This window comes from Orcinus orca, chromosome 5, assembly GCF_937001465.1.
Source record: "Orcinus orca chromosome 5, mOrcOrc1.1, whole genome shotgun sequence".
NCBI classification, from domain to species: Eukaryota; Metazoa; Chordata; class Mammalia; order Artiodactyla; family Delphinidae; genus Orcinus; species Orcinus orca.
Window position 1 is genome coordinate 10,128,347 of NC_064563.1, and position 60,948 is coordinate 10,189,294.

The 60,948-nt window shown below is 37.8% G+C and overlaps 1 long non-coding RNA gene across 2 annotated transcripts; it reads right to left on the bottom strand.

Moving 5' to 3' along the window:
* Nucleotides 1-49,334: 49,334 nt before the first annotated feature.
* On the bottom strand, nucleotides 49,335-59,368 carry LOC117202186 (uncharacterized). 2 transcript variants are annotated; one of them, XR_004484378.2, is made up of 4 exons: nucleotides 58,342-59,368; nucleotides 58,183-58,245; nucleotides 56,115-56,186; nucleotides 49,335-51,108 (listed from the first exon to the last, which is right to left on the bottom strand). It is a non-coding gene; the product is annotated as an uncharacterized LOC117202186 (long non-coding RNA). The 2 variants fall into 2 exon arrangements; XR_004484375.2 differs by having other exon boundaries at nucleotides 58,183-59,361.
* Nucleotides 59,369-60,948: the final 1,580 nt, after the last annotated feature.

Consider the following 60,948-nt stretch of genomic DNA (forward strand, 5'->3'; position numbering starts at 1 on the left):
AGGAAAATAAGCTACCTCTCTGGAAAAAAATGGATCCTTACTGCATATCATATACAAAATAAATTCAAATGAATTAAGGACTGAATTATAGATGGCAATATTTCAAAGGTTTTTGAAGAAAATATACAAGAATATCTTTAACATCAGGGTAGGTATGGATTTTGTCAACAAGACACAAAAATAATAAATTAAAGGAAAAAGCCAAAATTATATTGCATTAAAATTAAGAACATCTATTTTTCTAAGTACAGCATAAAGGAAGAGCCAAAACAAACTTCAACTGGAGAAAAAAATGTCTGCCCCATACATATTACTGACAAGAGATATTTACTATTTATTACTGACAAAAGATGTTGTAATGGACTGAATGTTTGTGTCCTCTCTAAACTCATGTGTTGAAATCCTAACCCCCAATGGGATGGTGTTAGGAGGTGGGACCTTTGGGGGGTAATTAGATCATGAGGGTGGAGCCCTCACAAATGGGATTAGTATTCTTATAAGAAGAAACTAGTAAGAGAAGATCTCTCTCTCAGCCGTGTGATGATTTAAGGATAAGATGGCTGTTTGCAAACCAGGGAAAGTGACCGAAGACTAGATCTGCTAGAACCCAAATCATGGACTTCCTGGCATCCAGAACAGCTAGAAATCAATGTTTGCTGTTTAAGGAAAAAAAAATTGCCCTTAAAAAATGACACTAAGAAATATGAAATAATTAGGGATAAACCTGACAAGAAACATGAAAGACGTGTGCACTGAAAACTACAAAACATGACTGAGAATAATTAAAGGTGTAAATAAGTGGTGAGAGATACTGTGTTCATCAATCAGAAGACTCAATAAGATTAAGAAATCAACTCTCCCCAAACCAATCTATAGATTTTAAACAAACCCAATTAAAATCTTCCCATGCTTTTCTGTAGAAATTAACTGACTGATTCTAAAATTGATATAAAAATCCAAAGGATCTAGAATAGCTAAAACAGTGTGGAAAGGGATGATCAATCTGGAGAACTAACACTTATGAAGCTACAATAGTTAGGACAGTTTGGTGTTGGTGTAAAGATAGACAAATAGATAAATGGAGCAGGATAGAGTCTAGATATGGACCCACACATATACAGACAAATGATTCTGACAAAGTTTCAAAGGCAATTCAGTTGAGAAAAATTGGTCTTTTCAACAAATGGTGCTGGAATAATTGAATATATATATAAATTTAATGGTACAAGATATGGATACATATACAATATATATGTATATATGAATGATCGATATCTTGCACCATGAAATTAACTTAGCATGAATCATAGACCTAAATGTAAAATTTAAACCTATAAAAGTTCTAGAAGAAAACTTTTCTGACTTTATATTAGATAAAGATTTATTAGATATGACACCAAAAACACAATCTGTAAAAGAAAGTACTAACAAACTGAACATCAAATTTTAATTTTAATCAAAATTTAAAACTTGTGCTTTTTGAAATGCACTGATAACAGAATGAAAAAAACATGCTACAGACTTGGAAAAAATATTTGCAAATTACATATCTGATTAAGGACTTGTATTAAAATATACATTTTAAAATACTCTTAAAACTCAATAATAAGAAAACAAACAGTGGGCAATAGACTTGAAAAGGCACTTCACCAAAGATATACTGATGGCAAATAAGTACATGAAAAGACCCTCAACTGCATTAAATTAAAACCACAATGAGCAAAACAGACCTATTAGGATGGCTAGAACTTTTTTTTAAAGATTTACTGTACCTGATTTACTGTATGTGCTCCAAGGATTTTGGAGCAACTGAACTCTCATACATGCTGGTGGGAATGAATGTAAAAAGGTTCAACTCCTTTAGAAAAAAACATTTGACAGTATTTTTATTTTTTGGTTTCGTTAGGCCACACCATGTGGCGTGCAGGATCTTAGTAACACGTGCCCCCTGCATTGGAAGCCACGGAATCTTAACCACTGGACCACCAGGGAAGTCCCTGATAGTTTTCTTAAAAAGTGAAACATATACCTACGTATAATCTAGGCAATCCACTTCCAGATTATTTACCAAAGAAAATAAAAGTATATATCAGAACAAAGACTAGCACACAAATGTTCATTGTAACTTTATCTGTATTAGCCCAAAACTGGAAACAGCACAAATGTTCAACACAGAAAAAAGGGTAAAGAAACTGTGATATAGTGATATAATGGAACACCACTCAGCCATAAAAATGCATGAACTGTCGATACAAGCAATGACACGGGGGAATCTCAAAATAATTATGCTGAGTGAAAGAAACCAGACGCTTCCCTCCCCCGCAAAGAATACATACTTTTGAATTCTATTTGTCCAAGGTTCCAGAAAACACAAACTAACCTATCGTGACAGAAAACAGGGCACTGGCCGACTGGGGATGGGAGGGGTTCATGAGGAAGGGCAGGAGGAAGAGATTACAAAAAAGTATGAGGAAACTTGGGTGTGATGGGTGTTTGCATTATCCTGATTAGTTTGACAGCTTCATGGGTGTAAACGTTTGTCAAAACTTACCAAACAGTACACCTTAAATATGCACTGCTTGTTTCATGGGAATTATTCCTCAATAAAGCTGATAAAATTTTTAAATATGAAAAAATAGACTAGATCTTTCCTTTTATACAGAATCCAGACACGCTTCAAGGAAGATTTGAGGTGAAAACTATGGTGACCCCACAAAGACTCATAAGGCTATAGTCTTGGGAGGTAGGAGGATTCACCTAGAGGTTGAAGCAATTTCTTTTCACCTAAAGCTTGAATAGACCAAGGTCAGATCCAAGTGGTTGGGGCCTAAAGAATGTTAATTTGAGGATGTTAGTTTAAGAAAAGAAATACAAAATTAAAAATGTTAAATTAGATTCAGAAGTGATTATCAATACAGAATAAGAAACCAGAAAACCTTTCCAACTTTACAAAGCTGACACACACCTCAAATTGCACAAAATTCAAAAAGTGATGTATATATTCATTAATTCACCACTTACACTTCTTAATACTATTTGTGCAAAATCTTTGTTCATCTCTTTTATGACAATTTTATAATATTGTCTATAAGAAGGTAAAAAGATAGTTCATTCATTCCTCTAGAAACACCCATATAGCATGAGCCATTGTACATGCAGCATTATTTATTTTATTCCTAACCAGAGCACACTTTCTAGTTTGATTTCATATTGATAGGAACTACATTACATTACTAATAATTGGAAGAATTTCCATAGACTCGCTTCCATTTCTGTTCATTTCAACCCAAGTTCCTCCTCACTAGCTACATACTTCTAGTTCTGGACAGCTTAGCACCCACTCATTTCGTGATAAAATCTCCAACCATACGGATTCTTGTCTCAGTGCTGGGTACGTTGGCCCAGTTGATGGAACGAGTATTTCTGGAAGGCCGTCCTACACTGGGATGGCTAGCAATACCTTAACTAAATATGGAAATGTCTGTGGCCCACATAAATACATCCCGCTTGAATTGTGTCCCCTAGAATTTTCGTAGTCACTCCAATGATACCCAACCCAAGTAAATATAACAGGGCAGAGAGCATTCGAGGGGAGAAAAGACAACTGTCAACCAATTTCAGTTAAAATATCTAGTTCTCGAAAATTTTGGAAAATCCTGTGACTAATGAACACATCAGTAGAGTCCCTCCTGCAGCCTCAGAAGGGCCCTGCAAGTAAGGGATCCTGCAGGTTAACATCCTTAGTTTCCCAGTGGAATGACCTTTAAGCCTCTATTTCTTCTTCCACCTTCCTATTTTCTCTCTACTGTTTGCTCTCTCCCTCACAACCATTTCCCAGCTTCTTTCAGTTTCTCAGTTTAGAGGATAACGATAGGTACTTGGCTTTATATGTGATCTGTGTAACACCTTGAGAACTATAGCTCCTTTTCACATACAGAGGAAGTTATCATCACAATACCTTCAGCAAATTGAGCATTTATCAAGATAGAAATACCCTTTGCTTAAGATATATTAATATATTGCTTCAGATGAGAAACCAATATGTGCACACATTTTTTTTAAATTAAGTGTATGTGGGACTTCCCTGGAGGTCCAGTGGTTAAGACTCTGCCCTTCCACTGCAGGGGGCACGGGTTCCATCCCTGGTCGGGGAACTAAGATCCCACACATCGTGCAGCATGGCCAAAAAAAAAAAAAAAAAAAATAAGCATATGTAAAGAATTTGAGAATTTTGGTCCTTAAACATAAACACAGACACCAGTTTTTATTATTCCTATGGAATTAAAACTCAGATTAATTAGAATTATCAGAGAGTGGCATCATTTAATTAATTTTTTTCTGCCCAACTTAAAATCCTTAACTGAAACATCCTTTGTTTTCATTCTGCATTATTCAGAATCTTTGTAAATTTTAAGTGGACAACTTTTGTCACTTAGTGATAATAGCCTGAATGTAATTTAATGTGATTAATTAGGTTGCTGAATTCTTTCAGGAATGTGATTCATACCAGAGTGCCTGTGTCACTTACAATTCTTTGTGGTGAAAGTAGCACAAAACCTATAGAGTGGCTAAAACTATAAATGATAGCTTGAAAGAATGTTTGTAATTATTCCTGGAGCAGGTCTTACTTCAGGTAAGGCTTGATCCAGGAGTTCAATGGTTGACAGTATGAGCCTGAATTCCCTCTGTCTCTGACCTCTATCTTCTGTCACAGTGGCTTCAAACTCAGGTTCTTCATAGTAGTTACCCCAGCAGAGCCATGCTCTCTCCCCTAGGTAAGAAAATGCTGCCACCATTTCAGAACTCACATCCTTATACAATATAGTTAAAGAAGGGAGCTACTCATTTCCAGAAGGCCAGCAAACATCTCATTCCGTTTCATTGGCTCTGCATAGTACCTATTCATCTTTGAACCAGGCAATATGGCAGGAGAAATGGCGAAGAGGAATATAGTGCTTGGCTTACATCAATCTAAGCTCACTTCTAAGGCAGGCATGGGGTCAATTCTGCACACACCAAACAGCTCTAGTGTGCTGTGGGGGACAGGCAGTGAGGGTAGATGTTCCAGAGGAAAATAATGGCGAGGGAGAATGGATATCAGGGACGCAACCAAGAAATAACTGTCCACCACAACATCTATGAAATGATTAGGCTTTGAAGTCAGGAATCTGGAGCTCTAATTCCATCAGATTCCATCATTTATTATGTATAGAACCTCATGCAAGTTGACTTTTTTAAGGCTGTTACCTCTTCTGTAAAATAGTGAAAATAATACCTACTCCCCGAAGTTATTATGAAATTTACATAATATACATACAGTGAATGACAGAGTGTCTGATCCATCGTAGGTGCTCAATAATAATTTTCACTCTTGTACAAATTCTTCAGTCCTACGAATGGCTGCTATTAAACTGGAAGGCAGGGGAATTCTCTTTTACAGAGAACAAATCACCACTCTGGTTAGAAGAAAAACAGATATGGACTTCAGGGAGCAATTGACTTTTCACCACTGACCTCACCCAATGTGTAGAAAATCCCCTTGCAAGCCTCCACTGAGAGGTCTTTTAGGATGGAACTAGTCCTGAGGTCCCAAATCCAAACTGAAACTCGTTTTCCAGATAAATAATGATCTGAATTGTGATCAAGTTCCTATACTTGCTCAGAAGTATCCATTTAAGTCCACAGGGTAGCTAAAAACTAGGACCTTCAAAGTACATTGGGTGTGATTGCAATGGATTCTTCCTCAAACATGAGTCCATCTACATCAGAGTTTCTATGGGGAAGATATATTCATAAGTGATCTCTAAATGAATTTTCAGTACAGGTCCCATTATAAAATAGTGAGTAGTTTAGTCTGGCAGCAAACACATCATTGAGTGTATATATTTTTTTAATATTTGAAAAATATCATTGAGTATATATATTTTTTAATATTTAAGAAATCTAAATGGAGTCATCTTTCATAGAAAATCCCTGGGGGAGGGAGCAGTAGATGGACAGGGAACAGCAAAACAACATATTATTTAAAGATATGTCATACTTCCCAAGGTCCATCCCCTCTGCTAACCAGTCAGTGTCCCCAGACCATGCTGCAGCACACCAACAAAGGCTCTTTCTCTGTATTTCTCTGCAAAATGTTCTTTTACATATATGAAATAGCTTTGGGGATCTTTTCTTTGGGGGAGAAAGGACCAAAGTGAAAAAAAGTCTTCTCATAGAGAAGCAAATCATCAGACCAGACAAGTAGGTATCCCTTCCCCAGCCCAAACAATGGGATAATTTCTGGTGGGCCATCCTCAGCTCCAATGAAGTTCACTGCTTTTTTTTTTTTTAATTCACAGCTCCCACTCTGTGGAATATTGCAGGTGTGAAGCAGCTGTATTCAGAGTAACATCTCATACATTTGCGCAGTGTTTCAGGCTGGGCTTGCATCTTTCTACTTTTCCTTTCTCTTTTCTTTTTTTTTTTTCTTTTCTTTTCCTTCTCATTTGAGTTTATAGAACTTCACTCTAGTACTCAATAGCCATTATGGCTAGAGAGCACCTCCTTTAATTCAACGTAAAATCCTCCTGCTATAATAGCAAGGAGGTTTTTTTCTTCTTCCACTCTGTTGATATTTGAGCACAGCTGGTCAATCAATTCTGTGTTAAAAACTTTCATGAACTTGAAGATATTATTAGATTTCCTCCCTTCTCCTGGCCATGGAATTATCCCCACTCATTTGCTAAAATATTTCTTGCTTACAAATGATTTTATCATCTGTGTTTTTCTTATTTACCCTATCCCCAATTTCCCCATCCCTTCCTGAACTGAACCCCTCACTTTGGTTATGGAATATAACCAAAAGGAATATTGGAATATAATCAAAGGAGAGAAAAGTAAGTAATATAATAAGAGGAGAGGAATAAGGAATATAATTAGCGACCAGAAAGGAATATAATAGGAGGAAAGAAAAGTAACTGTGGGCTTGGTCTTTAGATAGACCAGGAGTTGAATCTTGGCTCTGTTGCTGACCTTTTTGGAACATTCCTACAAATTACCCAACACTTCCGTTCCTTATGTAAAATAGAGATAATTCATAGGGGTATTGTGAAAACTAAATGATATACTACATGAAGAAAAAGCTTTTCTGGCACCAAAGGCTCAATAAATATTTATGGAGATGTGGAAGGCATTGTGATCACCCCACCCAGATCCCCTTGAATTCCTTTGACCCTTTCTGTGCATTTATTCCTACTCCTTGGTTTTTACTTTCAGTGACCCTGCACATGTCTCTCCTTGGGAGGATGAGCCCAGGGCTGTTGGAGCAGAAGTACCTGGGAATTTACATGGCCCTGGGGTGGGCCTCCACAGTGACTGGTGATGTACATGTATGGAGGCCCAGCCTCGTCCCACTTGCCTCGTGGGGGACAATCAACTCCCAGTCAGGCTCTCTTGAAGGATGAGGCTAAACATCTCACAGTGGAACTTGGTCTGAAGCCCACTTGTGGCTTTGCTTCTTCCCTTTCCCTGTCCTGATACCTACCCCCTCCATCACTGATTTCTCCTGGGAGCACTTCGTTAATAAATCAGTTGTATGCAAATGCTCATCTCAGGACCTGTTTCTGGGGTCCTGACCTAAGACAGTTACCAATGCAATGATCATTCCTCACGGTGTTCAGATACCTCAGTTTAAGAAACATAATACTGATTTTCACTCAGGTGAGCCAATGCTCTGAAAAAATTCCCAAAGAGAGCCACTTCCTTAACTCATCACATTATAACAAACTGTGGCACATTGTGAATTATTTAGTAAATTGCCAGAAGAAAGGGAGGCTTTAAGCAGGTGGCATGGATATTTCCAGAATAATTCACAATAATTCATTCATTAGAAACTACCTTTCCATCCCTCACCTTGTTTTTGTACTACTGAGCCTACAAGGAATAAAACCCTTCCCAACCTGTGGACACAGTTCTGCTCGGCATTAAGAAAATGTGTGTCTAATCTCATCCCCTCCCTTGCAAGAGAGACTAGAGACAGGGCCTTGAGAAGTTGGAACAAGACCTCTTATCCAAGGCACCCTGGAGAAGGAGACACACAAGCAAACAGCTGAGAGCAAGCACAGACACACACCGAAGTTGGAGTGGAAGGAGAGGAGTCTGAGGTCTTACAGAAATGGGCTCAGGGCAAGAGCAATGAAGAGCACTCAGAAAGCATCCTGTGTGATTGCTAACCAGGCCCTTGGGTCATTGCATCTGAGGTGTGGGAGCGTGTCAGGCTGGCTTAAAAGTCCAGACGCAGAGATTTTAGAGCTGAAGACCACAGAGTGTGGGAGTTTACTGCATCTCACTGTCAAGCCACCACTCCTGAAGGGGGCATTTAAGGGACTTCAAATAAATTAATTTACTCCTCCCATGGGTCATCTCTGATCTTTGTTTTCACCTTCCCCATTGCACCCAACTTCTGGATTGGTCAGCAATTAGTCAATAAATCTGCTGCCCCTAATTTAAGTGGAAATCAAATAACCAAAGGAAGCAGCACATTTAGGGTTCCCTCCGCCCTCCAGGGCAGGACCACACCTGTCCTATACTACGTGAGCTTTGTGACAGCTTTCTCTTAAGAGGCTGTATTTCAGTTAGCTGAGGCTGCCAAAAACGCAATCCCAAACATGCAAAGCAGTGTGACCATTATTTTTCATGTGCATTTGCCTTTCTTGAGTCTTATGGGGCAAAGGTCTATACTTTTTCAATTTTAAAATTAATCCGATCACTCCCTTCCATTACCAATTCTCATTCCACTTAGGCTGAGTTTGAGTCCTTCTAAAAATCAAAGGGATATGCTTTTGTTTTAGCCAAGATCACCCTCCAACCTTGTAGCATAATTGGACCTCCTATCAAATCCACCCACACAACTGCAACCCCATTCATTTTTATAAACTGGATTTTTACGTTTAAATTGGTAACTATTGAGAGGATTTTTAAACAGCTATGTTAGACCACTTTGTTTTTTTTCTAAAAGATGAGGAATCACTATTTATCTTGCCAAGGCCACAGCATGATAAATACATTGAGAAAGCAAAGCATACACACACACACAAAGTTTCTACAAGGCCTCTTTTCCCGTTGTCATGGTTTCTGTTGAAGCCTGGTACCTATGGTAATCCTATTTGGATAATGTTCTAGTTTTTGTTTGTTTGCTTATTTGTTTGTTTTAAATATGGCACCATTTCCATACTTTAGATTATTGGCTGGTGCTGGGAAGGAATTTAGAACACTCTTCCTCAATACCTTGTTCTCTCACCCCAGCCTGCTTTTGAACAAATTGTTTACATCCAAACCCATTTCCTTATTTAATCCATAGAGGTTGTTGAGGTGCCTTGGATTATTTAGACCTTGAGCACAACAGAAATAAGTTCTTCTCAAAGTTACTGATGATATATTAGGAGTTTGAGATTTACAGATACACACTACTATATAGAAAATAGATAAACATAGATAAAAATAGATAAACTATATTTATTGTAATAACTATAAACTATAACATTGTAATAACTTATAATGGAAAAGACTGAAAAAAAATATATGTATATATATGTATACATACATATACATATATATATATATGAATCACTTTGCTGTACACCAGAAACTAACACAACATTGTAAGTCAACTATATTTCAATTAAAAAGAATTTGTTTAATTACTGATGAGTTATGTATTGTCAAAAGCAATGACTACATCCCAATCAATGATTCTCATCTTATTAGACCTTTCAGCAACATTTGAAATAACTGATCACTATTTCTGCCTTAAAACCTGTTCTTGGGCTTCCCTGGTGGCGCAGTGGTTGAGAGTCCGCCTGACGATTCAGGGGACGCGGGTTCGTGCCCCGGTCCGGGAAGATCCCACATGCCGCGGAGCGGCTGGGCCCATGAGCCATGTCCACTGGGCCTGTGCGTCCGGATCCTGCGCTCCGCAACGGGAGAGGCCACAACAGTGAGAGGCCCACATACCGTTAAAAAAAAAAAAAAAAAAAAAAAAAAAAACCTGTTCTTCACTTGGCTTCCAGGAAATCATACTCTTTTTGACACCTCCTTCTCAGCTTCATAGACTGGTATCTCCTTATGTCTCTGAGCCCCCAGTTTCAATTCATAGACCCCCTTCCCTAAGAAGTGACCTAAATGATCTCATCCCATCTCATGGTTTTAAACCATCTATCTGCTGATAAGCCTCAAATTTCTATCTCCAACTTGGAACTCTCTCTCTCATCTCCAGACTCATATATCCAAGAGCTTACTTGGTAACGCCACTTGGATATCCAATAGACACATACCTCTTAACATGTTCCAAATGAGGATGTTTACACACACACACACACACACACACACACACACACACACCCTCTTCTCCAATCTTCCCCGTGTTAACTGAACCTCTGTTCAACCTGTTAATCCAGTACCTGTTTACATCAATATCCTGAGGGAATCAATAACTCTACTCTTACTCTAAAAGCTGTCATCAAATCCTATTGTCTCTACCTTCACAATATACCCGGAACCTGACTGCTTACCATCCCCATTGCCACCACCTTGATCCAGTGCCGACTGGATAATTCTAGTAGCGTCCTGACTGACCTCCCTTTCTTTGTCTTTGCCCTTCATCCATCTATTCTCAGTCAACATAGCATCCAGAACCATCCTGTTAAAATGTAAGTATGATCATCTCAGTCTTCTGTACAAAACCCTCCAATGGCTTCCCATGGGACTCAAAGCAAAAGCCAAGTTCCTTTCTATGATTTACAAGATCCTACATGGTCAGGTCTTCATCCCAATGTAACATCACCTCCTATAACACTCCCCCTCATTTACTCCATTCTAGTAATCCCAGCCCCTTTGCTTTTCCCCATAAAAATGCCAGGCATGCCCCAGCCCTGTGGCCTTTGCGCTTGCTCTTCTCTCTGCCTAGCTTACTTGTCCTCCAGATACCTATTATGCATGACTAGTCTCCCACTGATTTCAGGTCTTTGTCTAAAACCACCTTCTCCGTGAGGCTACAGTTACCTCTCTCCCTAAAACTCTTCCTTCCCCTCTTTATTTATTATTAGCCCTTATCACTTTCAAGCATGTTATTTACTTTACTTATATATTTTGTTTATAATCTGTCTCATTCACTGAAATGTAATACCCATGAAGGGAGGAGTTTTTTCTATTTTGTTCATTACTGAATCCCCAGCTCCCAGTGCTGGAAGTACAGTAGGTGCTTAATGCATATTGGTTGAATGAATGAATAATGCTTAATATATACAGAGATAGTTTTATCTAACCCATCTCAATTATCCAAATCAAAAGAAGATAGAGTAAGAGTTGCTCTGGGAATGGATACAAGAATGGTCACGGGAAATGGGCATCGTCAGAAAATCTACAAACAACAAATGCTAGAGAGGATGTGGAGAAAAGGGAACCCTCTTGCACTGTTTGTGGGAATGTAAATTGATACAGCCACTATGGAGAGCAGTATGGAGGTTCCTTAAAAAACTAAAAATAGAATTACCATAGGACTCAGCAATCCCACTACTGGGCATATTCCCAGAGAAAACCATAATTCAAAAAGACACATGCACCCCAGTGTCCACTACAGCTCTATTTACCATAGCCAGGTCATGGAAGCAACCTAAATGCCCATCGACAGACAAATGAATAAAGAAGATGTGGTACATATATACAATGGAATATTACTCAGCCATAAAAAGGAATGAAATTGGGTCATTTGTAGAAACATGGATGGACCTAGAGACTGTCATACAGAGTGAAGTAAGTCAGAAAGAGAAAAACAAATATCGTATATTAACACATATATGTGGAATCTAGAAAAAATGGTACAGATAAACCGGTTTGCAAGGCAGAAATAGAGACACAGATGTAGGGAACAAACATATGGACACCGAGGGGGGGAATGCGGGGGGGGGGAAGAATTGAGAGATTGGGAGTGACATATATACACTAATTTGCATAAAATAGATATCTAATAAGAACCTTCTAACTTTGCATGCTATCATACGCATCAGTCGTCGGATGCACCTAGCTGGGAGGAAATGGATTTCACCCAACTCATCCAGCGTCTGAGGCTGCTACGTACTTACCTTGTACTAGAGTACCTACTGAAGCTTTACCAAGCCCTCAGCTTTTTTCCATGCCATAGGGGTAGCAAATGTACCAGCCAGTAGTGCCAATTTTATAGGACTACATCACTGTGCCCTTCTTCAAGGTATATGTAAACATGAAGTTTCTTGACCTTGATATATCAGAGAATTATGTGGAGTTTTGCTTAAAAATGGAGTTTCCATAAATTGATGACACGATGGATCCCCCAGCGTGGCCATTCAAATCCCTCTGCCTGATTCTCCTGCCCTTTGTTTTCCTGATTTTTCCCATTCTCCTCTTTGCAAAATTTTTTTGCTTCCCTTTTGTTGTTATTATTATTATTTTAAATTTGAAGGTGCATAGCAGGGATTCTATACAGCTCACTTGAAAGCAACAGAAAATTAGTCAAGTAGTGAAAAAGTACCTGCAATTGTATTACTCAGTGGAGACCCATTTAGACAATTTTTCAGAATTGTGGTAAGTCTTCCAATTTTGTTTGTTTGTTTGTTTGTTTGTTTGTCTTTCTGTGTCTCAGATTCCATCATACCTAAGACTGAGGGTGGCTTCCTTTCCCATATTGCCTCACCTGCAGGCATGAAGTTACCTACAGGCACTCATGTGCATTAGCTGTTAATTTGGGGGTTGAGGATATTACTATTAGGGTGTGGAAGATTTGTTTCATACAGGGAGTTATGGAGCATCTTCAGGGGATCTGAGACCTAGAAAACACCAGTCCTATTCAAGGAAGACCCTGTTACCAAGGAGCCCAGTTATCCATCAATGTACCACAAAAATTAAACCATCTCTTGTAACAGCAGTGGAAACACTGTGGGCAATGAATTCTTAGGGGGTGGCAAAACAGATGAAATCCAGTCATCACGTTTTACAACAGATCTGCTGCTTGATAAAGTACAACTGGAGAGCAGGCTGTTAGCAATAAGGCCATTTCTAAGAATAAAATGAGAGTCTGTAGAAGATCCATTTGAATTATTAACTCCAAAAACGTGGCTGGAGAAGAAAATTGTTGCGTGTATCACTGGCTTTTCTCCTCACGTGTATGATTAGAACAAAGGGAGGCACAGAAGAGCGGTGGAAAGACGGGAACGCAAATTTTCTTCCGACATAAGGAGGCACATTTTCACGCAGTGCCTCGTCAATACATGGAGAGGCCACCTACCAGGTAAAGAAAAACACTGCGGCCATTGGGAAAGCAAGCAGATGCCCAAGCAGGGGAAAACCACACTCCTATTTACCCAACACCGTTTCTTTTTTTGGCTTACAAAAGCATTCCTTTAATACCAAGTGGACACCTCTAGCCTTTATTCTGCACCCTGTGGATTTCCCCTCCCTGCTCCAGACGCCCCAATCCAGACTCCATTTAAAATGCAAGGCATGTTGGGAGTCACAAGGAAACAGCCAAGGTGACCATTACGATCTTCTCTCTTGTATTGGCGTTAAAAACGGAGGATGAATCGATATGGAGAGACGTATTTGTGCTTTCCAATTCAGTATTTTTCACCACATTAATCACGAGATGTGAAATCTTTCATCCAAAGAGAAGCAGAGAAACATGTTCACAGGTCACAGTGGCCAATGCTCTCCTTTGATTTTATGAGCATGTTTCTTCAATGTCATATGGAGACAAACAGACACATCCTGACTCCAGAAAATAAGGTGCTTCGTTATGGAATCCAGTCAGTGAAGGAAAAAAGACCCATACTGTCATTGATACTGAAGATGCTGGAATGTAATTTGGTCTTTCCCTCTTCTGGAAGTTGCTCTCAGGACCCTTCCACATCTTCCTTTTCAAATCCTTTGAGTAGAAAGTTCCAAAATCTTCTTTAAAGAATGTACAACAGGACCCTTCAGAACGTGTAGGTCTTATAGATGGCAAATACTGTCAGTAAGTAATGTCAGTGTTTCCTGTTTCCTTCCTTGTTAAAGATGTATGCCTTTCTCATATAAAGCAAGAAAATGTAAGATAAGCTGAATAATATCTAAGACTGTTAGGACTTACTTGTCTTTCTATTTAAAAGATGGGGGAAATAGAGTTTACACCTCATATATTGCAGATCTGATAAGGGCACTTCAAGAAAGACAGTCTAAGACCCAAAATAAGGGGGGAAAATGCTCCAGATATGCTCAGTCTGAATATCTGGAGGATGAAAGTCATATAATCAAAGGTTACTAAATCTCCACAGATAAATAGACTTGTTCACCATATTATGGAATAACAGAGCTAAAGTACTTGAAGGAGGTAGTTTGGGGTTGAATTATTGCAATTTTTTGTGTTGGGTTGTAGGGTTTTTTATGTGATTTTTTTCATATCACAGGGTGAATATAGATTTAGAAAGCAGTTCTTTCTCTGACGTTGTATATAAGAGCCAGAGAAGATTTGGGTTCAATTTATTTGTATTTATTTATTTTGTTTCAGGCATTCATCTAAGCACTTTTTAAAAATTAATTTATGAATCCCCACTTTGTGTTCAGTAAGGTAGGTACTCTTATTATCATCATTTTTCAGATGGGAACTGAGGCTCAGAGAACGTAAGTAACCATCTTGACATCACACAGTGGGTAGGTGGTAGAGACTGGCCCCAGGGTCTGTGTTCGCAACTATTCCATCACCTCTCATTCAATCACACATTCACACATTCAATAAATGTTCAGTGAGCACCTTGGGGGGAAAAGCACTGTGCTAAGTATTAAATAGTATCCTTTCTTCAAAATGTCAGCAATTAAGAAGAGAGATGAGACATGAACACAAATGCCTACATCCTAAAGAAGTGTGTGACAAGCTACCTAACAGAGACACCTGGAATATAAGAAGCAACTTTGTAATCCCTACAAGTGGTCCAAGGAGAGCGGGATATGGCAGAAGCAATAGGAGGAAGATTTAGGAGGAAGGGACTAAGAGTCACGTCAGGAATCATTAGAAAGGGAGCCTACGGTAAAAACCATTCCAATGTTGAGAAAAGAGAGTTCTCTGTGGGAGAAAAATCAGTTCTTAGAAAATGCTGAGGTTTTGCCAATTTCAATGTGCTGTCGACTCAGTGAGGCCAGATCTCTTGGAGCAAAACTTGGCTCTTGCCTTTTTTCCCACTTGGACAGTAAGGAAACTGACCAAGTATTTGCACTCTTTAAAAATATAATTTAGCTACAACACATCCATGAGAAGGACTAAAATCTTTTTTTAAAAAAGAAGACCTGACAATACTGACAATGCCAAGTGTTGCCAAGAATAAGGGACAAATGAGACTCTCATAAACTGAAGGTGGAAGTATTAGATGGTACCACATCTTTGGAAAAAGGTTGAACTGTTTCTTATAAAACTCAATATACACCTACTCTATAAGTCAGCAATTCTATCCCTAGGTATTTATCCCAAAGAAATAAAGACAGAGGTCCACAAAAAGGCTTGTACAAGAAACACAACATAGTCGAATCTCGAAAACATTATGCTGAGTAAAATTAGCCAGACACAAAGACTACAAGATCTCTGATACCATTTATATGAAGTTCTAGACTTGGAAAAATTATTATTAGGTGTTCATATCAGAACAATGGTTGGCCCTGGGAGAGTTAGTGCAGTTATTACTGGGAAGGAGCATGAGGGACCCTCCTGGATGATGATGATGGTCTATATCTTGATAGGTGCTTGGGTGGCACAGATATATGCAGTTGTCAAAACTCATTAGTATCACTTAAGATTTATATATTCCATTGCATATAAATTTTACCCTGAAAGACAAGGAAGTCTAAAAGATATTAAATTCTAGTTAAAGATCTGCATGATGTTACATTTAGAAGTGAAATGTCCTGATGTCTGCTACTTACTTTAAAATGTATCAAAAACTAAGATGGACTGACGGATGAATAAATAGATAATGTGACATATCTACTTATCATCCATCATTTAATATAGCAAGTATATTAAAATTTTAATTATAGAATCTAGCTATAGATCTATGAGTGTTTACTGTAATAGTCTGTCAACTTTTCTATATGTTTGAAACTTTTCATAATCAAATGTTGGGAAAATACAACTCAAGAATATATTAATACACATATATTTTTAAGAGAATTTAAAAATTTTGAATTACCTACAAATTAAAGGTAAAGTATTTTGCAGTGAGGAAAGCTTAGTTTTTTATTTTACTAAGTGCCCTCATTTCTTGAAGTGTGGTGTAGAAAGAAATAACCAGAGAAGTAACACCACTAACTACAGAGCAAGACTGAAGGACCCCAGTTTCATGACACAAGACCTATGTCTTATGTTTTAGAAATAATTTCACTATAGACTTCAAATGGACTTTTAATTTAAAAAAACTGGAGTGGATAAACCAAGATATTGGAATATAAGTACTGTTTCTGGACACCTGAGAATTTGTTAAAGACATTTTTTACTTGTTGTGCAGAAGATTTGGAAAAGTTCATAAGTGCACAATGAAGAAGAAAGAAGCCACCCACAAGCCTATCCTCCCACCGAAAGAAAATCACTGTTAATAGTTTGAGAAACTTATTTCCATGGATTTCTCTTTCCACATGGTTAACAGAGTTAAAATGGCAAATATAATATTCCAGTAAAGTGTAAATATGTTTCATGAGCAAAAAAATTTCTTTCATAAATAATTTTAAAGACTACATAATGTTATTTTAAATGGGTATGTTCAGTATTTTACTCTGGAAATGTGGGCATATATGTTGTTTTAATTTTATTTTGCTATAATAATGTTGGAAAAACGTCTGAGTGAAAAGCTCTTTACATATTGATTGTTTTTAGGACAGAGAATTTCTGGAAATGTACATTTAACAGAGCCTGTTGGTTGGCCTGTGGGTTAAGAATTGTCCCTGTGGACTTGTGACAAAGTGTCCTTATTGCTGCAGATAGCTCAATGATATTAAATGTAGGATGAACCTCATCCCATGGTTTGTCAGCATCCCAGCAACCCGTGGAAAGATAATCGTGAACTGTCTACACCTGCAGTTCATGCAAACACAGACTTATGCACTGGACGCGGGTGGGCCGGGGAGGAGGAGATGATGAACTCAGTTTGAAATGCTCCTTTCCAATCCAGCAAGGAGTAAAACATAATCTAAGTGAAGCAGGAGCCCAGCGCTGGAAGACGCACCAGAAAGTGGGGGAACAAGTTCTTCTCATGGCATGAGGTTCTGCTTGACCCCCTCCCAGGATGAGGACACCCTCCCTGCACAGAGTATCATCAAAGGATAAAGAAACGGTATCATGGCAACAAGAGGATGGGTAAGCCACGGTGCCCTCGAGGCCCTCTTTAAGGAAGTGGATGTAAGATGGTCAGGTTTTCCATTTCACAGCAGAGAAAGGTGAGAAGCGTGGACAGACACTCAGAAATGGGGATTCATAGCAAAAGAACTTAAACTCAATGTATCTTGTAAGCAAGAGGACCTGGTGCAAAGTGAGGAAGGATTTGTGTCTCTCTCATTCTCTGCCTCAGCCAATGACTCAGAGCTAGGAGTGTAGTGGAGCCAGCAGGCACCAGCTGGAGAGAGCTGAATGGTAAGTATTCAGAAATTTTGCAAACTGGTTTGGTAACTTGAAACTGGCCATGATGGGAGTATTTACAGCATGGAAATCAGCAAACTACATTTCACAGCTTTTTCCCCTAGCCCCCTTGGAAATCTGATTTATCACCTTACCATAGCTCAGATCCAAAGCTTCTTTTCTGATTTCTCTCCCAAATTCCAGACCCATTGTTGGTAACTGCATTCAGAACATTGCTACTCAAATTCATTAGGTTCGAAAGAGAACTCATCATATTGTCTCCCATGTATGATCTTACTGTTGTTAACAATTTATCATCTTAACATCAAAACTCAAAACCTCACAATCATGTTGAACACTGCTCATTGAAAACAAGAAGAATAAAAGGCGAAAAAAGGAGGAGGAGAATTATTTGAGAGACATTAATTTCTTAACGCATTATGTCAGCTCTTGTAATAAGCTCACAACATTCTCACAACATCTCTTAAAAGCGGTTATTACTGCAATTCTGCGGAGGGAAAACTGAAGTTCAGGGGAGTTTTGTGACTCAACCAAACTTTCACAGCTAATAAATTTCAGAACTATTATTTGAATCCAGAGCCCTCTGAGTACAAAATGCACTCAAACCCATGTGCCATATTTCTAACCAATCAGTTGCTAAATTCAGCCCCTTAGGACTTTTTTTCATTGTTTTTATGGAAGTATTATTTACATATAATTAAATGCACAAATCTTAAATGTACATTCACTGTGTGGACAAATATATACACTTGAGTCAACTCATACTCCTTTCAAAATACATTTCCATCACCCCCCAAATTTTCTTCCTTCCTTATTCCAGAGAGTAAGCATTGCTTTAATTCATTTCATCATAAATGAGTTTTGTCTGTTCTAGAACTTCATATAAATAAAATCATAAGGTATGTACCTTTTGTGGAAGTTTTCTTTAGCTCAGTTGTTTGAGAATTATCTATATTATTCATGTATATCAGTATTTTTGTGTTTTTTTTATTGTGAGTAATATGCCATGGCATGGATAAATCAATGTTTTTTTATCCACTCTTTTATTGATGGACATATGAATGATTGGCTATTATGTTTAAGGCTGCTATGAACATTCTTATACAAGTCTTTCTGTTGACAAATGTGTTCATTTCTTTGAGAGTAAAACCTAAAATTATACGAGCTAACCCATAGGTTAGGTGTATTTTTACCTATAAGAGAAACTGTCAGACTGATTTCCAAAGTCATTTTATCATTTTATATTTTGACAAGCAGTATATGACGATTCTAGTTGTTCTACTTCTTTGTCAACACTTAGTATTGTCAGTCTAAGTTTAGTCATCCAGTGAGTGTGTGGTGATAACTCATTGGCTTTAATTTGCATTTCCCTGATGACATTTCCTTAATGATGTAAAATGTGGACCTGGAGATCAAAGAAAACACAGGATTATCAGGAATATATCTTCATGACTTTAAAGTAGGCAAAAATTCATTTGACAGGAACCCAAAAGCACTAACTTTAAAAGAAAAAAAGTGTATATATATACACACATATATATATACGACTTCATCAAAATTAAAACCTTAAGAAAATGGATAAACAAGCCATATTCTGGGATAAATATATACATACAAAGGACTTATAACCAGACTATAAAAACAACTCTTTCAACTCAAATTTTTAAAAAATCCAATGGGAAATTATGGGCAAAAGACTGACAGGCACTTCACAAAAGAAGATATGCAATGGCTAAAAAGCACACGAGAATATTTATCATAACACTTCACCTTTACTTTTTGAGGAGCCAGTCATTTTGCATTTTGTACTACAGTTTATGTAAGTATAACTCCCAACCTGAACTGTAAGCCACTTGAAAGCACAATGAATATTTGAGGCATCTTTGTACCCCCAGGGTATATACACATGTGGAGATGGAATAGGCTCACAAATATTCTTAAATGGTTGACCAAATGATTTAACAAAGTCTGTCTTAAGTCATTTTAGCTGGCTGTCAATATTGTAAGCGAGTGACGCAGTAATATTAGAGCAGTGCCAAGAGAGAAGAAATAAAGCAGATCAGCTTAGAAGACTAAGCCTAAGAGGTGGAAAAAAGTGTTTCCCACAGGCAGATGAAATGACATTTCAAGGGTTAGTGTAAAATGTAAGAGGAAATAAGTTTAGTAGAATGAAATGACACGGGTAATGTGAAACAAAGCTTTCCAAAAATAAGACACCTACTCTTTTGCATGGGCAACCCATCTCTGTGTGGGTAATTTTGCATCTATGAAAGCCCAGGGGAAGCTATCAGACCAAAACAGGAAGCTGTGCATGTGCTCTCAGGCGGAAGTCTCCAAGACATGCCTCTTGTGTACTCTGATGTGCATCCTGCTTGCCCGAAAACTCAGATTCCTTGTCAAAAAAATAGACCCAGAAAATGCACATGGCATCATTACTGCATTACAATAGTGTTTTCAGATTCTAGTGACATCTTGGAATTCCCAGCATGCCATAATTTTAACTCCTATAGGGTATGTCCTCCTTGAAGTAAAATTTGTTCACTGGGGCACTTGTGACTGAGTTGTGTGAAACTTGCTCATCCCCACGATTCATGAAATATTCATGTTCAATATTTACAGTAATTCTGAAAGGAATTTTCTAGAAGTAGAGGCTTACTCAAATCATATTCATAATTATTTTAAAATAATAATGCACTCTCTGTTCCAGATGATGACCTCAAGAACCAGTTCTTTTCAGGAAAAAAAAATCCCTGAATATATTCCAATGATCTTATTTCTGTCCCAGATTTCAAACTAATTTGCATAAATCATTCAGTTCCCATTTATTGGGTTTTTTTTTTTTTCCTTTCCTGATCAGCACTTTGACATATGTGGAAATTCTGACCAATAAGAGAATTTTCACGATTTTTCCTTTTTGTGATTCTCAGGAGGGAAAAAAAAAGAAACTTATTGAATAAATTAAATTACATTTCATGACTAGAGCAGTAAACAAGAGGATTGATTAGAGGGACACTGGGTGGGGTTCACACAGGTCCTGGGAAAAGAAGGAAAAACAGAAATTTTTTTTTTAAAGAGGGAAGAGTTAAAGGATTCAGAAGACCCTAAAAAATGACATCCCAGAATTATAAATAGTGTGTGTGTGTGTGTGGCCGTGCGTGTGTATATGTCTGTGTATGTTTATGGATGTGGAGAAAGAAGGTGTATGAGAGTCAGAGAAAAGAAAAGCTTAAGTGAAAATTATAGTTTTGCCAGAAAAACCTTGGAGTAAACATATTTATCCCCATTCAAGCAAAACACACCCAGATAATTAGCAGAACCCCTTAAATAATGCGACCTCACCTGAGATGCCACCTCAGAAGCATTATTCTCCAATGGAATAGAGCCATCTAAAACACACACACTTTAACACCAGACCTGACGCCGTAGTAATAAACGTAGGGAAGGAAGGAGAAGATGGAAATAGCAAAATGGCAGAATCCTCTTAAACACATTGAGTGGACATACTTACAACCTTCAAACCACTCTCTTGAGTTCAAACCACTTCTTTCTCAAGTTTTCTCAATGAAAAGCTAAAAAGAAAAGTAAGTACTGGTGGTCAGGGTTGGGAGAGGACAAAAAGAAAATGGTTCAAAATTCTAGAATGACATCAAGGTAAAGGCAAATTCATTCCAGTTATTCCATTCTTTGTCCTTCCAAATGTTAAATAGGCTGAGGATGCATGTTCAAGGCTCCTCAGCTCTCTCCCTCTCTCAGGGCAACATTGGCTTTGATTTTTTAATAAATTTGATGCATTCCTATTAAAGATATATTCCTATTAAAGATATATCATTCCTTAGATCTGTCATATTTTTTAAATGCTCAAGGAGAGCCTGTTATGTAAAGGATCCCCCTAGTGTATAGATCTAAGTTCCAATTCTGACATTTCGGACTTCTCTAAAATGCAGCCTATCAGAATAGTATTCCATCTCAGAACTACTGAATTCATCTGCCACACCTGAATGTCATTTTTATATTTTAATTCAGATTCTTCTTGTGACTCTCTGTTTCTAAGTTGAATTTTTTGGGTGGTTTAAAGCATTTACATCCTTTCACATCTCTTCTTTAAGATGCTTAGTTTAGCATCTAACATTTTCCCAGCAGGGTTTTCTTCATGCATAATTCTTTGGCACCCCAGGCGCCAGGCTCTGAAACAGTTGTTGGGCTTTCTCTGGTCCCCAAACTTTCCAAAGGAATATGGGTAACTTGGGAGTCTCCTGAAGGATTTGGTGCCTGGTGTAATGTGTGCTGTTTGTTTAGTGAATTAGCACCTCAGAAAAAGATGTAAAGAAGGTTTTACTGATGGCGTGGAGAGCAGAGGCAGGAAGCCTAGTCAATCTACTTTGGTACTATTTGGTACTTTGTCAGCACTAGCCACGTTTTCGACTCTGGCTTGAAATTGATAACCTTGATGTTTTTAGCCGGCGTTGACACTGTTTGAAGTTATGATTTAGGAGATTTCAGTTGGAATCCATGATCCATGCGGTTTATTTGGTCATAGAAGATTCTAATGCCTGTCTGGCTCCTTTGTGCTCCCTTGCAGGGGTGTGGAGCAAATTTTTTAGGGACCTCAGTTCTGATGTAGATTTTTTTTAATTCTGTGCTATGGCAATAAATCTATAATGACTATTTTAAGACCTAAATACATGAAACATAAGTGGTGAAAAAAGACACCTGCATTAAGGTAGTACCAATAATAGCTACCAGCTACGTGATGCTAACTAGGGCACAGCCACAAGACTAAGCTATTTATATACACCTAATCTTTATAATAATGCTATAACTTAGGTAACATTATTTATATTTTACAGGTAAAGAAACGGGGCATTTACATTGCTGAAAGTATATTGCCTTGACTCCAAAGCCTAGGTTTTTGACCAGTACACTATACTGCTGCTTTCTGTAATACATTTAAGTATACTTTGAAAAGGTATCACACTCTATAAGTATTAGGTGATATTATCATGGCGTTGGAGAAGAGTCTTAATCTCGTACTATTCTTACTGCTACTCTCTAAAGGAAGAAATGCCTCAAAGTGGTTTGAATGGTACAGCCATCCTTGTGAGTCATTTAAGTGAGTGTAGTTAGACCTTTCGGAATTAGGTGCAGGAATACTTCAAAACTAGTGTTTTACAATTTCGAGAACTCAAGATATGGACCTATGTCATCAGAAGCTGCTGTTACCCACTCTTGAGTGTGGAAAAGGAAAAGCCTCAGCAAGAAAATAACAAACAGAACAGCTACTTCCAGGCTGATGATGGTCTAAGAGATGCCTACATATTTCTGCTGTGACTGCAAAGAAAACATTTGCATTCTGAGAGCACTTCAAAACGGGTTCAGGTATCTGCCCCTTGGAAGATACCTATATGTTAAAATCTCTAAGATTTTGTTTCTGGAATACCACAAGTGAAAGACATCAGTTTCCATCATCCATTACTGTTATTTTGAAGTGAGATATCGATTGAAGGTCAAACCAAGACTCTGGAAGCAGAAACCTCAAACAATGTGTTTAGTATTTCCATAATACCTCTCCAGCTTGTGCGAATATGACATTTCATAGTTTAAGGGTTATGGTTTCCTGATATATCTTTATGGAAGAAATATTATATGTCAGTGTTCCCTGAAATAGAAATACACATCACTGTTGAGACACAAGAATGCTTTTGCTAACAAGTTGATAATTTGGGCAGCAATAAACAATTGCAAGTTATCAATAACTGCTTTATTAAGCAAACAGATTTCAGCAATATCTCTCCAGTAAAATATTGCTTTCATGATATCAACCCTTTATTTTTTTATTTCTTTATTTTTTATTGAAGTATAGTTGATTTACAATGTTGTGTTAGTTTCTGATGTACAGCAAAGTGATTCAGTTATACATATACATATATATTCTTTTCCATTGTAGGTTATTACAAGATATCGACTATAGTTCCCTGTGCTATACATTAGGTTCTCGTTGTTTATCTATTTTATATATGTGTATCTGCTAATCCCAAACTTCTAATTTATCCCTCCCTCCTTCCCCTTTCATAACCATAAGTTTGTTTTCTATGCATGACCTTGATCCTTTAGCTGAAAAGGGGAATTAATCTATTGTTGAGGCAACTAAAATGATCTTAATTATAGCTGTGAATTTGGTCTCATCCATAGACTGGGGGAACTACTTTGTTCATCTCAATGGATTCTCGAATTTCCTCTTTCTCTCACTCTCTCTTTCTCTCTCAATTAGAGTCCTTTACCTGTCACATCATCATCCCCAAATACAGGCTTGCAAATCAAAATGAACTTGACATGGTGGGACAATATGTTTAATTTGTGAAAAAAAAAATGTAGGATGAAAGCAATGTATGATGCAGACCAAATTCTGAGGTCATCCACCCAGTTGCTCATCTAAGGGTCATAGAGCTATTGATACTTTGGGTTGTCAGAAACAACAAACAACAAAAATGCTACAATATAAATGATTAAAAGGAGTGGACGGATGGTCTTCAAAAATTTTGTTCAACAAAAAGTTTAAAAACATGAGACAAAATATCAAAGAAAGTAAAATAAGGATGAAAAATGTATAACAAGTACATGTCGTTCAAATCTGACGTTTACTCATATACTTGTTGATATTACAAAAGAAAAGATGCTCATTTTATAAGCCATTATTAAATGTCATTAAAATCAAAACAATAAAATAAAGAAGAGTCCTCAGGCCTGAGTTGATGTAGTAAATGTCTATTAATGCATTCAAATATCTACCCCGTCTACAATGCTTTGGAGCCAGCATGATTACACACAGCCTCTGTCACTTGAAAGGGATGGCAATACCTCCTTCTTGATAAGGTAAGCTACCTGTGATCGCACACCTTCAGGAGAGAGCAGATGGGGTGTGTTTGGGTGAGAAAGGTGACTAAGCCAATTTGGGCACCATACAAGCCAAGAGTATCTCAAGAATTGGAATTGGAATATGGATCAGAGCTACAGTGTATAACAGTTCTATCTTTTTTTGATTTTTAAATTCTTATGAAAAAACTGAGCAGAGAAGCTGTCCACAGTCCTCTCTTTCAGCACTTTTATTTCCTCTACCCTAAGGAAGTCTAATTTATTGTTGTATGCAATTCTAACTTGTTTTGTGTCATTACCAATTTATCCCATTTTGTTTTAAATTGTACTCTGCTTTGTTCTGGAGGGGAAACCTTGAAAATTTCAACCTCCCCAAGGACACTGTGATGGAGAATCCATGGTAGGTTGTGTAACTCCTATCAGCCTCTATCTAGAGATACAGCTTGAAAGATCATAGAGTTTTGTGTAAATTATTATTCCTCAGTTAATGAGACAAGGGCTTTAACCAATTAACACACACTTCTCAGCCTTTAAAACAATGTGGGAATGTCCTTAAAAGTTTTCTGACAGAAATAGCGAAAACATTGTGTGTGTGTGTGTGTGTGTGTGTGTGTGTGTGTGTGTGTGTGTATGGGCACACATGTGTGCACATCCCTTGAAGTTTGGGTTAGAAGCTGGAAGGAGAGTTGAAAATTTAAAAAAATAGGCAAAGTCTTAAAAGTCTAAGTACTGTTTTCAGCTTGAATCTTAAAGAAGGGTCTGAGTGGTTCATATTCTATCTAAAATGGGTTGTTCATAAATAATGAATGTTAGAATGGCAGAATGCTAAAAGTCCCTCTACATCTGAAAGGAAATTTATGATCCCTTCAAAATTTTAAATCATTTCAGGCTGTGTAAAACATATACCTTTAGGTATTATTCTTGATCTAAGTTCTACTCTGCAAGCTTGCTAGCATTATATTCCTTATAAGGCAGAGTTAATCAACCTCAGCACGACTGATACTTTGGACCCGATAATTTTTTGTTGTCAGGGGCTTTGCTGTGAATTGTAGGACGTTTAGCAACATTCCTGGCCTCTATCCACTAGATTCTAATCGCAACCACACCATCACTTGTGAGAATCAAAAATGTTTCCAGACATTGCCAAATGCCCCTTGGGAAAAATAGGGACAAAATCATCCCAGCTGAGAACCACTGATATAAGAATAACAATGTAGGGCATGTGTGGCCCAGAGTGGCGGGGTGGCTGGTCTTACTAAAGAAACTAACATAAGATAATTTCACAATTTCATTTGGTATTGTACATTGAAAAACATGGCCACAACAGTTGGCATCTCCTAAGGGGTCAAGTGTATTTCACCTCCTTTCGAATCTGGCCTTGCCTTGTAAAGGGCTTTGACAAAAAAAAGTGCATACATGGCATTATGTGACATCTGAAGCTAGGTCTTTCAGCTTCCAATTTGCTGTCTTAGAGAGCTGCCCCGGGACCGCCTTGTAAGGAAGCCAGGCTAGCCTCCTGGAAGATGAAAGGCCATGTGAAAGAAAAACAAGGTTCTTCAACCAACCGCAAGGACCAACTGCCTGACATGTGAATGGAGCCCTCTTGGGCCTTGCAGGCCAGCTGATCCTCAAGCTAATTCAGCCTCATAAGTGAACCTGGGTGAGACCAGCAGAGAAAATAACCAACCTAATTCTAGAATCAAGGGAAATAAGGAATCATTCTTGTTTTAAGTCTCTAAGTTTCAGGGTGGTTTCTGATGCAGGCTAGGCTACCATGCAGCAAGGACTAACATGGTAGCATAGCCTGGACTCAATGTATGCTGCTATCAAGAGACTCCTACGTGAAAGATGGTGGATCAGATCCAGAGAAGTGAATGACTTCCGGTTAGAGTCATGAAGACATGGTTCCTGGTGACCTCAGAGACTTAACACAGCTTCTCCAGAGCACACATGTAGAATAGATACTAACTTTTCAGAACTTCATTCAATTCAATTAGGAAAAAGTGCATTTATACAGTATCAACAATGTACAAAGTACATAAGGGGAGGAGAGGGGAAGCTATCATTTTCTACCTGTTTTAAAGTAGGTTAAAACAAAATCTTGACAATTATTGTGAAAAGAAGTGAAACATGATGCTCTGGAACAAATAAAAATACATACCTTAAACAAAGAATGATTGTGGTGGGGGGCTGTATTGATCACTTGTCAACTTGGCTAGTTTGGAAGGATTTTCCCAGAATCTCCCGCTTATGGTTCTAGCTGGAAGTTGACCAAAAGAGAAATTCGCACGAGGTTTTTGAAAGGTGTAGGGGAAGCTGTAGCCATCATGCCCTGAAGGTTTTCACAGTTAGATGCAGAGATGCCAATGGATTCTGCCATGTTCTTGCTTCATCCCCCACCATGGGTCCAGCTCTTCTTCCCAACTGCTGGTCCTGCTGACCAGCAGCTACCCCAAGCTAGACTTTCTGTTGGCTCTCCTTAGTAATTTAACTTCAGCATCTGGACGTGCTTAGCTTCCAGATTTTCCTGTAAGTTATCACTGGTCCTCTTGTATAGTGTATCAGAAGGGGGCTGGCTGGTGGTTTCTATCTGATCTTTCAGCTCATCCTTTTGGACTTCTCTCCAACTTCTCCCCATTTGTGTAGTGTCTTCCTATAATAGATTCTTTATATCATGATACTCATAGTGATTTTGACTTCCCTGTGGAAACCTGGAAGATAGGATATCACAAACAGTTCAGAAAGAGGAAATTCTGAGAATAGATTTTGCTCTGGCATTTTCTATGGGATCACACTTAATTTTGAGAAGCCGTTTGTTTGACTTCCTAGCATCAGTGATGGTGGAAAATGTCCCTATGTTTATCAGGTACACACAGTCCCCTCATTCTTCACCTAGTCATGGAGAACCAGAGGATGGAAGAAACCATTAAAATCACTCGTGCTCCTTAGTTGTTCCAGTTATAAATCCAGGAGGACCCAAGAGGTAGCAAAGGGGATTAATACACTGTCTAAAGAGATAAAGATCTCATGGGCAAAACCTGTATTAAGGAGCAGTAATCATAGCATTTTTTTAAAATCACAAGTAGAGAAAAAGTAATATCAGATATTTAGTGAGACAAGATAATGTTTATGGCATTCGAAGGGAGATGTATCTCAGAAATAATTTAAATAGGTTTCAGTACCTGTCATAAATACCAAAAGAAAAATCTGTTGGCAAATGTAACGTTGAGAGGTATAAATCAGTAAAGAATAAAAAATTTTCTGTAAGACAAATTGAAATGTGTCAGGGAGAAATAAATGCTATGAGGTCCATGCTTAGTAAAATTGAGTGTTGGACTTTGGAAAGCATTGCATGTGCAAAAGTTTACAGTGCTCATGGTGCCCTTCATAATGGTTAGATGGAACTTTCAAATTATAAAAATGAGCTGCAAGGCTAGAGTTCTGAACTATAGATAATTTTTTAAGCTCAATGGATCAAGTCAAACATATGCTACTTGTTTTCACTTATGTTTGGCTCTAAATGGTTAACTCTGTGCCACATTGGAGGGAAGATCGACCCAGACTCTAGGGGACATCAGAAATCACCTGGGGCTTGCTGAATATACGCCCTCTGGGCCCACCTCCAGACATCCAATAGATCCTGAGTGGAATCAGGAAATTTCTGCCGTTTGAAAGATTCCAGGTGATTCTGACCTAGATAGTCTAAGAGCATACCTTGAAAAACAGTTATCTGGACCCAGTAGAATGGGTTCTCAGGCTCTGTGCTGAGTATACCAAGTGAAAATATCTAAAAGTTATTTTTAAAGTATAAAAATACCACATCACATCCCATATGACGCTTTGCTGAAGAAAACATATCATTTGCATTGTTTCCAAGTAAGATGCATGAGGCTCATTATTTGTGCACGCATGTGTGTGTGTGTGTGAACATCCTGCATTGATGCTCCTGAGGCTGTTGGCATCTCTGTCTCAGATGTGAAGGCATGAGGGTCTCAAATTTGCAGCCGATGCAAGAAGATGGCCGCAGACCAAAGCAGAATTTTTCTCCCATTAGAGTACTGCTAATTTCAAAGAAATGTATAAAATTACTCATGTGAATGTATTGACCAAGAAAAATCTATATTTTCTTTCTAAGAAGTATATTTAGGAAAATTAAGGACAAAGTTAGTTCACTATGAAGAGTTTACTTTTGGCAAAAGGGGAAAATGTTGAAACATCCAGCTTTCAAAAATGGCAAAGGAGTTCACATTTTGTATTTAAGGGTTTGGCAATAATTTGGACGTGGAACAGGATATCAATCATCCACACGTGGCATCTCAACTTTTCCTATTTTTTCGTGAGTGGAAAGGTCATTGTATTTAATGAGGATAAGTGTTTCAAACGTTCCCTCTTACATCTTTGCTTTGTAGACTTCCTTCCCTCTGTCTGAAATGCCTTCCCTGTATCTTCTTCACTTAACTAAATCCTACTTTTGCCAGAGATTTAGCTCAACTCCACCTCCCCAGGGGGCTTTCCTTGAAATGCACCCATCCCTACCCCCTTACCCTCCTACACAGTCTCAATACGGTCTCTTCCCTCCATCACTGCCCTGTGACTCTGATGTCTCCAACACCTTTGGCTCCACCAATAACCTGTGAGTTCAATGAGATCGAAAACCTCGTCCTCTTCGTATCTATTTCTGAGCAAATAGTAAGGGTGAAAAAATCTGCATAATAAGTGGATTTTTAAAATTGAAATTATTAACATTTGGTAAATCCTAATGAAACATAACATTAGTGCCTGAGTGTTAGTTGCACGTATACAAAAAAGCAGGAGGTCATTAGTTGCAAGATGTGTAACTACACCAAGAGAAGCAAACATAATAACATACTGCACACCCACAGCAGCAAACACCTACAGGGACACTTAACTAAGAGCAGTAGGACCTATGACCTGCTATTTTGAACAGCTACAAAGTGTGATCAGAATTTGTTTTCCCCATTACACTGCAACACACACACACACACAGACACACACTCAAAAGGCAATGAAGTTTCCTGATCCTTCTGTTTGTTCTGTCTAGCACCTAGCACAGAGATGAACAAACATCAATGTTCCTATTTCCTTTGCTCTTATTAATAGGAACAGTTTAGTATTTATTCTTTGATATAAGTGTACAGATTCTCCTAACCAAAATTTAGAAAACAAATAAGTACTTGATTTTCAAAGAAAAGGCATAAAATGTTTCCTTCCATTGATTTATTTATTTAAAATAGAACTTTATCACTTAAGTTGTATTGTTTATTTGGGAACAATTTTACATTTGTTTTTACTGTTCAAAACTTTTTAAAAGTGCAGATTGCTTATTTGTTTTGTGTTCTTTTTTCCCACTGCAAGTTGAGCTGTGCAACACTTAATCTGTGATTAAGAAAATGAGTTTTGCTTTTAATCAATTAAATTTAAAAGTTGGCATATGAAGCTCATAGCTCCTTAAAAGAATGACTTAATAAAGAAGCAGTAGTTTAATATTTAGACAGTGAGACAATAACCAGAAAATAATAAAAACAGACATCTTTAAATAGATAAAAGTGACAATCTTATATAATGCATAGGTTTTATTCCAATAACTTCCAAAATTAATATCTCATGAATGAGTGCGTGCAAATCACCTTATCCAGTGCAATCAGACTGAACCTGCCGTCTTGACTATAAAGCTATCACTGCAGAGGCATTTATATCCTAACAAACAAATATTGTTCAGGTAGGAAGATGAACACACGTGGGAAGGGAAACATGTACATATTTCAAATGAAAAACTGTTCCTTGAATTAAAAAAATAAAGAAGACTTCAAATACTTTGAATCCTACATTCACCCCAAAATCCCTATGTCACTTTATTCTTAATCTTAGTTCTTACTTCTTAATCTTCTATGTTAATTCTTAATCTTAATTCTTAATCTGAGAATTCTGTACATTATATTATAGAAACAGTTTTTGTCTCACAGTTTATAGACTTAGCGATATGCATATGGGAAAACTCATTTTTACAAGAATATCTTAATTACATTAGGAAATTTTTTCCCCATTTTATTAAGATATAATTGATACACAACATTGTATAAGTTTAAGGTATATAGTATAATGATTTGACTGACATATATTGTGAAATGATGACCACAATAAATTTAGTTATCCATCATCTCATATAGACACAAAAAAAAACAAAAAGAAAGAAAAAATTTTTTTCTTACAATGAGAACTTTTAGGATTTCCCCTCTTAACAACTTTCAAATGTACCATACAGCAGCATTAACTATAGTCATTGTGTTGTACATTACATCGCCAGCTCCCACTCTTGGTAACCGCAAATCTGATCTCTTTTCTATGACTTGTTTGTTTAGATTCCACCTACAAGTGAAGTCATACGGTGTTTGTCTTTCTCTGACTTATTTCACTTAACATAATGCACTCAATTTCCATGCGTACTATTGCAAATGGCAGAATTTCCTTCTTTTTTATGCCTGAATATTATTTCTTTGTCTATATATTCCACAACTTCTTTAATCATTCATCTGTTGATGAACACAGGCTGTTTCCATATCTTGGCTCTTATAAATAATGTTGCGAGAAACACGTGACTGCAGATATCTTTTTGAGTCTTCATACATTGGGGAAATTCTGAAAGAAACAATTGAAAGACATTTTCATAATACATTGTCATGCCCCCATTTCCTTGATGAGCCCATCCACCCGCATCACTGATCTACTGTATCTATACTACTAACTCATCCATTTAAATTTCAACACCTGCTCCACATCCGTTTTGCCAGGATGACTTCAGTGCTTCACCATACATAGGACTATGAGTACAGCAAGTATTTTTATTACTTTTATTACTACACTTTTTATTACATTTTCCCAGTGCCGACCTTTCTAGTCAGAGAAATGTGACTTTGTCTCTAAATTCTACTACTATAGTAATGGGGTCACCCTTGACCCTTAGGTCAAGTTCTTCCAGGGAACATGGTGATCTTAAACTACCCAGCACATATTTGGGAAAGAACTTTAAAATTTACCTTGAAGTTTAGGGATGAAATGACTCACCCTTTCAGTATCCCATCTGGCTACTTGGGTTCACAATTTGAAATTGATCGTGATCCAACACCACGAATACTCAAGTACCCACACAATCCTAATACAGCTTCAACTTCTAGCTGCCCCACGATCCATCCATTACACATGAAACATGTGATCTGAATCCATACAACATATTAAAGTAAAGTTATAGAAATTTACTGGCACACAGTGTGGATAAGAAAAAAGCAACAAAGCAATACAAAATACAAAAAGGTGGCCATTGTGGTTGTTGGTTAATGGTGTAGATCTTTACATGGGCGCTCACGCCATTTTCGAATATGCATATAGGGAAAGTATTGGGTCAGTTGTGTCATGCCCCTCTTCCTGTCTCTGATGTCAGTGCAAAAGTTCAGGTGATAATAGTTTTTCTGGATAACAGCAATCAACTTCTAACTGGCTTTCCCTTTCCAATCCTGCCTTTTTCCTTTCATCCTCCATAATATTGACAAAAACACCTTCCTAAAAACTTTTAATCCCTTGCTAGCTCCCTACTGCATATAAAATATAGTCATAACCCCTTCAGAAAGCATACAGAAAAAAGCCTTAATAATGTGGCCCCAACTTGATCAGACCACCCCTCTCTCTTCTGTCTCCCGCCTTTTCCTGTGTGCCCCAGAGGGAGATGCTTCGTGTAGGAGGTGGTCATGCATCTGCTTCATCCATCTAGTGACTAACATGGAACCTGACACATATCAGACACCAAAAGACAGAGTCCAGATTCAAGATGGTTGATGAAGACACTTAACTTCCTTCCTATTCCAAATCGCAGGGGGGAAAATGAGGATAGAAATCTGTCCATGGCAGCACGGGAAGCACAGGAAGAGTGCAAACAGCAAATGAGCTCAGGCAGGAAGTTGAGCATGATTTCAACATTGACCAATAGAATCCAATAGGGCTGAGGAATCTGTGCCCCGATACATGTTTTTTAAAAGGCTCTTATAAATTTTCATGATTTCCAATTATTTAGGATAATCTATTTTTTAGCATGGACACAACTGATGAACAAATTAGTGACCCAGAAGATCAAGCAGAGCAATTCTCTCATAACACACTGAAAAGATAAAGCTATGGAAGGTGTGAGGAAACTACCAGGAGAAATAAAGGATAGATTCAGAAGTTCCAGTTTCCATTTAATAGGGATTCCAATTCCAGGGAATGAAGAAGACGCAGGGTTGGAGTAATTAAAACAGAAAATTTCCCTCCACTGGAAAAAAAAAAAAAAAGATGTAAATATTTCGTTTGAAAGGGTTGATACTGCCAAGCTGGAACGTTCTCAACTTAGTGAAAATTCAGCTTCAAAGATAAAGAGAAAATCACAACACAGAAATATGAAAAGAGTTTCCTTCAGCTTCAAAGGAGTGGAGTTAGAATGAGAATGCAGATGTGTCACCCGCAAATCTGGATGCTATAATGGAAAAAGTTCCTCTCGGGTTCTGAGATTAAATTATTTTGAACCTAGAATTCTACATCCAGCAAAATTACAAATCAAGTGTAAGAGCAAAAGAAAAACATTCAGAAGCACAGGGAGATTCGGACAGCTTAAGATCCATAAGCTCTTTCTGTAAGAATTACTCAGTGCAATACTCAAACAAAGCAAAAAAATGATGTACATCATAAAGAGAAAAGCATAGGATAAAAGAAAAAGTAGTAAAAAAAAAAAACCCAGCTGTTAAACTCTTGATTTAGTTTAAATAATCATCATTAAATGACTAAGACATCTAAGAAAATTATACGATTCTTATGCTCTAGAAATTCCTAAATTCCTAAGTAAAATAACAAAGCAAAATTTTAGAAAGAGCAAATGGAAAAACATAAAATAAGAGGATATTATATTATATATCCCTTTATAACAATATTTGGGTAAATCTAGAAATCTAGATTCTAACACCCTAGATTCTAGATTCCAGTGGGTCCATAATCTTGGATCGTAAAAGAAGTTATATCTTTATCTCCACTCACCTCTAACTGAAAGTTAGCTTGATCTTCAGTTATGAACCTAGGCAATAAACATAGTGAGATTAGCATCACCTGTGACGGTTGTCTGTACAAATCACACCAATGTCTATATCACTTTTCAGTTGGTGCAGGTATGTGAAAATATCATTATAGTCATTAGATCAGCTGTAGATTGCCCATAGTCTCCAAGTTCCTGTCTACAGATGCCCCTGCAAATGGGCTGACCACCCTCGCCCACTGGCAGGGCAAATGTGCCTAATTATCCATTTGGTGCCTCTGTCACCCATTGTACTCTCTCTAATATCCTTATCTACCTCTGTTCACAATAGCTGAAAGGGGGTGAGCTTTTCCCCTCACTTTGTAAAGTTTTGTAAAACTGGACAGTTGATATGAGAATGTTTAACTCTCCATAAGGCAGGATGGTGTTTTGTAAAACTGATAACTGGTGAGCTACCAGTACAAGACTTGCAAGTTCAAACACATCGCAAGATTGAGATAACTGCTGAAGCATTATTTAAAGTAACTTATTAGGAGTCACAGATTGTGCAGTGATACGGGCCATGCACGTTACAAGTTCTGAGGAGCAGCAAAAGTTCTTTTCTTTATTTGGATTCCTTTTCAATTCCTGTTTTGTACACTGTTATGAAGTAAAGACAAGCCTCACAGTATATTATAGGAGCAGGTTCTGTGCATTTTCATTCCATGAAAATACTGCGCGTATTGAGAATAACATTGTGAGAACAGCATAATCAGGAAAAAAAAAACCCACACACCTTATTTGTAGGAAGACACAGAAAGTCATGTGATTCCACTCACAATAAAAGTCAAATTCCAGGAAGAACAATTTTTTTAATTATTCTAAGAAGAGGTCCATAGATTTCATCAACTGCCAAAGGGGTTCAAGGCATTTAAAAAAAAATAAATAAAAAGCAAAGGATCCCTGATCTAGATCGAGTAGATGTTTTCTAAGAAGATAAAAATTACCAAAACTAACTCAAGAAGTGGGGGGGGGGATGGGCTAGACCAATAATTATAGGAAAACCTGAAGGGTAAGCAAAGATTTACATACATACCTCTCATCACCCCTACCACCCTACCACTATCACAGACTTGTGCCAAAATGCTGCTACCAAACTTGCAAGGAACGGATCATTTCCCTCTCTCTCTCTCTGTCTCTCTCTCTCTCTGTCTCTCTCTCTCTGTCTCTCTCTCTCTCTCTCTCTCTATATATATATATATATATTTATTTATTTATTTATATTTCTATATAGCAGTGTGTATGTTCATCTCAAACTCCTGATTTCTCTCTCTCCCTGCCCCTCTACCCCACTATCCCCTTTGGTAACCATGTTTGTTTTCTATGTCTGTGAGTCTATTTCTGTTTTGTAAATAAGTTCATTTGTATCATTTTTATTAGGTTCCACATATAAGTGATGTCATAGGGTATTTGTCTTTCTCTGTCTGACTTATTTCACTTAGTATGATAATCTCCAGATCCATCCATGTTGCTTCAAATAGCATTAGTTCATTCTTTTCTTATAGCTGAATAATATTCCATTGTGTATATACCACATCTTCTTTATCCATTCATCTGTCAATGGACATTTAGTTTGCTTCCATATCTTGGCTACTGTAGATAGAGCTGCTGTGAACATTATGGTGCATGTATCTTTTTGAATTATGTTTTTCTCTGGATATATGCCCAGGAGTGCAGGATCATATGGTAAGAACTCTTAGAAAAAGGAAAAAACAAACAAAAGAAAGTACCATTCTACATATCAAGTAAAATAACCCTGATATTGACTATGAAGAGGATGTATACAAATGAAAACCATTAAAGCAGTACTACTTATAAATATGTACACAATTCCTAGGGCATTGAGGCTTGTGGTTTTGCAGATAGGAGAAAAAAAGAGAGTTTAATAAAATAACTATTTAAGCTGGAAAAGAGAAGTGAAGAGGAGAGGAAAGAGGTCAATGATCTAATCTATTCCTGCTGTTGGAATAGAAAAGTCCAGTTGAGAGGAGTTGATGAGGAAGATTATTACATATTTCTATTATGGGATACTATGCAGCAATTTAAAGAATGAAGTAGATATATGTACAATAAAAAGTAAAACTCCCCCAAGATATACGGTTGAATATATTGAATAAAATCAAGATGTGTGTGTGTGTGTGTGTGTGTGTATGTGTGTTTCTACCAAATGATGCCATTGCAAGGAAAAGCTCTCACAAATTTTTATTTATTTATTTTTTACTTTCCAATGGTTTGATATTTCTACGCCTAGTATGCATTTCAATTTTTAAAATATTTTTTAAAAGCTATTTCCACGTTGGAAAAAAATGATGTGCATAAGTCCATCATATAGAAACACTGCTGTTCATATTTCTATTTGTTTTTATCCAATATTTTTTAAAGTATCATTTTAACTTTATTTATTTTTAAATTTATTTATTTTTGGCTGCTTTTGGTCTTCGTTGCTGTGTGCAGGCTTTCTCTAGTTGCAGCGAGCGGGGGCTACTCTTCATTGCAGTGCACGGGCTTCTCACTGCAGTGGCTTCTCTTGTTGCAGAGCACGGGCTCTATGCATGCAGGCTTCACTAGTTGTGGCACGTGGGCTCAGTAGTTAGTTGTGGCTCACGGGCTTAGTTGCTCTGTGGCATGTGGGATCTTCCTGCACCAAGGATCGAACCCATGTCCCCTGCACTGGCAGGCAGATTCTTAACCACTGCGCCACCAGGGAAGTCCTTTCCAATATTTTTTGATGCTAATGTCCTTTTTTATGGAATGGAATTGTATTGTGCGCACTGTTTTTAATCAGCTTTTCCCACCTTTTCATAGCATTAAATATTTCTCTAGTATCATTTTTAACGGCTAACTAAAGCCTTGTTTTTAAATATTTATGCTTATTCAGTTCTTGTTTCTATCAAAAATACTTCCATAAAAATCTTGTAGCTATAATTTTGCAAATATCCATGACTATTTTCTCAGCATGAATCCCCCAAAGTAAAAATGCCGCTTTAAAGGTTTTAATGCAAAATTCTGAGGCATTCAATAGCTATGGCCAAACTGCCTTCCAGAAAAATTTTAAAAATTTACATGCTCACCAACAGCATATGACAGTGTCTCTTTCCATGCCGTTTTGCCAGCACTGAGAATATAATGTTTTTCATCTAGTTTTTAATACTAGGTCCCTAAAACTAGATTTATCATGAAATTAAGGATTTTTCCATTCTAACTCTATGTTAAATTGTGTTTTCAAATTCAAATACCATAGCGATAATTACCTTAAAGCAGCTTTGATTGCATGAGACACAGGAATCAATACAACATTTATGTACCTCTTACAGACTTTTTTCCTAAGCTTCCCTTCTTTGGCTATCTGTTACACTACAAGATTGAGGATTAGGTTTTGAGGGTCTGCTTTTAACTGCCTCTAATGAGTAAAATTATTAAAATTTAAATATAACTTTAAAAACTATGCATTGGATTTTGTGCCATTGAAGAAGGTCAAGTTCAAGCCCCTTATTTAAAAAGACCTCTCCCTGAGAGATCACAGAAGGAAGTCTATTAACATTACATCTTTCTCCTTTCTTTTCCTCTTTGCTCATTTTAAAACAAGGCTAATGCTGACTGAAAGCTAAAATTGCATAAAACTGTCATGACTTACGCTATACGGCATCAAAATTGAGTGTGCTCCCACTGAAATCACTGTACACAATCATTAATGAAAATCCTTGATGAATTATCCATCTAAACAAAGCCTAGCTATTTTGTTTTCTAAACAGTCCTGGAAAGGACCATTAAAGATTGCCAGCTTGGGCATTTTATATTTTTATTTTCAAACAAGAAATTTAGAGTTTGGTATATTTGGAGTTTGGTAACTAACATTCTCTTGTTCCTATAAGAGACCGTGATGAGTTTTCAAACAAAAATGCTGTTTGAAATACTTTGACACTAAACTTTGAGACTGAAATGGTCTAAAATTTTTAAATTATTTCTTTTGGGAAGGAAAATAAGATATTTGCTTGCTCTGGTTGTAGTTGTGCTGTAGAAATGCAAATAAAACGATAATCTACGGAGAAAAAGTTGAAGATGATGGTTGCAAATGATTTTATTGTGTAGATGCAGCCATGTTTTTCAATTAATTATAACGACAGTGTTAACTTTTATTGTTTATTCTCCTATAAAAATTGCAAAAATGCTACAATACTGAGAAAAGAGTAGTTGAGGGAGATCAAAGCAGATCAAAAACAATTGAAACCTCTGTTGTCTTAGCAGTTATCAAAGGAAATCACACAGCTCTCAAGACATCCAATACTTATTTCATTAAAAACCATAGAGTTGAAGTAAAAAAAAAAGAAAAAACAACAAGATAGCACAATAAACACAATTTTTCTCTGTAGCTTCACCCAGGATCTTTTCAAACATGTGAAGGCCTGCATATCTTATTTACAAAATAATTATAAACCCTAAAACTTAAATTTTTGCTTTATATACTACTTACCTGGCCACGGACCCATTTCTTTCTTTTATTGCCAAGCTCCAATGATAAAAGGTCCACGTTAACCACATCAATTTCATTTATTCCCAGCTCCACTTTTTGTAATATATCAGCTCAATCAAAATATTAAGTTTGTAGTTTCAGATGAGTCACCACACTAGAGTAACGCCACCTGACAAAGGAGGTGCTAGGCCATACAAAATTTACAAAAGAGGTGTGTTGAAACTTTGTTACATGTTTCCTGGAACCCCTCACCTACTTCAAGGTTGTAAAGGGGGTCAGGTGTGGGAGATGAAAGAAGAATTTTGAGGGAATAACTTTGAAGAGAACTCTGAAGTCCAGCTCACAATGGGGAGGGAGACATCCCACCACTACCCACTACCCCAAACCTAATGAGAGGGGCTTCAGTAAGACCCTTCAGGCTGTTTCTTGACATGCATTCTTTGCAGTTGGGGGATCCAGAGGACCTTTGCTGAACTCCTATAAGGGAAAGTTAAAGGATCTGGGGATGGCCAGTGGGAGGGCCATTGTTGGTCTGGGAGATAACTTCACTGCCTACTGATGATAGGTATAAGGTACATAAGTCCCAGAGTAGGTGATCAGACTGGAGTAATTCAAACTTCTTCCCAAGAGGACCCCAGAGAGAGTGTGTGTTGCACAGACTGACAGAGAACCATGGGTAGGGGTGGGGGGATGGGAGAGTGGGATACTGCCAAAGGAAAGCTACCACATCAAGGGGGTTTCAGTCAGAGAGGCCCAGCAGAGGAAACTCTGAAAACCTCCTAAAGTGTCTGACAGAGAAAGTGACAGTGGTAAACATCTGCCAGGCATATACATGGTCCCACATCATCTTGAACGGGGACCAGTTAAGTGAGTTTCCTACGTCTCTTCTCTCTCTGCCTCTCTGCCCCAGCCCCTGGTGCCTCACAAACTGCGATTAGTCATCTGGAGAAAGAGGAGAGGGCAAGAAAGAGTTAACTTTCAATCCAGTTGGATTCACATCAGGACTGGATACTCTTCTTTCTGAGAAGAGGTTGTGGCTACAGGTAACCAGAGGATTTGTGGTTACATGAGAAGGACCAGAAGTGTCAAGAAGCCTCTCCAGGTTTCCAACCAGGAGCAAGGACAGGCTACCACCTGCCCAAGAAGGTTTAAAGGGCGTATAGATTGTTTATTGTAATTTCGTCCCGTGAGCCCTAAATGCTCCATTGCTCCTAGAAAACACTTTGTCCACAATTGTTAATAATCTTTATTTATTTTTTTTAAGGTACAGTGGAGAGTGGATTATATTTTTGTCAAATAGATGGCAATACAGTGTGTTTATTAGGCAATGGCACTATAACTGTGCGAAAAGAATACAATAAATGTCAACATTACCAGACTAAGCATTTGTCATAGTATTCCCCATTCGTGAGCTAGCAATGGTCAGAAGAACTAGAAAATTTGGAAATAACAAACCTCCACACAGCACAACCTCCTCACAAAAATGAGAAAGGGAAGTGAAGCCACAATCAAAGTAAGTTCCAAGTGGCTCATATGTTAGCCAAGCAAGGAAAATCACTCACCAATGGTGAGTTAATTTTTTTTTATTACTTAGAAAGCAATTTTATTTATTTTTTTAACATCTTTATTGAAATATAATTGCTTTACAATGTTGTGTTAGTTTCTGCTATATAACAAAGTGAATCAGCTATACGTATACATATATCCCCATATCTCCTCCCTCTTGTGTCTCCCTCCCACCCTCCCTATCCTACCCCTCTAGGGGTGGTCTCCCTGTGCTATGTGGCTGCTTCCCACTAGCTATCTATTTTACATTTGGTAGTGTATATATGTCCATGCCACTCTCTCACTTCGTCCCAGCTTACCCTTCCCCCACCCCGTGTCCTCAAATCTATTTTCCATGTCTGTGTCTTTATTCCTGTCCTGCCCCTAGGTTCTTCAGAACCTTTTTTTTTTTTTTTTTTAGATTCCATATATATGTGTTAGCATACGGTATTTGTTTTTCTCTTTCTGACTTAACTTCACTCTGTATGACAGCCTCTAGGTCCATCCACCTCACTACAAATAACTTAATTTCGTTTCTTTTTATGGCTGGTAATATTCCATTGTATACATGTGCCACATCTTCTTATCGTTTCATCTGTCGATGGACACTTAGGTTGCTTCCATGTCCTGGCTATTGTACATAGTGCTGCAATGAACATTGTGGTACATGACTCTTTTGGAATTATGGTTTTCTCAGGGTATGTGCCCAGTAGTGGGATTGCTGGGTCACACGGTAGCTCAATTTTTAGTTTTTTAAGGAACCTCCATACTGTTCTCCATAGTGGCTGTATCAATTTACATTCCCACCAATGGTGCAAGACGGTTCCCTTTTCTCCACAACCTCTCCAGCATTTATTGTTTATAGATTTTTTGATGATGGCCATTCTGACTGGTGTGAGGTGATACATCATTGTAGTTTGTGTGTGTGTGTGTGTGTGTGTGGTACGCAGGCCTCTCACTGTTGTGGCCTCTCCCGTTGCAGAGCACAGGCTCCGGATGCACAGGCTCAGCAGCCATGGCTCACAGACCCAGCCACTCCACGGCACGTGGGGTCTTCCCGGACCAGGGCACGAACCTGTGTACCCTGCATCGGCAGGCGGACTCTCAACCACTGCGCCACCAGGGAAGCCCCTCATTACAGTTTTGATTTGCATTTCTCTAATGATTAGTGATATTGAGCATCCTTTCATGTGTTTGTTGGCAATCATGTGTTTGTTGGTAGATCTTCCTTGGAGAAATGTCTGTTTAGGTCTTCTGCCCATTTTTGGATTGGGTTGTTTGTTGTTTTGATATTGAGCTGCATGAGCTGCTTGTAAATTTTGTAGATTAATCCTTTGTCAGTTGCTTCATTTGCAAATATTTTCTCCCATTCTGAGGGTTGTCTTTTCATCCTGTATATGGTCTCCTTTGCTGTGCAAAAGCACAGGTCCCCTTTGTGTATTTTTGTTTTTATTTCCATTTCTCTAGGAGGTGGGTCAAAAAGGATCTTGCTATGATTTATGCCATAGAGTGTTCTGCCTACGTTTTCCTCTAAGAGTTTTATAGTGTCTGGCCTTACATTTAGGTCTGTAATCCATTTTGAGTTTATTTTTGTGTATGGTGTTAGGGAGTGTTCTAATTTCCTTCTTTTACATGTAGCTGTCCAGTTTTCCCAGCACCACTTATTGAAGAGGCTGTCTTTTCTCCATTGTATATACTTGCCTCCTTTATCAGAAATAAGATGACCATATGTGTGTGGGTTTATCTCTGGGCTTTCTATCCTTTTCCATTGATCTATATTTCTGTTTTTGTGCCAGTACCATACTGTCTTGATTGCTGTAGCTTTGTAGTATAGTCTGAAGTCAGGGAGCCTGATTCCTCCAGCTCCATTTTTCTTTCTCAAGATTGCTTTGCTATTTGGAGTCTTCTGTGTTTCCATACAAATTGTGAAATTTTTTGTTCTAGTTCTGTGAATAATGCCATTGGTAGTTTGATAGGGATTGCATTGAATCTGTAGATGGCTTTGGGTAGTATAGTCATTTTCACAATGTTGATTCTTCCAATCCAAGAACATGGCATATCTCTTCATCTGTTTGTATCATCTTTAATTTCTTTCATCAGTGTCTTGTCAATAATCTTTAAAAGGCAATGTAATACAGTGAGAAAATAAATGGATCTGTAACTGTGAGATCTGAAATCAAATTCTGAATTCACAGCTAAATATTTGAGTGGCTTTGGCGACATCATTTAACCTCTCTGACCTCATTTTTTTCATCTATAAATGTAAGAGGTTAGAATAGTTAATCTCTAAAATTCTTTCCTGTTTTTTTAATTGAAGTATAGTTGATTTACAATGTCATGTTAGTTTCAGGTTTACAGCAAAGTGATTCAGATTGATTGCTCCATCTATCTCTCTATCTATCTATCTACTTTTTTATATTCTTTTCCCCTATAGGTTATTACAAAATGTTGAGGAGGGATAAATTAGGAGGTCATAATTAACATATACACACTATTATATATAAAATAGATAACCAACAAGGGCCTGTTGTATAGCACAGGGAACTATGTATTCTTTCCTGTTTTTAATGCTGTTTGTCATTGTTTGGATTATGGAGAAACAGGCCCTGAGACAAGGATTCTAGAGCAACCTAGGAGGTAATCCCAGGAAAATTAGCAGGGAAGCAGGGATGCAGGAAAATGAGAAGGAAAGGAAGTCAGTAAAAAGTGTGTTATCAAGCCAGTTACCACGGTGGGCACCAGGAGTTCAATCCCACTGGGGCACCCAGGGAGGCAGTGTATCACCACTAGCCAGTAGATGTGTGAAACATGCCAAACTGGTGGTTTTAAATTTTCCAGTAGCCACATATTAAAAAGTAAAAATAAGGACTTCCCTGGTGGCTCAGTGGTTAAGAATCCACCTGCCAGTGCAGGGGACACGGGTTCAAGCCCTGGTCCAGGAAGATCCCACATACCATGGAGCAGCTAAGCCCATGAGCCACAACTACTGAGCTGGCACTCTAGAGCCCACAAGCCACAACTACTGAACCCATGTGCCACAACTACTGTAGCCCACGTGCCTAGAGCCCATGCTCCACAACAACAGAAGCCACCGCAATGAGAAGCCTGTGCACTGCAATGAAGACTAGCCCCCACTCGCCGCAAGTAGAGAAAGCCCACGCTCAGCAACAAAGACCCAAAACAACCAAAAATAAATAAATGAATAAATAAATAAATTTATTTAAAAAATAAATAAATAAAAAGTAAAAATAAAAAGATAAAATTAATTTTAATAATTTATTCTACCTATTAAATCCAAAATATTACATTTCAACATTTTAAAGTGATTGAGATACTAAATTTTTTACGACATCTTTGAGATCAATTTTATACTTATAGGACTACTGGATTTAGACACTAAAGTTTCATCCTGATGTGTCTTTAGAGTTTGTAAAATTTACAGTTGGAAAGTAGATTTTTGTAGCCAAGTTTTTCCAAATATAAAGGTCTTCCAATAACTGGAGAGTTATCATTTTTTACTTTAACTTAATGAAAATCAAATAAAATTGAAAATTCAGTTCCTCTGTCACACTGGCCACATTCTGAATGCTCAGTAGCCACACGTGGCTAGTGGCTGCTGTATTGGACAGCATGCCCCAGAGTTATTCTACACAAGGGGCAAAGAGGCTGGGGCATTTATCCTCTTCATGGGGCATCATTGGCTAACGGCTGTTTCTGGGGCTGTTGGCAGCTGTGCGCACGACCGAGCTTGCTTACAGCCAAGACAAAGCTTTTTGCTTTTTGCAGGGAGGTGCAGGCACTCACAGTAAGAAGCCTTCTGCATGTGGAGATGAATGTCAAGGGGATGTGAGCAGAGCACTGATGGCATCTGCTGATGGTGTAGGACTGCCATCTTGCCGTGTATTGTCATCTATATCAAGTCTCTTCCTGATCTCTTGGAAGGATGTGACAAATCAATTTTTTGTTTCGAATATCTCCCAGAGTCAGCTCTTTCCTTCCATTGCCACTGGTGGTGGACTCTGTGTCCGAGGCCTTGCCTTCCCTAGCGTGACTTGCCACATTTACATGGCAACTCCCCTGTAGCTTATTTGCAATCATGCAGGTGTGAAGGTGGGTGCTGCCATATTTCGGGGTCTGTGGTATTCTTACGTTGCCTTAGGCACCTTAGTCTCTAAAAACAAATCTGATTTTAGGTAGAAAGAATTTAACATCCAACTTAATATTCTAGGACTTGGCATTTAAATCTCTCTATACCTAGTTCAGTCAAGAGCTTAACCATGAGACCCTTGTACCCATGAGACCCATTCAAACCTGCACCATAGTTTGAATGTCTGATTCTCTGGTCTCTTTCTCCCAGCCCCAGCTGGGCTAATGTCTCTATTTCCTAATCTCAGGCTGGGCCTTTCCTGCTCATCCCATAGGCCTCTGGATGCCTCATGGCTCTGTCCTCTTCCCCCTTTATTCCTCAGTGGTTTTTGGTCTCCGTTATCCAGTGATTTCTTGGTTGTGTGAGGCTAAGCCCTGTGTACACCATGTTCCACCTGCCAGACTAAATCTCCTCCTGTCTCCTCCTTCCTGGCCTGTGCCACCCACCTGGCAGCATCTCATTCCAGGTCCCTGTCTCCACCACCCTATCCCACACCACTGCATTTACCCAAGTCACAAGTGTCACAAAATAGAATAGCATCTGCCTCAAACCTAAATTAATACATGTAAATTATTATTACTCCTCTTTCTATCTATTCTGCATTCTGAAGTCTGACTCATTTCTTGAAATCCTGTACTTGATATACCAAAATTTGCTACAGAAAATCCATAACTGTTCTACATGGACCAGGTGTCAGGGAGACAAAAGAAGTATATGACAATATTCCTGACTTCAAGAAGTTTTCAAGCAAATTTGAGAGGAAAGATTCATAAGTATGACAGAGTTAGCAAGTAGTGTAGAACAGGAATTGGCAAACTTCATCTCTAAAGGGCCAGAAAGTAAATATTTCAGTCATTGCGGGATGTGTGTTTTTTGTTTCAACTACTAAAACTCTTGTAGCATAAAAGCAGCTACAGACAACAAATGGGCATGGCTGTGTTCTAATAAAACTTTATTGGACACTGAAAGGAGCATTAAATTTTGAATTTTCATGTAATTTTTCCACATCATGAAATACTGGTTTTTTGTTTTTTCCAACCATTTAAAAATATAAACTCCATTCCTAGCTTGCAGACCATACAAAAACAGGCAGTGGGCAGGATGTGTTTAGCAGCCATAGCTTCCCAGCTCAAGGTGTAGAACACAATTAAGTATTTAGTGGGGTGGCTCAGATCCAATGATATACAAGTTTAAGTAAGAGAGGGAATCATTCTTCTCAATACTTCTTTGATCTTTATTCTGGATAATTTTCTCAGATCTATTTTCTAGTATCCAGTTCTTATTCTCAATAGTGTCTAATCTACTGTGGAACACTTCCACTGAGATTGTAATATATTGATATTTGAGCTCTTTATTATTTTAAGAATTCCATTTTTTTAACTTCTTTTCTTAGTTTCATAATGACCTCTTCTTGAGTGCAGTATTATACCTTCATTTTTCTCTTTAAACAAATTAAATATACTTACTTTATAGAATAGTTTAGATTGTTTTATTTTCTCTGGGTTTTAGGGTGTGGATTTTGTTTGCTGCTTATGATGCTTTGTTTCTCTGAGAAGGGTATAATTTCTGATAGTAAATTCATATTCAATGGGGTTTTTGCCTGAGAGACCTTTATGAATGTGTCCCTACAAAGGGGTTTTGCATTTACCCCTGCAAAGCCCAGAAGGGTTTTACCCATTCCATAAGAGTTCCTATGTTAATTTCTTAGTTTCTATACCATGTAATATAAATTTAAACCCCACAACCTCAAAGAATACAGGCTTGAGTTTGATATCTTATGAGCAATTATTTTCCCATTCATGGCCCTGAGCATAATACATGTTTCCTAGACACCTCCCTAAGGCTGGTGGTTAGAGTTTTCTAGTCCCTTCAGCTCCTTACCTGGCATAAGCCTAAACCTTCATTTCCTGTCCCAGGAATGACATTACGACTTCAGCCCCTGATGAAGTCCATGGGTCTCATACGTCCATGGATTGTTGCTTTCTGCTCCATCACTGTGGATTGCCCTTCCATTTGAGTTTATTTATGTATTTCACACATTTAAAAAATTCTATTTTGTCTAACATTTCTGTACTTGGAGGGCAAAGGGAACCTTACCATGCACCTTCATCAGACAAATTCTCCAGAAGACCCAGTGGTTTTTGTGTTTAAGGTGAGGACATAAAAACATGTGAGGACCAAAAGGATGAAGATTTTAAATGTGGACAGGAAGAGTGTAAAGGTTCTAAAAATGGAAACTAAGATCCTTCTGGAGACACAGAGGACTGAGAATTCTCTTGGGTATATACATGTTCTATTTGTTTGTTTTTTAATTGTTTATTTTGAAATAATGTTATATTTACAGAAGACCTGCAAAGATAGTACAGAGTTGCCATATACCCTTCACCCAGCTTCCCCTAATGTTAACATCTTATGTAATGATGGTACAATGGTCAAAAGTAAGAAATTAACACTGGTACAGTACCATTAACTAAGTTACAGACTTTATTCAGATTTCAACAGTTTTCCACCAATTTTCTTTTTCTGTTCCAAGGTCCAATCTAGGATCCACATTGTACTAGATGTTGTCTCCCCTTTGTCACCTCCAATCTGGGACATTCCCTCAGTTTATCATTGTGTTTCACGACCTTGATACTATTGATGAGTGCTAGTCAGGTATTTTGTAAAATGTCCCTCCATGTGCGCTTGTTTGGGGGTTCTTATGATCAGATTAAGGTTGTGTACCAATAGGAATGATATCACAGAGCTGGGCGCCCTTCCCAGTGCATCACATCAGGGTTCCATATCCTATTACTGGTGATATTAACCTTGATCACTTGGTTAAGGTGGTATCTACTGTGTTTGTAGTTTCTATAAAGTTATTCTTTTTCCCTTTGTAAATAATAAATATTTGAGGAGCAATATTTTGAGGCTACGCAAATATACATTTTCTCCTTAAACTTTTGCCCACTCATTTTAGCATACATAGGTGGAGCCTGCCTACAACAATTTTTACTAATGTTCTAGAGGTCTAGTGATGATTTGCTATTTCCTTCTTTCCTTTTATACTTATCATTTGGAATTCTTCTGTAAGGATGAGTTATCTTTTCTCTACCATTTACTTAATCAATCATTTAATTATGTCGGTATGGACTTCTGAATATTTATTTCATTGTTTCATAATCCAATATTTTATTCTGTTACTGAAATGGTTCTGGCTTTGGCCATTGAGAGCAATTTCAGGTTGGTGCCTGTGTCCTTTCAACATGCCACCGTCCTTAGAACTTCCTTAGCCTTGGGTACTGCAAGATTCTCCAGGCTCATCTTTTATCATCCCTGCCCCAGCCCTAGAATCAATCACTTCTCCAAGGAGCTGGATAGAAGTTTTAAATCGTAGGAGTGGATAGTTTAGAACCCTTCACTTTCATCCAGGGGAAGAGAAGAGAGTCAGAAAAGAAGCTGGAAGGAACTTGGGGAAGCCCAGCATTCAGGGCTTGAGTAGAGAAGGTTTTATCAGAGAAGTGAGAGTACACTCAGAGTCGGATGTCAGAGAAGCCATGAAAAGACACCCTCATAGAGCATCCTACCTGATCCTGTCACCTTATCTCACTATTTCCTCTTCCAGCCAGATAGCTTTATTGCCCTGGGTGAACCAAATCCCCAACTCTGAGGAATCAGCAGTAAATATAACCAAAACTAACAAATTCAGCCAGCCAATGGACTTTAGTCCTTCATCCCTCTTACTGAAATGTTTTTCCCTCCTCTCTCAACCCGAATTCCACTCTTTCCAAAGCAGGGCAAGTTGCACCTTTTCAGCCTACATTTACCATTTGCTTTATACAAATACCATGGCTCTTGTCTCTCCAGTCAATTGGTGTTTGGATTATATTCTTTAAAAAAATTTTTTTTCTATTTGTTTCATATTACTTGTTCCCCCAAAATACTGTAGCTGCTTTAGGTCAGACGCCAGACCTCACACTCTCTGGTATGTTCAGTAGTTAACAATCTCTAAATACCTAATAAGCATTTAATAAATATATGCCATTTTAACACTCATATTAATAAATCAACCACTATGTTGAGTCATCAAAGAAATAGTTGAGTGCTGGGAAGTTTCCAGGAGCCATCTTATCTATGCAGGAATGTTAAAAACTACTCCTTGAGATGCAAAGTTAGAATAGCTACCTGAATTGCCTATGGCTTTGATGATATTCCAAGAAGATGTAACCCTGAGCCGGGGCAATTCTTATTTTTCACCAGGAAATAATTCATCAGTATTTGTATGGCTTACCTATCAATAAAGCACATATTTTATATGAACCTTTCTTGTTCTGTTTTATAAAAACTGTATGATCTATTTCTATTTTTAAAATCAAGTATCTGTTACAGAATTACTAATATACAAAGCTATCAAATTTTCAAAGGACAAATGGGAGCATATTAATAAAATTCATTGATTTTTTAAAAGATAAATATCATTGTTTTTCATATTAAAAATAGTACTTATTGCTGAAAAAATTAAGAAAATATAGATAAGCAAAATTAAATAATCTCATAATCCCAACACCCAGAAACAGATACCATTAACATTTTTTCTAGCTTTATTGTTATAATTGACCCATTAACATTTTATAACATGCCATATGTGTATATATATATGGTGTGTGTGATCATTTTACAAAAATTACTTTGTAACTTACTTTTTTCACTTAATGTTTCCATTTCTCACATCATTAAATACTTTCTACACCATTTCCCTTGTGATAGTGAATGGAATTTTATAGATTGGATGTATTATAATTTATTAAACTAGTCTCTATACTTCGACATAAGGCGCTTCCAATTTTCCCCCAATATATGCTGCAACGAACATTCTTATACTTAACTGTGAACACATCCATATTTCCTTAGCACAAATTTCTAAAAGTGAGTTTCTCTGTGTGAATGGATATACACAGTTTAAGGTTTGGGGTTTTTTTTGTTGTTTTGAAGACCATTACCCACCTGTTGTGCCAATTTACTATCTCAATCAGCAGTAGTTAAGGCAACTATCAAATAATATATCATCTCATATTTTTAAAGGAAACTTGCTCCCTTCTTGAGCCTCCAAAAAGATGATGAAATAAAGCTACATTTTCTTTTTTCTAGTATGGGAGTGCCTTTTTCCCGCAACTTTGATTAATTTTTTAATAGTTTGCTTCCTGCTATTAAAAAATGCATAACAACACGCATTATTGAGTGTGAGTTGCAAAGAAAATACAAGGTCATCTGAAGGAAAGAAGTTCAAGGGAGCATGGCAACAGCAGGAAGAACAAAAATGAAATTTATTAATTAGGCTCCTATTTGTAAATCTCTTGTCAAGGACAATTACGTTTTTAAGTAAGTTTTCTTTGGTATTACTAGTATATTTACATGAAAGATAATATGTTGCATTTTTATTTCAGATTCACCAGGTTTTCTTATAAAAAAGAAACTGGATCAGCCAGCAGTTGTATGTACACAAACAGTTGAGAAATAGTTGTCACATTTAAAATAAATTTCCCAGTAGAAATGTGATCATTAGTTCTTTATTTGTAGTTATTTATACACTGCACAAAGACCAACAGGGCCAAGAAAAAGGGAAATACAAATTTGTTAATGTCACAGTTCTGCTTGAACTTCAAATTTGGTTTCATGAATTATTCTTTCCTGTTTGGGACATAAGTCTTTGTTGCTAATACACATATCAGATTTATTTCATGTGCAACATTAAGATGACAATTCAATAATTTCCAATTATTAATGTTTACACTAAGAGAAAAATTCACATAAGTCCTTAAAGAAAAAATAGCTGATATATACACTTCCCCATTTCTATAGCTAAAAACAGAAGAGCAATGTAGCTTAAGTTACTTTAAAAAATTTGAACAGTTTTCAAAAACTTTATTTCCCCTTCAAAGATCTGAAAGGCAGAGTATGAAATCAACCTACATTTTTTTTTCTACTCACCTAACATCAGTCAATCGTGGGTGACTAAATCTCTACAAGTTTGCTTTAAATTGAAAAGTCCTTTAAACTAATACTGTATTCTTGAAGTATCCTTAAACTAATACTGAATTTTTAAAGTATAAAGGAGACAAAGTTGGCATCTAGGAAAATAGAAACATTCTATTGATCCCCCAAGAGACATGAAGAAAGCCAAAGATCTCATAAGCAGTCTGTTTGGCAGTGGCAATAGTGCAAGAAAGAGCTATTAGTTCTAAATAGCACTGTGCCCACCAGGACGCAGGAATTTGCACCCAGGATATCCTGTTGCTGTTTGCAATATTAATTTATACTTTCTGCAAACTGGATAATATATATTGGTAAGACAAGCAACATTGCTTCTCAAACAAAGCCATAGTGGGTAAAAGAACTGATAAGTGATTAGCAAAGTCGGATTTACTTCTGGCAAGTACATCACAATGTTTGTAAGTCACGTATGAGATTGCCAAAGTGCCTATCGGCCAACTGAGCGAATCTTCTAGAAAAACGCCTCACAGTTGAAATGCTAGGGGAGTGACTCTGTAAATGCATGTCACACCTTGGAAGATTTTAATGATGTGGGGGTATGCACATGAACATATGCATGCAAAACGCTTTACTCTCCTTGTAATGCTCCAAATTCTAAAAATGTACATCTTGTGACTGGCGTGAATTATCTCTATGATACTGGAAAATTACCTGTCTTTCTAGCTTAAAGTTTTTGAAGGGCTTTTTTGTAGACTGAGTGTGCATTGAAAACATGATACCTTATTTTCCAGAAACCATAATCATTAGAAACTTTTGGAGGAGGGAAGAGATTTGTGTAAATTGGCACTTTACAACTCAGTACCTTTGAGTTTTAGTTCCTCCTTAATAGAAAATGTTGAATTTTTTCTTTCTAGTGAAAGGCTGTAGCTAGGTACGATGACTCTTATTTGGGGCTTCAAATTAAACTTCAAAAACAGCTTCACTAATATCCAGTGAATGCCTGGATGGTCCATCTTTCACTCCAACTCAGTGTGTGTAATAATGTCATATTTTAATTCATGTGTCTCTTCTTTGTTTAACTTGTCTGTTTTATTTCTGGTCTTACAGAGGTACCGTGCATTTCCCATGTGTCTTTAAGCCTCTGGCCAGTAACCATTTTCCTGATGCTTTCTGTGCCAAGGGAAGAAGAGATACCCCAGAAAGGGCCCTGACTCTTGCTACTCAGAGACCAGCAGCAAAGCATCATCTGGGCTTTTACATCAATCTACTTTTTACGTTTTTCATCTGACGAAATCCACTTTCAGGTGATGGGGATTACTTTTGTTACAGCAAGACTGTAAAGAAAAAGGGAAAGAGTTAATGTTCAGCCTACAACATCCAAAATAAAATGTTTTATTGTGCAAAAGATAAAAGATTTGAAAGCCAAGCTTTGTTAAGAGAAGAATTTCTACTAGTCCTGTCTTTCCCCCTTTTGTCATATCACAAAGCAGGTGAATGCAGATCATAAGTTTTTTCCACAGCATAGAAACGACCTCTATTCCACGTATGACCTAGACTGTGACGTTTTCCCTTCATTGGTTTTATTTGGAAATAACTGTGTATTTACAGAAGAGTTGCAAACATGGTACAGAGAGTTCTCATGTACCCCTCCCCCAGCTTCCCATAATGATCAAAATTAAGAAACTGACATTGGCACCATACTCAGACTTTAGTTGGATTTCCCCGGGTTTTCTACTAATTTTCTTTCTTTTCCAGGGTCCAATCTATGACATCACATTGAATCTAGTGCATGAGTCTCCTCCAAGCTCTGATCATTTCATGGTCTTTCCTTGTCTTCCATGATCTCTACAGTTTTGAAGAGACTGTCCCTCAATCTGAGTTTATCTAATGTTTTCTCACGATAAGACTAAATGTTTATGTTTTGAGGAGGAATACCAGAAAGGTGATGTTAGGCCATGAATGGTATCCTTAATGTATGAGGATAAGACAAGGAGAAAATAAAAAGCCAGAAGTTTGCTCTGGTCCCAGGAGATGGTAGGGAGAGAAAAGAGACAGAAGCAGGGCAAGTAGATAAGATGATAATAGAGGTCTAGTTTTCAGGATCTCTTCCACACACAACTCTTTGGGCAAATCTTCAGGGCAAGGGCAGCTTTGTAACATCTTGATAGGTACAGAGTGACCAGAGGCCATTGGGTTGATGGCTCACTTTCCCAGACTTAGGCTCTAGGCAGTGATGTGCTGGTAAATGTTTAATAACTGGCCTTGGGGGTGGGGGGCTGGGGTAGAGGTGTGGGAGGGTGGAGGCCTGATTTATAAAGTTTGCTCATTTCCGTGGTGTAAATACTCCTGCCTTGACCAATTTGAAACTATCAACATAACATTACTGAACAGAATTCGGAAGAACTATGTTGTAGTTCACTGTTATACAGTATTTCTACCATGCATCTATAACAAACATAGATAATAGTAAAATGCAGTAAAATAAATAGGAAGTGATGATTCTGAGTATCAATTACCTTGGCTGTTAATATAATTTGTTTAAAGGTATGTTTATATTATTTGATTTATAATAATGGCTCTGTTTAACAGCTAGAGTGTAAAATTCCTAAAAAAATTGTTACAGGCTCCCTCCAGCATGTCACTGCTTCTAGGGGATTCTGGGCATTTGGTCCAGTACCACATCCCACGTGGATCAGAAGCAGTGATGCAGAGGTGGCCGCAGAAGGTGTATAGGACTTAGAAAGCAGTCCTGTCTCCTCATGGCCTTTGTGTGGGAAGCAAAGCTCTCCGGATCTTGGGAAAGAGAAGGATGAGGGAGGAAGAGAATTTGAGATAGACTGAGTCATCTAAAATAATGTTACTCAGGCTTTCCGGGTGGCACAGTGGTTAAGAATCCGCCTGGCAATGCAGGGGACACAGGTTCGAGCCCTGGCCTGGGAAGATCCCACATGCCGCGGAGCAACTAAGCCCGTGTGCCACAACTACTGAGCCTGCACTCTAGAGCCCGCAGGCCACAATAGCTGAACCTGCATGCCATAACTACTGAAGCCCACAGGCCTAGAGCCCGTGCTCTGCAACAAAGAGTAGCCCCCGCTCGCCACAACTAGAGAAAAGACAGAGTGCTGCAACAAAGACCTGATGCGGCCAAAAATAAAATAAATTTATAAAAAAATAAAATAAAATAAAGTAATGTTACTCAAAATCCAGTCCACGGGCAGTGGCAGTCCACTAACTATTACTGATCTGAGGTGAGATAAATACAGGTGAGTTCACGTTCAGAAATTTTTATCATAAATTGACATTGCCTTGACATCCTAGCATGTGATCAGTGGACGGGGTTTGTTGGACAAGATATAGACTAGTTCAGGTGCATTGAACTGGAATGGCAAGGTACTTGTGGCACGAGCTGCATCCTAGTCCTACATAGGAAGACCATGTATTGGATCCATGATCCATTGGAAAGATCAATCAATTTGAGAAGCATTCATCTCAAAGGGGTTGGTTTTGAAATCATCATCTTTAGAAGGGAATAAAATGCTGAGTAGTCTGAATGAGAGGTTGTCAGCATGTGTTCCTTGGACCAGCAACCTGGTCCACCCTGGAACCCCTTAGAAATGCAAGTTCTAAGTCCCCAGCCAATGTTCTGAATCAGAAACCTTGGGGGAGGGCCCAGAAACCTGTGTTTTAACAAGCCCTCTAGGTGTTTCTGCTTCACGTCTGCATTTAAGAACCACTGGTTAGAATGCTTTAAGTGAAAGAATTATGCTCAAGCTGGAGGAAAATGAAACACAATTAATTAAGTGCAAATTATCCCTGCTAGTATGCAGAGCTGGAGTCCATGAAAAAGATCAGACCAGGTAGAGGAAAAAAGGAAGAAAACTCAACTTTCTTTGCATATCGGAATGATACACAAATGCTAAAGCCAACTACGCTTAGTGGGTGATGATTTTTAATTTTTCTCTACAAGCTTACCCATAGGGCTGTGTTTCCACATTTCCAAGCATCAGTCATTTCCCAGCCCCTGCAGCCTGTTTTTATCAAAAAGGGTCACAGCGATAGGAACAAAAGAGTGTTTTCTTCAGCTTTGCTCTCACCACACAACTGCTGGATTTCTGGCTTTCCTCGCATTCCCTACAATTACCACTATTAATAGCTCAGGAGGCCCCTCCTGGCTGCTTTGGGTTCTCCATCCTTTTCCCTCTCTGCTCTCTATTCCAGGTACCCCTAGCATCTCATCTTCTCCAATGCTTCTGTCCCTTCCCAGATATGGTTTTGGCTTAGAATCTGGCTGACCTGGACATAAGCCGTATCACAGCCAAGAACTTCCCTCTGCTTTCCATCCGTGCTACGTTTTCTTTCTGGGGGACGCCACATGGGGCTCCCAGGATCTTCTAAGGCCATCTTTCTCAAACTGATGTGCAAGCAAATCACCTGGGGCTCTTGTTCTGGGGCAGGTCTGATCCTGCAGGTCTAGGGTGGGCCCGAGGAGCTGCATCTCTAACAAGCTCCCAGGTGATGCTGCTGTTACCAGTCTGCAAACAATTATTTTGAGAAACAGGTTTAGAGCAGTGGTTTTCCTACTTTCACCGTGTCTTCTCCCCAGGTCTTGAACACAGGTGAGGAAGTGTCGTCACAGGGTGACCAGCTGTCCTGGTCTGACAGAGATTGTCCTGAACACCATGTGTCCTGGGATATCCCACAGTCCTGGGCAAATCTAACAACTGGTCATCCCAGCAGCCCCGAACCACTCTGAAGAGCCCTCATTCTGCTTCTCCCCAACTCCCTCCCCATCCGACCCTTGGATTTTTGCTTCTTGACTCCTAAGATAAATGTTTTCCCTTGAGGCTCTTCATTTCTCCTCCGTGAGATGCCCTCTCCTTGGCAAACCTGTCTCCACTGGCCCTGAAGACAGAACTGCATCTGCACCCTATGTAGTTAGTTAGCCCAGTCTTTGGAAGAGCTGCCCATTAAACTTGGTTTGGAAGGTTCCATGTAATGTTTCCCCACAGATGGTCAGAACTAAGAGGTCTCTCTGAGATTGGCTGGGCCCCTATTTGACAGTTCACTCCTGTGCTTTCACATAAACATTCTCATCCCTCCTGGTCTCTGCAGACCAAGCAGGATTGCCCAGTGCCTGGGAGCAATGCATATTCTGCTTTGCTTCTTAGGTGATGATGTGGATGTTAACTGGAATTAGCAAAAACAAAAATCTTCAACTCTGAGGTTTGGCAAATACATGTTTTCCAGTATTTCCAATTGTCCTTTCTACGTTGAAGCCATGAATTTTACGCACAACTTCATGCTTCATCATCGTAGAAATACAGCTCTGATTATGTCCATCCACAGCTAAACACCTTCATTAACACTGAATTTCCAGCAGAATCATTTCCAGACTCCCCACGTTAGAACAAAGCAGTGGTTCTCAAAACTTTAGGATGCATCAGAATGACCTAGAGGGATTGCTAAAACACTGATTGCTGGCCTCACCCCTGAGTTTCAGATTCAGTTGGCCTGGGTGGGGACCCAGAAACTTGCATTTCTAACAAGTTTCCAGGAGATTCGGATGCTGCTGGCTCACAGAACACACTCTGAGAACCACCAGGCTAGTGGACCCCTTCCATCCGGCCACAGATTGCTTTCCTAACACCCAGCTACAGTACATGTTTTCTAAGATAGCCCTGTGCATACTGTATGCTTTCCTACTCTGTGCCTTTGTTTAGTTCCATTCATGTATTCACTCATGCATCGTCTTAGTCTCCTCAGGATGCTATAACAGAATACCAGAGACTGGGTGCCTTAAACAACAGACATTTATTTCTCATGGTTCTGGAGGCTGGAAGTCCAAGATCAAGGTGCCTGTAGGTTTGTTTCTTGGTGAGGGCACTCTTCTTGGCTTGCCGACAGCCACTTTTTCACTGTATCCTTGTGTCTCTTCCTCTTCTTCTAAGACGCTCCACCTTCATAACCTCATCGAAACCTAATTACCCCCCAAAGGCCCCACTTCCTAATACCACTGCGTTGGGGGTTGGAATTTCAACACAGGAACTTGGGGAGGGACACACATTCAGTCCAGAACACTCATGGATTCATTCATTCAATCGGTGGTTCATTATTTCATCAAACTTTTTTTCCCAGTTTTATTGAGGTATAATTGAACAAAGTTGTAAATACTTAACGTTTACAATATGATTTTTTGATAAACTTCTTCAAACATCTTTTTTAGCATTTGCAAATTTATTTCTTTATTTTTAAAACTTTTTCATCAAACATTTTTTAAAGACCAACACGACTGACCCTGTTCAGTGCCCTCATGAAGTTTATGGTATAAGAGAAATTTTACCCTTTTACGGAGTGCTTCATGGTTTCCAAAGAGTTTCCACACTCAATCTCCCATTAGATCTTCTCCAGAGCCCTGAAAGACCAACGGGCACAGATCGTTTTACACATTTCACAAATGAAGAAATTGAAGGGGAAGTGGCTCATCCAAGGTAATGTCAACGCAGGTCTTCCCAGTCCCAGGCCAGCGTTTTTTCCACTCAGTTCCACAGCTTCAGTCTTGGCTCACTCCCTACTGTCCAAACTGTACCCCTTCTTTAAAGCCCAATCTGACACTACCTCCTCCACGAAGCCTTCCCTGATAACCCTAGTTAAAATAATTTCTCCTTCTAGAAAATTCGAATTCAAAAACATACATTCACCCGTGTTCATAGCAGCACTATTTACAATAGCCAAGAGATGGAAGCAACGTAAGTTTCCATCGACAGATGAATGGATAAAGAAGATGTTGTGTGTATACACAATGGAATATTACTCAGCCATAAAAGGAATGAAAGAATGCCATTTGCAGCAACATGGATGGACCTAGAGATTATCATACTAAGTGAAGTAAGTCAGACAGAGAAAGACAAATATCATATGATACTGCTTATATGAGGAATCTAAAAAAAAATGATACAAGTGAACTTATTTACAAAACAAAAACAGACTCACAGACATAGAAAACAAACTTATGGTTACCAAAGGGGAAATGGGAGGGGAGGAATAAATTAGGAGGTTGGGATTAACAGAAACACAGTACTATAAAATAGATAACCAACAAGGACCTACTGTATAGCACAGGGAACTATATTCAATACCCTGTAATAACCTACAATAGAAAAGAACATGAAAAAGAATATATATGTATATGTGTAACTGAATCACTTTGCTGTACACCAGAAACTAACACAACATTGTGAACCAAGTATACTTCGATTAAAAAAATGATAATTTCTCCTTCTCATAAAGTAAGATAGTACTTTATTTTGTGTCTCTACTGGCATTTAAAAAATATATATATAAAACCTCCTTTTCTAGATAGACCCCAATCTCCTGGGGAATAAGATTAATACTTCACTCTCCTTTTGGTCTCCCAATGCAGTCAGTTCTTATCTTATAGTAGATGCTCATTAAAGCACTGAGAAATGAATAAAGGAATGAAGTTTGGGGAGATGAAAATTTCACCTATTTTCTGAGTCAGTAGTTATATTCATAAGATAATCAATGAAGAATATATTTGAAGATGAAAGCAGAGTTGTCTATTATCTCCATAATTAATTAAGTGACTGCTGGATGCCAGGTGATTTATGTTATGACATTTTGCTCTCATAACCTAACAGATAAAAAACATCGTTCCTATTTTCAAGTGGACATACTGAAGCCTCGAATTGTTTAGAAATTTTCCCCAAGTTCAGACACTGATGGCTTGTTAGAGAGGTGACCAAACTCAATTCCTTTTCACCTCATGTGGTAACACGAACACATGAAATCACCTCCAATTTTACTATAACAATAAGAAATTGTCCAGCATTTATCTACATAAGAAATTAGTTCAAATTGTAGTAATAATCTTGAGATCACCTTTTAGTAACATAGGCTCTCACAGTATTATTGACTCATCCTTGATTCACCATTTGTTGGGTGAATCCTTTGATCCATTTTTCCAAAAGAGGAAAGGAATTTCACTACTACCGTTGCTATTACTATTTTCTTATTCTTCATGTGGTCAGTCATCACTAATTGTGAAAATGCTGCCTTCTGACTTAGTAAATCTGTCTTAACCAGTGGTACTGTGTTCTAATGGAACATGACTCTAGACAAGAAAATGTAAAAATTTGGGGCAAATCCTGGAACAAAGTTGGGGTGGGGGTGGATAAACCTAGAGATGCTTTCATGAATCACCCCCAAAGGAATAATAACTTTAGCAAAAATGAAAAACTCAGACATTAAAACAATTTGTTAGACATTTACCATTTTATAGAAATGAGAATTATTAGGGAGTTTAACCAAAGGACATTATTAATGAATGTCATAGGGCCTGGAGAGAGGCAGGTAAAAGACAGATGGCATTAAGGAGACAGCTAACTCACCTAGGAGGGTTCACAAGTGGGTTCTGCAGCTGAAGTCTTAGAAGAGCAGAGGCCAGCAACATCCTGAAAACCAAATAGGCACATCAAAGGTGACTGTTCTTCCAAATGTATAAATACCAATTTGCATCCTTTCCTCTTACAGGTACTGCAATATTTTACCTGGTAAACACCTGTCGGTATAATTGGCAGGGGTTATTAGAAGGTCTTGTCATTTCATTAGCCATTAAGACAGCTAACAATAAATCCCAGTATCTTAACAGTTGTTTGGGTTTTTTGCTTTGTTTTTTGTTCTGTTTTTGTTTTTATTTCACTGAAACTGTTTCAGGTCATGAAAAAATTCTACCAAAATCTTCCAAATCTTCAGGCCTCCTGGGGTGTTCAGTTCAGAATAATCAAGTCACAACAAATGTCTTCTTTCTTATACAGCTTTCTATTGTCAGATCAGGGAGCTGGAAAAGGTCATGCATCGAGAAGAAGGTGAAAATTGGGGAAGTAGATAAATATTCTCTCTAATTCAGGGCTGGTGAAATTAATGTAATATTGGCTTCAATGGGCAGTTTCAATCGCTCTTGTACCTGTCCTCAGAGATATGACACAAGCGGAAACTGAGCTTCTTGAAAATAAAGAACATAGACGTTTGATTTTTGTCAGTGCTTCTTGGAAAGAATTCAGAAGTGCCTCTTCAACCAATAGTAGGTAGGTTTCTAGAAATCTCTGCATTGGGGAATTCATAGTAAGGACAAAGTACAACCTATATATAGAAATGAAACTTGTTGCTAACGGGTGTGCTATCTAAGGACCAGTTACAGGGAAATGTCATTTTGTTTGGTCACTAAGGAGCTGTAAAACAATGAGGTTTGTTTGTAAAATAACAGTAACAATACTAGATGATACTTACATATTTAAGTTCCACACAGTGTTCTAAATACATTTAATCTAATCTAAATACATTTAATTTAATCTTCCTAATCACCCAGTGAGGTAAGTACTATAATTATCATCATTTTACAGGATAAACTTAGAAACAAAAGTTCAACAACTTGCCCACGGTCTCACATCTAATAAGTGGTGACACAGGCAGCCTGGCTCCAGAGCCCAGGCTCTTACACAATAAACTCTATCAGATTTTTATATATAAACAATGGTATATATTTTTGAATATAAGGAACACATTATTAATAATGGAACATAAGGAACACATATTATTAAAAATTTGAGAACGTGAGAAATGGAAGAAAAGAAATGGAAGAATAGTCCTACTAACCTCACATAATTGGACTTTATACTTTCTTTTTTTCAATAATTCCTCGTTGTTTCCTTTCCATCTTGTCTTCTGTATGGACTATGTTTTGTTTACTTTTATCTTCCACGATTATTTATAAAACAGATATTCTGTTTCCCATTCAACTCGTACCTATATTAAATTGTTCACAATTAACCTTAAGTGCATTCTTACCTAATGATTTAAAAAGAAAAGCAAAACTTCTAATGCTTTTTTCGTTTTCTCCATGTTCTCTTTTCACATTGTGATCGTAAGTTAGACTCTTTATTAAAAATTTTAAAACCTCCTTTTCAGGATTATTTTATTGAAAACATTGTTTCTTTAGTATAAAAAAAAATTCTAGCCATCAGCATCAATTCTTAATTCACTTCAATGTTCACTATACTTTATTCATTTATTACTTTGTCTTTACCATCTATGCTAAATTAGCACTAATCTTTTTCCCTGAAATTTCCTATTCTTGAATTTTTGTACTGTCTCACCTTTTAGTGATCTGGAAGCTATCTCTTTGCAATTTTTACAGAAAATAATCTGACACCTTGCAGATTTAAAAATGTTCTTCTGTTGTTTATACATATAAGCCAATAATTGGGTAGGCATAAAACTTGCAGAATCAAACTTGTTTCTCTTAAAATTGTGTAGAAATTGAACTATGGTCTTAAAAAAGTTCTTGTTCTATATTAGAAATATGAAGGCAATCTACAAGAGCACATGTATGTTTTCCTAGATACTTGCAGGAATTCTGTTTGTCTTAGAAATTTAAAAATTTACCAGCCTATGACCAGACATTTATCTCTATTCCTTAGTTTTGCCCAAAAGAAACCTTACAGTGTCACTGTGGCTTTTACATGTAGAAAGTCTTCTTCTGGTACAACTTTGATTTTTACTTCTGATCCACCTGCTCTATTTTCAGGTGGATTATTTGACTCATAAATTTTATTTTATTCATAAATAAATGAATTATTTTCATTATTTTGTTCATAAATTCAAGAAATATTTATCTAACACGAACAGTATATACTGTGTTAAGCACTCTGTTGGGGTAGGATTACAATAAGATGTTTACTGTTCTCAAGGAGCTTACAATCTAAGCTAGAACTCCATAACTTGCCCATTTTCCTCTTATCCTTTTAACTTTTATTCATTTTCTTTGGATAGTTAGACTAGTTATGAGGTTTATCTTCTGTATCCCTCATTTCTACTTCTGCAAAACAGAAATTTCACTTACTGAATTTTTTATTTAGTCACAATCTATTCTTATTTTTACCTGTTCTTGTTAAATTAAAAACAAAAGAGTCTGTCCTGCTATATTGTTATAATTGCATTCCTAAGACACCTCATATTATCAAAAGGTTATTATAAAAAACAATTATTTCAAGGAGAAAAGGGGCTAGGGGCTAAACAGTTTGAAATGCACAATAATAAAATAATGTTTACTACAGTAATTTTAATAAGTGTGCTTTTAAATCTGTTTTTAACTCAAA